Here is a 69321-nt window from a genome sequence, read left to right as displayed (position 1 = left end):
CAATGTAAGTTGTAATGGTACCTACTTCATATGGTATCATGAGGTTTAAATGAGGTAATACATGCATCATGCTTGGCACAGTGCCCAGCAGCATCATGAACCTAAAAGCTAATTTTTTTTTCTTAAAGATTGGCACCTGAACTAACATCTGTTGCCAATCTTCGTTTTTTTTCCCTTCTCCTTCTTCTTCCTCTCCCCAAAGCAACTCAGTATATAGTTGTATATTCTAGTTGTAGGTACTCCTGGTTGTGCTATGTGGGATGCTGCCTCAGCATGTCTTTATGAGTGGTGCCATGTCCACACCCAGGATCCCAATAGCGAAACCCTGGGCCACAGAAGTGGAGCACGCGAACTTAACCACTTGCCCACTGGGCTGGCACAAAGCTAATTGTTTAATTATTGTTATTATTATGTTCTGGGATCTTTTGCTCTGTTTAGATAAGAGAGGAAACTCAAAGAAATGACTTGGGTCAACTCAGGTTTGAGTTGGTTATATTGGGGATTTGTATCTTTGTAAAGCATTTTGGTGTAATCTTCATCATTGAATAGTGTATTAGTCAGGGATTGCAGAAGCAATAGTTTTAGATGTATTTTGATCATTTAATGTTTAGAAGTAAAGCATAAAATTGCAAAGATTGCCATATTGTTTAGAAAAGAGCACAGGCAGAAAAATCCACCTCAGATTGTTTGGAAGATAAAACAGGGTAGTAAATATAATATTACTTAGCCCAGCGACTGGTAAGTGACAAACTCACAGCATAATCACTAGAGAAGCAATAGTGATGCTTGAGGAGACTGATTCTGGTGTCAGAAAATGTGGTCCATGTTCTGGCTTCACTATTCACCAGCTGTGAAACCTTGGTTAAACTTCCTAAAATCTGTGAGAATCAACTCCTTCATCTGTGAAACAGTCAGTCATAGGGTTATTCTAGTGCCTGGATAAAGTAGGTGCTCAAAAAAGTTGGGTATTAATAACAACAGTGAAAGGGAAGAGGAGGAGGAAAAACATATTTCACACGGAACAACCACTGAAAAGAGAGGAGAAAAAGCTTGGAAGAAACCTTGCACTAGCGAAGTATTTATCCTTTAAGCTCTTTATTAAGAACACTCTTAAAAGTCAAATGCTTGGATGGTGAAGAAAGGAAAAAAAACAAACAATAAGTTCCCTGAGGTCCTGGAAATATGTGATGCCAAATAATCAGTTATTACAAATCATATGTTGCTTTTACAGGTTTTACAACTCTCAGCTGAAGCTCATATCAACACTCAATAAATGGGAAATCAAAACAATGTGACAGAATTCATACTTTTGGGTCTTACAGAGAACCTGGAGCTGCGGAAAATATTCTCTGTTGTGTTTCTAATCATGTATGTGTCTACTGTTTTGGGAAACCTACTCATTGTGGTAACCATGATCACAAGTCAGAGTCTGAGATCACCTATGTATTTTTTCCTTACCTCTTTGTCCCTGTTGGATGTCACCTTCTCTTCCGTCATTGCCCCCAAGATGATTGTAGACTCCCTCTCTGAGAGCACCACCATCTCCCTCGAAGGCTGCATGGCCCAGCTCTTTCAGAGCATTTCTTTGGTGGTGTGGGGATCATCCTTCTCATTGTCATGGCCTATGACCGCTACGTGGCCATTTGTAAGCCTCTACACTACATGACCATCATGAGACCTTGGATGTGCCACCTGTTGCTGGGAGGGGCCTGGGTGGGGGGATTTATCCATGCAGTAATACAGCTTCTTTTCATGTATCAAATACCCTTCTGTGGTCCCAATGTCATAGATCACTTTATATGTGATTTGTTTCCATTATTGGAACTGGTCTGCATGGACACCCACATCCTGGGACTCTTAGTCATCCTCAACAGTGGAGTGATGTGTGTGACCATCTTCCTTATCCTCATCACCTCCTATGTGGTCATCCTCTGCTCCCTGAAGTCTCACAGCTCTGAAGGACGACGGAAAGCTCTCTCTACCTGTGGCTCCCACCTCACAGTGATCATCATGTTCTTTGTGCCATGCATTTTCTTGTACATGAGGCCTGTGGGCACTTACCCCATAGACAAGGCAATGGCTGTGTCTGATTCCATCATCACACCCATGTTAAATCCCTTGATCTACACCCTGAGGAACACAGAGGTAAAAAATGCCATGAGGAAACTGTGGATGAAACAAGGGACTTTGGTTGGCAAGTGACTGTCTTTACTGAGAACATCTTGTGTTACCCATAAGAAGAAGTCATTCTCTTAGAAATGTGTGAGATATAATTGACATATAACATTATATTATCTTCAGGTGTAAAAGATAGTGACTAAACATTTGTATATATTGCAAAATGATCACCACAATAAGTCTTGTTAACATCTATCACCATACATAGATACAAAAAGCTATTTTGTAAAGCAATTATACCTCAATTAAAAAATAAAGTGATATAAAATTTTCAAAAAAAATAGAAGAGAAATAAATGTGTGAGAAATAAAACTCTCCATTCTCCACTAGCAACCAGAGGGATCTCATAAAAATCTAAATCTGATTTATGATTTAGGATATTTACAATTTAAGGATTTTGATACTCCACTGCTTTATATCCTTCCTTGGCTACCCATTGCCTTTGGGAACTCCTTGTCTTATCCTCAAATTTCCTTATTAATCTTTTTACTGCCTCCATCTCTCCAACCACATCTTGAGGGCCTCACCTCCTCCCTCACTGTGCATCAAGCATGTTGGGCTTTTTCATCTGTCCTCAGAGCTACACAAGGCCTTTCTTACCTCACTGCTTTGGCTTCTCTCTCTCTCTCTGAAAACAAGCCCTCATCCTCTTCAGTTGGCTGTTTCCTTCTAAGTGCTGGTCCTAGATTAAGAGACTAAGTGTCATTACATCAGAGAGCCTTCCCCCACGGCTCTACACAAAGATTCTTCCACTCCTGCCATTATTCTCTATAGACGTCAACATCTTTAGTTTCTTAACAGCAATGGTCAAATGTACAATTATGTTGTGTAGTTATTACTGGATTTTTGTTGCTTTCCATCTCTCTCTAGGCTAGACACCAGTGAGGGAAGGATTTTGTTTTATTTATACTCAGCACCTATTATGTTTTCAACAAATATCTGTAAAATGACTATAGAATATAACAGCCTTGCTTTCCAAATAGCCAAATTCAGATGGTTAGGGGAAAAAAGAGATAATCTATAAGTAGTTAAACATAAACAAAACAAAACAAAACAAAGCAAGGCAGAGTGATCATTACAACAGAGTTAATGGAAATGGAGGGCTATGATTATTCCATGGAGGTACCTTATATTGAGTAGTCAGAGAAGTATTCTAATAGCAGGTAACATTTCAGCTTATTTTGAATTCTGTTGAGACAGCCTTAGGAAACGTGATAAAACAAATTAATAAGTTTAATAATAATGAGCACCAATAATTGACAAGAATGATCAGAAAGAAACAGCCATAAGAGAATTAGTGGATGAAGATTCTGGAAAAAGAAAACTATAATGCCAGAACCACCATGGTATTTTCAAGGAACCATAAAAGATCAGAGTGACTGGACTATGAGAGTCCAGGTAGAGAGCTGCAAGAAACAGAATCAGAAATGTACACAGTGGTCAGATCATGCAGTGCTCATATATCTAGCCCTTCCTGAACACCCAAAGAGGACAAATGTTGTTATTATCTCCTCAGAATGAACCAAAGGCAAAATTCTTTCAGAATGCAGATGGAGTCTAGCTTGTGTGTTATAGAGCACTCAGGCAACAGGGTGTGAAAGGCTTTTGTAGCCTGCTTCTATGTGTCCTTTAACTTCCAATTGTAGAAGAAACTTCACAATAACCTTCTTAAATATTTCAGAGTGAAATACTCCTCTTAACTCTACATTTCTTTATTTTTTTCATGTATCAATACGGATTAAAAAATCCATAATAGTGTGATTTTTTGAGTCTTTGGAAAAACCTTAGTTTGACCTTTATTTAATTATAGTTGTATCATGTAAATACTGGGAAGGACCCTGGAGTGAGATTCTTGACTTTACATTTGTATAATATGTGAGATCCAATAACTTGTTACAGATCAATCAAAGAAACAGGATATTGCTAGCTTAAGTTTTATGTTTTGTATTGATGAGAATGTTTTGTGACTTTGTTATCTTATAGTCACCTATGCATTTGTTTACATCTTTTTTTATAGATGACTAGAATTAGTTCTCGTAAAATAGAGAGCCTCTATTTCTTATTAAATCCATTTTATCAAGTAAGGCCTGGAAATTTTTATATACTCTGCTTTCTGATACAAATTTTGGTTCACTGATTTCTGTTACTATGATTTTCTGTTAATAAAATTATATTGTTTTATAAAAAGATAATTTCCAAGATGCCAAAATAGGATTTGATAAATAGTCTGAATTATAATTAAAACACAGCAAACTAAAATTAAAATGAAATTCTTTAACTTGATGAAATGGTATGTTCCAGAAATCTAAAGAAAATATCATAGTTAATTGTAAATTAACAGAATTAAATTAACTGAATTGGAAATTCCTGAATTTAATGGAAATTAAACTCAGGAATAAGACAAGACCACCTTTTATAATGATGTTTTTATAAATGTTATTGAAGGTCCTGATGCAGAGTTCTCAATCTCACTTATGTACAGTGGCCAGAAAGATAAATCAAATTAGTAAAGGCAAATTCTGAAAAGACTTTTAAGACATTTGCTAGCTCTGGAGAGGGAGCAGATCCTGCCTCCATAAGGGTCTGCCATGACTCAGATCTGGTCTGCTGTTGCTTTATGGGAAATGTTTTCCCAAATTTGCCACACACTCAAGTTTCAAGAGAAATCAGGCATCCATATTTTATATTAACTTTAAGGATTTGAATATGTTGATAACTAATTAATTTTTAAAACTTTATGTTAAATAGTAATTTTGAATTGAACAAACCTGCACATTTTAAGTGAATTTGGTCCATGGGCTGTCAAATTGGAAACTTTGTGCCAATCAAGCAAATAACAGTAAAAAGAAATAAAGTAATCAAGGGGCCAAGCCAGTGGCATAGTGGTTAATTTCACATACTCTGCTTCGGCAGCCCAGGGTTCACAGGTTCGGATCCCAGGTGTGGACATATACACCACTCATCAAGCCATGCTGTGGTGGCATCCCACATATGAAATAGAGGAAGACTGGCAGAGATGTCAGCTCAGGGACAATCTTCCTCAAACAAAAAGAGGAAGACTGGCAACAGATGTCAACTTACCTCAGGGCCAGTCTTCCTCACTGAAAAGAAAAAAAGGAAAATTAACACAATTCATCATTGGCTGACATGTTTATCTACTCACAAAAGTCGAGACAATCTACTGAAGTTTTAATGTTTATTAAAAGAATTTAGTCAAAAATCAGCATAACAATACTTTCAAACATAATTACAATAAACAATTATAAAACAAAAAAGTCTGCTTCATAGTAACAAAAAGACTGTAGAGAACATAACAAAAATGAGTACAGTTTTTACGAAGAGCACTAAACAGCTTCACAAAAGACAAGTTAATAAAGAGTCATAAATTCATAAGAGGAAATGTCATATTTTAAAGTTCTTAATTTTCCCAATTAATTAACAAATTTAGTGAAATCTCAATCAAAATCTCAAGAAGATTCTTTTTCGTGGGAACTGAGAAAATGATTCTAAACTCCACATGGTTGAATATAAATATATATGAGAATAACCAAAGATATTTTTTGGAGGGGGAAGAAAAAGAACCAAGAGCAAATGTATCATAGAGCTACAGTAATTTTAAAAAATAGAGTAAACCCACAGAATAGGCAAATATATTAATGGAACAGAGTTTTGAGCTTAGAAATTCTATACGGTAATTTAATGTAAGAGGAAGCTGGAAGTTTTTATCAATATGCAAATAAATTATATTAAGATAAATGAATATCAATTTGAAAAAAAGTGTTAGAACCTATCTCACAAAGTCAATAGAAAAATATTTCTGATAGAATTTTTATATGTATGTGATACATTAAAAACAAAGAGAGAAAGGATGTAGAATAGGCTAAAATTATTTTTAAAATCTAGTTACAATGACATGGGAAATGGTGACACAAGTAGAAGTGATATTTAAAGTTGATTATGTACTCACTTGTAATGCTTGCTTTGTTTTTTAACTAAGAGAAGCGCATTAGTTTTCATTTCTGTAATTAATTAACATTTTAAATAATATAAAAACACACTTGATATATGTTTTTTAAGAAAACATAGTGCTTAAAATTTTGAACATTATCGAGTAACTGGACTTCCTGTTGCTGTAATTAAATAAAATCTGACAAAATATGTGAACCAATGGTTTTCAGTATTGAACAATAGGCAATATAGTACTGGGATCCTGTAGGAAAAGGAACCAAATCCAATGAGCTCTAAGATAATTGCAGGCTTCTGCTGGAGAACATTCTGGACAATGCTGTAGGAAAACAGAACCCCAGCAAGGCACCCCAGTTCTCTCTGAGATGAAGATACAGAGATCAGAGTTCAGGGTGACTAAAGAGGCCATAATCTGTGGAGCAGAGCACTGGAGCAGAAGGAGCTATGCAGAGAAAAAAACAGAAGTCTTCCATGAGTCCTGTCAATCCAAGCCAGTCGCTCAATACTGGGAATACTAAGCTGTGTATGTGTAGAGGTGAAACCACAAGATAGCGCAAAGAACAGAAAAAAAATTATTTCTCATTCACTTTACATATTCCTTGGAATTTGGGCCTCTGTTTCACACAGTAACTCAGAGGACAGTCTGGCAAAACTCTGTCATCCTGTAACTGAATACATGGTCACTTCAGTTGCCACTGCAAAACATGAGAGAGGCTGGAGATTTGAGCATTTTCTTTCTAATGCCTCAGCTGCGAAGCAGCACACATGTGTTTTGTTTCATTTGCTCCACCCACATTTCTTGGGCTTCAAATTTTAAGATACACCTCAAACATATACAGAGGCCAGGCAGATGAATTCTAAGACAGTTCCACTTAACTGAAAGGAAGCTGGGAAATGTAGTGGGGAAAATGAAACATTCCTGTGAATTACTGCCTCTATAACTAGTCAGTGAAGTGACAAATATGTATCCTTCTCATTCCAATGTTTCAAATCTTTCAAATTTTTCTAAGCAATATAACTTTAGAACATCACTTTGATTGTTTTGTAAAGATGATCCCTACATTTTAACATTTTTAAAGGTCCTCAAAGAGTTCATTTAAAACTAAAATTTAGAACTATTGTTTTAGTTTATTTAAACATTATTGATGATGTGTATTCTGCTGATGCAAATATAGATGAGTGATACAGAGAGATTAAGCAACTTGCTAAAGATAAATTGCTAAATCCAGTTCCATATGCCATCTTACTCTAGGCTTGTAAATTCATTTATATTAATTTCCTGGGGATAAGAAATGTAAAATCAGTGGACGAGGTAGACACATTAATTAAATTCAATATACTGTGAAACATATGGTGATAAAGAAATTTACTAGTGCTAAGGAAATATAAATAAAGAGCCTTTGGCTGAGCCATTTGCAGCAATGAAAAGCTTCCCAGAAGAGAGGACATTGAAGTTGAGTCTGAAAACATGACTAAAATGTTTCCAACTTAACCAAATTCTAGGACATTTTAAGTCCTGCTGTTCTAATGGCACTAGTATGAACGAAGACATAGAGCATGAAGCAGAATGTTATGTGCATTGCCAAAGATTAAATAAATCAAATCATACAAAACACTGAGAAGTACCTGGCACATAGTAAGCACTTGGAATAGATTTATTACATTGTGGACACAATTATTAGCTTCTCTATATTTACATCATTTTCCCTTCCCATTCTGACTCTAAGCAGTCCTTGTGACTCACTTTGGCTGATGGAATATGGTAGACATGAACAGAGTGCCAGTTCTAACCTTGTGCCTCAAGAAGCCACATTGACTTCCATTTGCTCTGCTAGAAACCTCTGCCATGAGAACAAGCCCAGATTAACAGGCTGGATGACAGACCACCAGGAAGAGAGCAACGTTGTCACAATCAAGGTCATATTAGATCAGATTACAGACAGCTGAGCACAAAATACACCAAAGATCACAGCCAAGAGCCACCTACCCAGTCTTTAGCTGACTACAGATGCATAAATGAGCTCAGCTGAAAGTAGAAGTACAGCCCAGCTGATCCATAGGCTAAAGAACAAAAATAAATATTGTTTCATGCCATTGAGGTTATGTAGTTGTTTGCTACACAGCAATAGCTAGCAGATACAAGATTTAATAATGATAGCTATCTTTATCATTGGTCTCAATAAATTTAGGATTTATAGAACATATATTGTAAGTCAGAAAGCTAAAGAAAATGATGATAGAGAGATGCATACTAACATTTATGATGTGTCAAGTTAAAAGGTTCAGATTTAATGCCTCAAGCAAGCAACTGAAGTCCCCATAAGATGTATAAGTAGAAATATCCAATAGGCTGAATAGACAAAATGAAAATCAGGAGACAAGTCAAGTTGGAGATCTAGATTTGCTGAACATAAGTGTATAAGTGTTAGCTGAAACCAAGAGGACAGATGAAATTACTCAAGTAAAGCATGTGACAAGATTAGAAGAGGGAAATAAGAATAGACTCCAGCTTTACATTCACTTTTAAAAGACAGAAAGTTATAACAGAAGAGATTATAAAGTGGACTAAGAAGATCAGATCAGGGAAGTACCAAGATAATCAATAAATCATGACATGATGGAAGTCAGAAGAGCAGAAATATCAGGAAAAAGAAAGTGAGATTTCTCTAGAAAAAGAGGATTTGAGAAAAGGCCTTTAAATCCTGTGTCCTTCCATTCCAACTTGAAATTATAAGAGAAATTTGAAATAGTAAAATATTTCATTCAGGCTAGAACTAAGGAAAGAACATCCACATATTTGACAAACTTTAAGGAATGTCTTTAGACTTAGGTTCCATGAGGATTGGGGTCACGACTTTTTCATTCAACTTCGTATTGACCAATCATGTAACATAGTTGGTAATTAATAAACAACTTATTGAAAGAAATAAAAAGAAGAAGGAAGGAATGGAACCACAAATTAAATCAGACTGGAAATGATTCTGAGTCACATTAACTAATGACCTTGCTGAGAAAGTATTTTAATATTGCAAGAAATCAACAGAAGCTACCTGTCTGAGTGGCACTAATGCCTCTAATTTGGAGGTATGACAAAAATGAAGGTGATCACGTCATGAAACACTCCAGAAGGAATCCCTTTCCCTGCTGTAGCCTTGTTAACAGTGGAAGTATTGGTAACAGTAGCTCTGAGAGGTGGCATCCAACTGAATGTTACTGGTAGCAAAATGCTCCTCATCGAGAGTGAATTTCCCATGACATGGTTTAGAATTGTATCAGTAAGAATTGATTCTGCCTAAAGGGGACACCCAAAGCTGCCACAGACTTGTGTGCACGTAGGCCTCATGTGTAAGGAAGCACCATTTACATCAAGGTATCCTAGATTTATATATTTATCACAATAGGGTTTTGACAGATGACAATGAAGGATCTTGTAAATGAGTAAATGTATTATGACAATTCTGTTATATGGAAGTAAAGTGTCTTGAGGATAAAGCACACTTTTCTAGTTTCTACAGTCACTGTATAGACAGGAGGCAGCCATGGGAACATCTACCTCCATGGGTACCTCAGAAGCCTGTTGTGAAAATGGGTAAAGAAGAGTAATCAAAATCTGGTGTAGACACTTTGTGTTTTGTCTGTTGTGCAGTCATTTGCTTTTTTGGTAAAAGACCCACTTTTCTCCCATTCTCAACCACAAAGCTTAATTTGTGTCTCCACCCAAGCTCCAAGGGTAAGCATATGGCCAAGGCTTGGGAAATCAGAGAATCTTACTTTTTTACAACAATGGTGGTTGCAGGGAGGGGTACTTGACCCATATAAAATGCAATCTCAATATGTACTTTTGCTGGAATTTCAGGGTAAAAACATCCTTTCTTTCCTGATGGAGTCACTAGCTAGGTATTTTTTTTACTGCGGGCCAGCCTAGAGGCCCATGGCACACTTAGGACACAAGATACTGTTATTATTCCTTAACCAGATTGTACTTATTCAAACACTTTCTAGCTTTTGATCTGATCCTCTCCTTCTGTCTCACGGGATGGAGAAAGGAGGGTGAGATATCTCTGCAGAATTCCACAGAGAACTCTATGACTAGTTTTATTTGCCAGAGTCCCATACAGCCCCTTAGTTTTCCAGCTATTTGAAGTGACTTGTGCCAAAATTACTTCAACACTAACTCTTCCTATTGTCTGTTGACACCTAGTGATGATTCTCTTTAGGATCCTATAGGTTCTTTTTCTGTACAAGAAGCCTCACACTTGAATACAGAGATGGGGGAACTGAATTGACTTTATAATTTCTTTTATTCCCCTGATCCAAATGTTGATTTCCAGACTTCCTTTCCTTCCTTCCATTTCCATGCTTGGAGGGACTCCTCTTCCCCTTTTGTCATTAATCATTCCTATAGTCAGTCTCTGCCCAATTCTCTTTGAAGTTTTCCCTGTTAGCAGATAATGTTTAATTGTCAGGCTTTTCTCCATAAAACACATCTTTTATGTGATTGCAAACAAATGTTTCTCAAATTAAAGTAATGTACCATCCCATTCTAAAGGAAAATAAGTTCTCTTTAAGTCCAGTGCTAATACAAATTAACACTTCTTATGTAAGAAGGTGTTATAACTGAAATTTTGACTAGAGACAATAGATGGGAAATTACAAAGTGTGTCTAAATCACCTATGCCTATTTCTAAACCAAAGGAAATGATAAAGATAAGTATCCTACAACTAGATACAGCTTGCAAACCTGGTCAGAGTTTAAAGTGGGAGAGTGGTTTGTGAGAACATCATTGGGGAAATTACTGTAGAGCTATGCCTCCCCCTCACCCCAAACTTGGCACATGTATGTCTGTGTGTGTGCATGATGGAGGGGGATTTCAGAGTGCTATTCTGAGAACCTAGCATGCAACTCTCCATATTGTTTGGCCCAAGAGACTGAGATCATAAAAGTCTAGGCAGGAAGAGAGACTGGTTGACTCACTGATGGATTTAGGTGAGGGTGGCTGGTTGACCTCAGCCCACTTTAACCATGTTTACACATTAATAGTACTCCGGAGGGGCAGAGATGCATAGATATTTCCCCATGGGCAGCCATAGAGGAGTCATAAGGTGATTTTCTTAGACACCAGTCTCATATGGTCATTTGGGAGAGTACAGAATTTTTTAAGGTAACCACTGGCTTTCTAGGGACTAAGCAAGGAGTCATCAGTGATCATAATGGATACACATATCCTACTATATCAAAGACACTATAATTAGAAGGCCTACAAAGGCACCCAAAGGAAGGGAAATCAAAAGCTTTCAACATCTGCCAGCTTGTTAAGATACCAGATCAAGTAAGACATTTCTGTCCCCTGGCAGCTTATCCCACCCTCTCAAATTTAGCCCATGTCTAAAATATAAGGGAATCTGGGCTCTGTATTATCTAATAATGAGAAGAAAATTCCTGAAACTTTCTGAGTTTCCATTTAGGCACAGATAAAATTTTTCTCCCACTATATTGAATTTGAAGGAGAAACAAGAGATAAGATTTAAAGTTTTATTTTGTTTATGTCACAGTGTCTTAAAACCCAATTACAATTAAATATAACCTTCATAGCACTGGCTTCAAATGCTTTGAAAATGGAAGTGTAAGATGTAGAATTAGGAAAATTGAGTGTTTATCTGGAGGAAGTGTGAAACAAAATTGCCACTTCGTGAATATGGTACTGAGAGCTCTGAGAAATATCCTCTTTGGGACTTAAGTATGTATGCTGCCACCATTGTCTATATTGGAACTATTGGAAATCTTTGGTGTGACATGGTAACCTTTGTCTTCAGTACATGGAAATGCTCCACAGACTTATGACGTTCATTGTGTTCTTTTCTCACTAGCCTATATCACTTAAAGTAATACTTCTTGGTGCCAATTTTATAGGAATTATAAACATGGGTACTGAAATAGCACAACAGTACTTGTTATGATATTATGAAGTGGTGCTGGTGGTGGTGGGTGTGTATTACACATACCGATTTGATTATCTTCAAAATGAAAATACACATATTAAAGCATTCTCGTAATAAAACTAAAAGATCAAAGTTGAAAAGCACTAGAGGGGCTGGCCCCGTGGCCGAGTGGTTAAGTTCGCGCGCTCCGCTGCAGGCGGCCCAGTGTTTCGCTGGTTCGAATCCTGGGCGCGGACATGGCACTGCTCATCAGACCACGCTGAGGCAGCGTCCCACATGCCACAACTAGAGGAACCCACAACGAAGAATACACAACTATGTACCGGAGGGCTTTGGGGAGAAAAAGAAAAAAATAAAAATCTTTAAAAAAATAAAAAAAAGAAAAGCACTAGAGCTGACTTTTCAATCTCAGGTTCTCCCAGGAAATCTGAATTTTGAATTTTGAGACACTATTAGGAGGAACAAAAATTATATCCTTCTTTTCTAATAACAAAATAAACATAATAGCCAAGGAAGCTAAGCTACATAGGTCAATGATACAGAAATATCCCGAAACATCATTTTTCCTGGAAATGTTCGTATACACAACAGTGATTCTCAAAATATAAGGAAGATAAATTTCCTTCTTTCCCACATGGATAAAATTTCCTCTTTCCTTTCATCTTTTCTCTGTCTTCATCATGCATTGTTATCTATTCTCCTTTCTTCTCTTTACCCTCCGTTCTGCATAGACCTGCTGCCAAACTCTCTTACAGCCTCTTCCCTCTCCTTTGTGAAGGGCAATGTGAAAGACCCCGAAAACACAACTGTATGGTAATATTGCCATCACATCCGACCATAAGATTCGTCCCTCCATCACCATTCACAGTATTTTGAGAGGTTTTCTAGTGATACTCTAGGTCTTCACAGATATTCCCAGCTTTTATCAGAGTTCGAGGGTCCACCAGTGTAGATACTCCCAATGAGTCAGGATCAGCACAGATTTCCAGAGTAGCATTTTCTCAGAGCATCTTCTCTAATCATCAGGCCATCAAGAAAGCAACCTTTATTCTGTAAGTTTCCAGTCCCATATGGATTAGCTCTTAACGGCCATATTCATAAGGACTAGAATAAAATCTTAAAAAAGTATTCATTCGTGGACACACACCCACACAGTCATTTTGTCATTAGTCAGTGTGTCAATATGGTCAGATGCCAATAGAGTGAAAGTAAGGGTCATCATAGTTTGTTCTAAATGGTTATGGTCTTCAAGTAATGTTATTCTAATGCAATCATCTTAGAATAAGCATACTGAATATATAATAAAAGAATATGTACTTACGTTATATACCTATCCACAGATTTTTTTAATCATTTGTGTCCCAACAGGAATATTTTATGTTTCCTGTCCATGAAACAATTAGGCAAATTCTTTGAATATGTCTTTCCTGAACAGTTTGCGAAGTTTCTACTATAGAGAATGGGGGGAGGGGGGTAAAACTAACTTGCACATGCAGGATAAATGCAACATTTTTCCCATAAATTGTATTTGGATTGGAGGTACATTGTTAAAGCAATATCACTTGAAATAAATATCAGAAACCAAAAGAAAAAAACGAAACTAAACTAAGCTGTTGGAGAAGTATCTATTAGAACCCCTGTATACCATTTATTACCTGAAGTCATACTTTGCTACACCATAACTTTTTCATGGCATTTTTCACTTCTGCATTCCTAAGTGTATAGATCAGTGGGTTTAGCAAGGGTGTCCCAATTGTATAAAACAAAGCCACCATCTTGTCTATTGAAAATGTGGTTGGTGGGCGTGTGTATATAAATATACACGGACCAAAAAATATGACAACCACAATAAGGTGAGAAGTGCATGTGGAAAGGGCTTTCTGCCTTCCTTCTGCACTATGGTTTCTCAGAGAGTACAAGATGACAACATAGGACATAAGAAGAATTACAAAACTCATCATGCATAAGGCCCCACTATTAGAAACAACTAACACATTTATCACGTAAGTGTCCATGCAGGCAAGTTTCAATAAGGGCTGCAAGTCACAGAAATAGTGGTCAATCACATTAGGACCACAGAAGGGCAATCTCAAAATCAGGAAAATCTGTGCTGAAGAGTGGATACAAGCTCCCACCCAGGCCAGAATCACCAACACGACACAGATTTGCCGGCTCATGATGGCTGTGTATCTCAAGGGCTTACAAATGGCTACATAACGATCAAAGGCCATGAGGATGAGCACAAAAACCTCTGTACAGCCAAAGAAGTGGACTGCAAAGACCTGAGTCATGCACTCTTTGAAGGAAATGGTCTTCTTCTGAGAAAGGGCATCCATAATCAATCTGGGAGCTGTGGTTGTAGAGAAGCAAGCATCAGCAAAGGACAGATAGAAAAGGAAGAGGTACATGGGGCTCCCAAGGGTTCTGCATGTTTTAATAGTCACTACTATGAGAAAGTTCCCCAACAGTGTCACGAGGTAAAGAATCAAGAAGACTCCAAATATTGCTTTCTGCTTTCCTGAATCCTGTGTCAACCCAGCTAAAATGAATTCAGTCACACTGTTATTCATCATCATGCTAGTGGTTGTAGGTAAGATGCAGTTGGCAAAAGTTTAATCTGCAGAGAGAAAAAATGAAATGACATCTTAGGGAGATCAGTGGGCTGAAGTCTGAATTTCTTTTTTCTACACCATCCTGTAACCTCCAACTTCCTTTAATCCCCTATGAATCTTTGTAAATGTACAGAAGTCAAGCCTCTCTCAAATCTCTCTGTTAATTCAGACACTCATTGCATTGGACCAAAGCTTTTGTACAAATGAAAAATAAATGTTCTTAAAATTTCTGATTCCTACCAAGATTAAGAACTGCACAACTTGTACTTTTTTGAGCAAGTGATTTAATTGCTTTGAAATTTAGCCTTCATATAAAAAGTAGAATACAGATACTTGCCCTACCTTATTCTGAGTTTTCCTAAGAACTGAAAAAAAGACTTTATACTCATACATGTACACACACATATATTTCACATATTATTCATCTTATCTGTGTGCTTTGAAATCTGAATAACACTGTTACAATATAAGTAAGCACTAATATTGTTAGAGAATCCCTCCTGAAGAAAATATCCTCACTTTGGTTCACTCATTTTTAGTCCCATTATCCCTGACCCCTTCAGGGTTGTGGATGAAATACGCTTTCCTTTGACAACCCTTTACCTATGCCTTTTGTGTTCAAGACATCAGCTTCACTGATGGTCATGGAATAACAGGCGTCTGGATAACACTTCAAGGTTCTCATAATTTGGGAAACTACTCTTTATCTCTTTACTATACTCTTGAACTTAGCCCATTAGAATACTGAGCCTCTCTGCCTATGAATTTGATCTGATATAAATTTTCTAATATGCCTATAATGTAAGTAGTGTTTTTTACTCTCATATATTTGTCTTTACCCTGACTTCCCCAGGATACTTCTTATAAAAACATTATTTTAAAAAATCCCATAATCCCAATATAAAATTTTATGATTTTTCTATTTCAAGTCCTTATTCTTGGCATATATAGCTTATGTGATAGAAATCATCATATAATATTTTGTGTTCTGATTTTAACTAGAATTTTTATGAAAGTTCTTCCCATGTTGTCATGCTTTCCAAAGTTTATCAATTTAATACTGTGATAATGCGTACATTTTTATAAGAAGCATTTATTTAATCATGTCCTTTGAGAGACTTATATTGCTTCCAATTCTCACTCTCATAAATAATAATTCTACAAACAATTTTATAATAATTTCCAAAGTACAATATTGCTCCCCCAAATACTAGAGATTATCATTGTTATTAAGTATTAAAGAGTTTCGTACCTTCTTATTAACTGTATTTTTATTATAGAGTAATTCATGGTCATCACAAAATACTCAAAGTAAACAGAAGAACGTGAGAAGAAAAGTTAAATCTATCTCTAAATATTTAAATCTATTCTTCTACTCCCTGGAAATAAGTACCTTCAGTTTCTTCTATGTCCTTCCAGAAACATTGTATAAATATACTTGCCTATGTGTCTATCACTGTATCCTTTTTTTATATACAAATATGGCCAATATTTCAAGGTTGATGATTTTGCAGAAAAGCTGATGAATATGCAGACAAAAAATAAAGGTTATCTTGTGATGTTACCTATCTTATTATCTCACTTGGTCAGTAGGAAAAAAAATCTATTTTTATAACAGGCATGCAAATTTTTTTTTTTTTTAGAGATTTTTATTTTTTCCTTTTTCTCCCCAAAGTCCCCCGGTACATAGTTGTGTATTCTTCGTTGTGGGTTCTTCTAGTTGTGGCATGTAGGACGCTGCCTCAGCGTGGTCTGATGAGCAGTGCCATGTCCGCGCCCAGGATTCAAACCAACGAAACACTGGGCTGCCTGCAGCGGAGCGCGCGAACTTAACCACTCAGCCACGGAGCCAGCCCCCAGGCATGCAAATTTTTATCACTAACCAAATTTTATATTTTACTGCATTTTTAATGTAAATATTATCCTTCCAAGAATCCTTTATCTTTTGTCAGCTCATATTTTGCAATCAATATTTTATCTAGAATGGCTATTAGTCTAGCAAAATAATTACATTTCTTGGTTAAGAATACGGTTGCTGGAGTCAGATGGCATGAGTTCAAATCCATGTTACTCTTTGCATGATCTTGATAAAGACACTTTAGACATAATCATGGTTACTATGCAGATAAAATGAGAAAAGATCTGGCTCAATAAGTTAAAAACTATGCGAATCAACCTATTCTATCTCCACTATTATGATTTTGCTTTTTCTCTTTTTTTGAGAATTTTTTTCCTTTTCATAAAGCCAAGCTGTCAATTTCCCCAGTGTAATTTAATCTATTGTTTCAAAATATTTTAAAATTATAATATTTATTCACTTGTCTTCCGTAATTCCACAATTATCTACCATTTCAAATATTGAATCAAAATTATCTGGAGATATCGTGAGGAATGGGGAAAATACGCCCCTGTTCTTAACAATTTAATATGAGTTTTAAGATAAATGGAGATAAGATCATTAATTATATATGTCATTATGTAATTGCTATTAGAAGAGTATAAGCCCTCTGCAGAGAGAAGAGTACAAATTCCTAAAGGTAGATAAATTAGTAGTGAAAAGTTCATAATTATTAAAGGATGAACTATAATGTTAACTGAAAATAGTTAGGTTCCAAACCAGGTTTTCTTCAATGCAAAATCTCAAAAGCAGAGATAGGAAGTGTGTTAGCACAGAAATCAGTGCTTAAAATCTGAAGCCACGCTGCCTTGATTCACATACCACGAAACTGCCTATCATGGTGTGATATTTAACAAGATCCTTGATGTCTCTGTACTTCATTTTCTTCACTTGTAAACATAAATAATAAAATAATATACTTTTAGAGTGCTATGGTTATATAATTCCACATGGACAAAGCATATAGACGATGCAAGTATAGAGCACCTGCATTTGGAGTGGCTACTTTCATTATGATTGTTAGTACTGGTTTTTCAAGAAGTACATTCCATTTTTCCAAAACTATTAATTCAAATTGTTCATTTATCTTTGGCACAGTTATTTTCAATCATTAAGTTCCTTTACTGAGTGGCTGAAATCTTATCAGCACTGTGGATCATACTAGTTTTCTTACGGTGATCAGAAGCTAGGAATGACAATTCCAAATATCTTTAATAAATATTGAAAAATAAATAAAAAGTCCATATCAGCTTCAATACATGGGGCCCAAGATGAGAGGAAAGTAAAACTAAAATAAGTCCTTGACTGTGAAAAGTTATGGGACACAGATATAATAAAATCAGAGTGAGGATATTTGGGATGAGGGAAATGAAATCAAAGTTTTAATGGTTGATAGGGCAGACTTTATCAGGCAAATAGAAAGAAGGTCAACATGAAAACTCCAGTTTAGCCAGACTCAAAACTTGTAGCAGAAAAGCTTGGGAAAGAATGTTGTCTTCCTGGCTGAAGGCCATGAAAGCTAGGTTATGAAGTTTGAATATATTTTTATTGGTGAAATACAAAATTTGGAAGCACAAAAAACAAGAAAATAGCTTTTATCAAGATTTATTCAGTGGGGCCAGCCTGGTGGTGTAGTGGTTAGGTTTACACATTTCACTCTGACAGCCCAGGGTTTGCCAGGTCTGATCCTGGGCACAGATCTACAGACTGCTCATCAAGCCATTTTGTGGTGGCTCACATGGAAGAACTAGAAAGACTTACAACTAGGACATACAAGCATTTCCTGGGGTTTGGGATAGGAAAAAACAAAGGGGAATATTGGCATCAGAGGTTAGCTCAGGGCCAATCTTCCACACCAAAAAGATTTATCCAGTACTTAAAAAAAATCATTCAAAGCTCTTTAATGAAATTTACTCTTTTTTTTAATTTTTATTTTTTTCGGATGTACATCATATTTCAAATTCTGTGTACATTACATCATGTACACCACCTGAACACTAATTATAGTGCATCCCCTCCCATGTGAGCCTAATCACCCCTTTTGCCCTCCCCCCTAGTCATTTTTTAAATTAAATTTAGAATAATTAGACTTTGAGATCATCTGTAATGAAGTGCCTACCTCCTTCAAGATATCAGAGTTCCAGTACAGACGTCTATCTTTCTATCCCCTACACTTAGAAACTCAGTGAAAACCATACACCTGGATTCACTATGGCCCCAACAAAATAAAGATGGGGCGTACAGGCATCCTAAATATGATTCATCACAGGCTTCAGACTTATCACTTCCTTTCTTAGAGAAGACCATAAGTGTTCACACTCAGCCTCTGTGGGGAGTAGTAAAATTAAATATCTCTCCTCAGCTTTAACAGGATCATTTTTTGCTGCTGTTTTTAAGACTTTGCTTTTTAGAGCAGTTTTAGTTTCACAGAAAAATTAAGAGAAAAGTACAGAGATTTCCCATATTGTCCCTTCCTCACCCATTCATAAGCCTCCCCATTATCAGCATCCCCCACCAGAGGGGTGCATTTGTTATAATGGATGAACCTACACTGACACATCATAATCACCCAAAGTCCATAGTTTACCTTAGGGTTCACTCTTGCTGGTATACATTCTACAGTTTGGATAAATGTGGAATGACATGTATCTATCATGTATCATGAAAAGTATTTTCACTGCTCTAAAAACAGGATCATTTTTATATACCCAAAACATAGAACATAATAATTCCTTTCACACAGTATTTAATACTCATTAAACTCTAAATAAAATGTCTCCCACAATATAGTGGAAGAAAAATAACACTTTGAATGAGATACCTATGTGAGTGTTCATTGTGAGAATTATTAGCTCATACATACCAGAAAATCAGGCTGATATTTCATAAACATCATTATTCCAGATGGCCAGTCCAGGAATTATTTAAGTGAATTCTCATGGGCCTATTCTATGTTTCTAAACAGAAAGAAAGGACACAATTTCAGACATTTCCTCCTCTCCTAACTCTTTCTGTCCTCTCCCTCTTTTTAACTCCTTTATCTACCTTGAAAAGGAAAAGTGGGCATTTTAAATATATGATGAGTCATAACTATAACAAAACGGTTATGATGGTTTTCGAATGCAATGGCTGGTATACTCACTGGGGCTTCTGAAGCACTCTGTGCCATCATCTGCTTTCCACATTTTCATCCCAGTGCTTCTGCTTACAGATACTCCAACCATGCCTGACACTGCTGCCCCTTAGAAATGCCCATAGACTATCTCATTCCCTGAATGTCCATATTTTTTAGTGGTAAATGACCTTTCTCTGATATCCATTTCTACCTGTGCACAGAGTATCCAGCAAAGCCTTCCATGTTTTCCCAAATAACTTTCTTGCTAAAAGCCTTCCAGTATCAAAGCGTGTATATGTGTTTACTGAATAATGCAATCCCAAATTATAGCCTTATCTCATTTTTGCTTAATATCTTTTGTTCACTTGATTATACAATATCTCATAAGGCAAGTTCATGCTGTTCTATTTTGCGCACTTCCGATTAAACTGGGAGGCAGAGTTTAGCAGAAAGTAGTCAGAGAAGAAACAGAACCAGAACCCAAGCCTTCATGGCCCATGGTGATCTCTCTCTCTCCACTCTATCCCACACTGCCATGCAAACTGTCAGTTTCCAACCATCTGAGCAGAGACAGCATAAAGCCAAGAAGCCATAAACAGGCAAAGAAGAAAACCACTGATATGTTCAGTACACGTCTTGACTATCAAATGGGTGCACACTTCAGGATGAGTCAAACAAAGAGATCAGCATTTTATACGTGCAATTGAAAAATAATAGTGAGGAGGAGGGGACAGAGATGTCAGAGAATGGTGGCATGTATCAGAGCCCAAGGGAAAAATGTTATTGTGGGAAAAGCCAGGGAAGGAAAAGAATCAAGGGATGAGACAAGAAAAATCAACAGTGTGAGGGTAAGCAAAGAGCGACGTTAGGGATAAAGAATAATTTGTCTGAAGATTTCACTGGGGAGTTTTGCTTCTCTCTCCTCCACTCCCCATATTATCCCTTATTCCAACCCCCAAAAGAGAATGTAACTTCTGGCTATTAGTAGGGGTGAGAGTGGGTCCTGGGCAGCCAACATTAGCATCATTAGTATCAGGACAATCAGTATCATAGATTCATGATATTATCAGTATGCATCCTTCTCCTTCTCCTGACCTTAAGCTTTGCAAATAAGAATCTGCAGGTATAGGATGTTATACCTCTGCTCGTTTCAATGGACCTCCCTTTTCAATAAGAATTGGGCCTGAGACAGTGCTGCATTAAGCAGAGGCCAGTAAAAGCTGGGGAACCCTGAAACATCAGAACCATCTCATCACTGTGGGAAGTATGTTCCTGGAACTTAAGGTTTCTCAGGAGACAGAAGCGGATGATAACAACTGCCTAGAACCCAGTCCTAAGTGCTTCCTATTGCAGGATCTATGGGGCGGGAAGATATTCCACGGATAGCCAACTCTTCTTAAAAAGCCTGAATTAGAATCTCAAAAGAGTCTGTAATACTGGCAGAAAGTTCTTTATTTCTACTCTTAGAACATTCTGGAATAAAAGAGAAATAGCCCAACTATTCTGTAATGGCAACATCTTTAAAGCCAGCTCTATTACCCCAAAACATTCCTTGGCAGAACACCGGAGTTAAACATTTCTCCTTTCTCTATCAGATATTTGTAGAGATTTCATAAAAGTTCATGAAGTCCAGCCTCTGGATGGATGAGGACTTCACTCTTCCCATCCAACTCTGAAGGATTTGCACAGTGAGCTACTTAGCTCAGTTAATTCAAGATCACATCAAACCATGGGGCCAATTAATCCCAGAAAAGGTTGTCAACAGGCAGATTCTCTCTTCAGAGCCCTCCTCCTCTCCTTGGCAGTCCTAAGGGACCCCTTCCATTTCAGTTACCAAGTTTTCCACCCATACACCATGCTTTAAGGAAAAAGCACATTTTCACTGTCACAAAGGGAGACAACGAAATGTCACCAAATCTCTTAATTTAAACAAAATCTTTTCTAATGGCAGAGAAAACTCAGAGACCAGGTAAAAGTTAAATAGATGTGATATAATTGAATTCTAGCCTCATTATTTATGTTTCTGTGACTTTAGGCAAGTTTCTTCTCCTAGTTTTCTCTTTTAGAAAATGTTACTGTTAAATAGAATTATTATAAATCCTAATAACTAATAAAATGCATTATGATATAAATGATTACAATGAAAACTAATTAAAATTTCTATCATTTCTAAAACATTTTGAAGCCAGTAGGTAAAGGAAGGAAGAAGAGAAAGAGGGAATGGAAAGAAAAATGTTTTTACATATTTTTATTTTTAAATCAACTTAGATATAATTTACATACAATAAGATGCACCCTTTTTAAACGTAAAATAGATGACTTTTGACGAATGTATACACCCATATAACTACCACCACGTGGTAGGAGTTTATCAGTTTTAGTCTTCTATTCAAAGACCAGAATTAGGTTCTAGCTGTATTCTCTTCATATTTATATTCTATTTCTTTGCCTTCTGTTCTTTATTATTTGGTTTTATTATATGGTTCCTTCTGAGGATATGAAGGAGAATCTGTTCCATGCCTCTGCCTTAGCTTCTGGTGGTTTCCTGGCAATCTTTGTGTTCCATGGCTTATAGATGCATCACCCCAATCCGTCTTCAGCTTCACATGGTATTCTCTCTGTGTGCATGTCTGTCTCTGCATCTGAATTTTCTGTTTTTGATAAGAAAACCTGTCATATTGGAATAGGGCTCATCCTAATGATCTCACCTTAACCTGATCATCTGCAAAGACCCTATTTCCAAATAAATTCACATTCACAGCTACTGGTGATTAGAAATTCAAGATCTTTGGAGGGGTACAATTCAACCCATAGCACACCCTATGCAGAATCAGAAGGTAACATCTCAATTACTTACAAATTGTCAACAACCACATAGGTAAGGAATAGAAACATCATGTCAAATATAGCCAGAGTTTTGAGGTTTTATTAATTACTTGCTAATCATTTATACAATGTGGTCCAACCTGATCAAGTACAATTCTACAAAGTATATATGTTGCAAGTTTATGACTTTATAGTAAAGTAGGTACGTTCATAGATAGCCTGCCTGCTCATCTCACACAATTAAGATGAGGCTCAAAGTGGAAAATGTGAAAATGTTTCTTATGATAAAATGCCCTTACCAATTGTAGTTACTATTCCCTCACTTAAAAAGCCAGCCACCTTACTCACAGAAAGCTTTCTGTAAGTCATCTAGATAATTATTCCAACTTTTGACTTCATTTTACATAGGTAGATAGCTTCAAAGAATGATTGTGTCCTCAACTGTATATACAACAGAAATTTATCAATCAAATAGCATACGTATGTGTACATAAACATATATCTATGTTTGTTAAATAGCTGAATAAAAGAATAATGGGCCTTACTCTGACTATTAAAACTAAGCTGATTTTTATGAATGCCACTTAATTAAGAAAAACAATATTAATAAACCAAAAAATTTATCACTCTGTATGTTAATATCTGCCTTTCTTTTTGTTTAAAGATTTTATTTTTTCTCCTTTTTCTCCCCAAAGCCTCCCAGTACATAGTTGTATATTCTTCGTTGTGGGTCCTTCTTGTTGTGGCATGTGGGATGCTGCCTCAGCGTGGTTTGATGAGCAGTGCCATGTCCGCACCCAGGATTCGAACCAACGGAACACTGGGCCGCCTGCAGCAGAGCGTGCAAACTTAACAACTCATCCACGGGGCCAGCCCCTATCTGCCTTTTTGTTTACTCTAAAATAACCATTTCCACTATTTTCCCAGGGTTCTATGCACTATGAACTCAATATCCAGCTACAAGCTGTCATCAAGAAAACTAGAGCATAAAACTAACTCTATAAGTCACTGACTTAGTCAACAAGTGTTTATTAAAAAGTAAAGATTATCAATATACGATCCAGCTGTGGTCAGCTTATCTTGTTGTCAAAGCAAGAGAGAGAGCAAAATGAAGTGGGTGAGAACATCAGCTCCAGATTCATACAGACCCAGGTTCATATCCAGACTCTTCTATTTAGTTGTATTATGTCATGAAACAAGTTACTTAAATTCTGAGACTCAAGTTCGACTTTTGTAATGAGTATAAGAAGAATGTCTATTGATAGGGTTCTTGTGAGAATAAGATAAGGCAATAACATAAAAACATTTATGTGTTTAGAAGCAAATGAGAAAATCACAATGGTGAGAAGAAGCCCTCAGAGCCATTGACACAGAGCAGAATGACAACATATTGACTCCTAACTCCTGCTTTAGTATGACCAAGGCCGACAAGTGTTGTTACTCATATTTTTATTTATTTACATAAAATAGTTTGTTGTCCTCAGTGCAGTTATGTGCAACACATTTAAATAATGTGTTAAATGTCCTTAATAATCCCTGAATAAATAATTGTGACCCTCAGATCCCCATGTGTCCATGTGTTTTTCAAGTACAGCTCAACAACAAGAAAACCAAAACCCTATTAAAAAATGGGCAAAAGATCTGAACAGAGATTTATCCAAAGAAGATATATGGATGGACAACAGGCATATGAAAAGATGCTCAACATCATTAGCTATCAGGGAAATTCAAATCAAAACTACAATGAGGTATCACCTCACCCCAGTCAGAATGGCTATAATTAATAAGACAGGAAACAACAAATGTTGGAGAGGATGTGGAGAGATGGACACCCTTGTACACTGCTGGTGGGAGTGCAACTGGTGCAGCCACTATGGAAAGCAGTATGGAGTATCCTCAGAAAATTAAGAATAGATCTACCATATGATCCAGCTATCCCACTGCTGGGTATTTATCCAAAGAACTTGAAAACGCAAAGGCATAAACATACCTGCACCCGTATATTCATTGCAACATTATACACAATAGCCAAGACTTGGAAGCAACCTAGGTGCCCATCAAAGGAGGAATGGATAAAGAAGATGTGGTATTTATACATGATGTACTACTACTCAGCCATAAGAAATGATGAAATCCAGCCATTTGTGACAACATGGATGGTCCTTGAGGGTATTATGCTGAGTGAAATAAGTCAGAGGGAGAAAGTCAAATACTGTATTATCTCACTCATAAGTAGAAGATAAAAACAATGACAAACAAACACATAGCAATGGAGATTGGATTGGTGGTTACCATAGGGGAAGTGGGGAGGTGGGAGGGCAACAGGTTTGATTAGGCTCACTTGTGAGGGGATGGACTATAATTAGTTTGTGGGTGGTAAACATGATGTAATCTACACAGAATTCGAACTATATTATGATCTTCATCTGAAAGCTGTATAATGTTATAATCCAATGCTACTGCAATTTTAAAAAAAATTCAAAGAGACTTATGCACCCCTATGTTCATTGCAGCCTTGTTCACCATAGCTATGATGTGAAAGCAACCCAAGTGCCCATCCACTTATGAATGGATGAAGAAGATGTGGTATTTATATACAATTCAATACTATTCAGCCATAAAACCAGACACAATCTTCCCATTTGCAACAACATGGAGGGACCTTGAAGGTATTATGTTAAGTGAAATAAGCCAGACCAAGGCAAATGTCGTATGATTTCATACATACATGGAAGATAAGCAAATACATGGACAAAGAGAACAGATTAGTGGTTACCAGAGGGGGAGGGTTTTCTGAGTTGGGCGTAAGTGGTAAAGGAGCACATATATATGGTGAGTGACAAATAATAATGTACAACTGAAATGTCACAATGTTATAAACTATTATGATCTCAATAAAATAAATAAAAATCAGGATATAAGTTTCCTCAGACTGTGTGACTTACCAATGAAAAGGACTTATTTCACCATAGCATTAGCTCTTTAGCAATCCAGGCTAAATAAGTGAGGCCTAATCATGAGTTTATTTGACCACATGCTTCTACCATCATAGAGGTGGTTAATATTTTGTTTCCAGCCTGATTCAGAGAGCGATGATTTTATGATTGAGTTCTTTGTCAAATGAAACCATATATTCTGGCCTCTTTGTTATCTAGTTAACTATATTCCATTAATAAGAGAGGGAAGAATAGCATATATTGTCAGCATCTTTCTTAGCAATATCACCAAAAATATCTGGTGTGGAGTTCTGAATTGCATATTTTGAAGCTCATGGATTATAGATTATGCTAATTTTACATGTGAAAAGTGGGGCTTGGGTCACCATAGAAGGCTATGAAACAATATGAGCACAAAAAGAAGATGGGGATATTGAAAAGTAGCAGAGTATTTGCAGATATTCTAAATGATCTGGGAAGATTAATGGATAATCTTTATGACTATGTAACACCAGATAAAGTTGTTCCACTTGAGGAGACGCTATGATTTCTACTACTATGATTTCAGAACAATACACAAGATTTAGTTATTTTTCTGCATGTCTGCCTTGCTCGTTTGAATCCTTTTTTATACTTAGCCTCCTTATGATTAATATTAGAATGCTGAAGCATCAATTCTCTTCAATCTTAATGTGTGAAGCAATATGAAAAAACCTAAACATTTAAAGTATCTTGCAGATACAGACAAGATATATACTTCAAATATTAACAAGTGTTGTCTGTGTGGAAAGAAGTGAAACAAGGTTTTTGTATTATTTTTTATTTTACTTTTTATAAAATTTGTAATGAGCACAATTAATTTTGAAAATGGTTGCATTATTTAAGAAAGAACCATGAGAAAACCATCCATTAACTAAAATAAATTTACAGTTAATTATAGTATAACTCATAACATAGACATAAATCTACAGTCTCAACAGAGACATTTTATATGCAAAAACTGAACATATATTTTCCTAAGAAATTATGAAAATCTTAAAAATATATTTTAAACAAAATATATATCTTGAAAATCTTAAAAATATATTTTGGTCATGGGATGTATTCACATAATAAATGTTTTTCATCACACACAAGTTATTAAACATGGGGAGAAATTTACTACAGTTAAAGAATCAGCCATGGCTTTCCTGGAAGGAACAATTCTTCACTGAAAACAGATGATACATTTCTCTGCTGCCTCATTGTTTTCTTCTGGTCCAGAGATTTCTCATGACATTTTTCATCTCTCCATTTCTCACAGTATAGATCAAGGGGTTCAACATAGGGGTGGTAATGGTATAAAAGACAATGATGTGGGAGTCACAAGTGGATAAGGCTTTGTGCCTCCCTCCCTAAGATTCTTCAGGGAGTGGAGAATGACCCCATAAGATATGAGGAAGAGCATAAGGATGAACACACAGATTGCCTCATCATTGGCAATCACAGTGACATCAATAATGTACGTGTCAGTGCAGGCAAGTTTTAATAAGGGGTACATGTCACAGAAGAAGTGATCAATGACATTGGGGCCACAGAAAGGCAGATTATAACCCAAGTGAAGTATAACTGTAGCATGCAAAAAACCTCCAACCCAAGCCAACAGAAGCAGCAGAACACTCATCTGTTGATTCATGACTGTCAAACAATGCAAGCGTTTACAGATGGCCATGTAGAGGTCAAAGGCCACTACCACCAGAAGAAACATGTCAGCACCACCAGATAAGTGCCATATAAAAAGCTGGTTCATGCAAGCTTAGAAGGAAATGGTTTTCTTCTCATGAAGTAAGTCTGTCATCATATTTGAGGTGACTGTAGTAGAGTAAATAGTATCCATAAGCACTAAGTAGCCATGAAAGAAGTATATAGGGGTATCCAGAGTTGGGCTGAGCACCACAGTCATGACAATGTGCTTGTTGCCCAACATTGTCCCAATGTAGACGAGGAAGAATACTACAAATAATGTTTACTGACCCTGGAGGCTCTGAGTGAGCTCCAAGAGGACAAATTCAGTCACATTGTTGGTTTGTTCCATAGGTTCTTCTGTATGTCTATTTCAGATTTAAGGCAAAACTACCTGTAAATATGATTATTAGTAGTGACTTCCTAAAATCTTGAGATAACTTGTTTATTCACTTAACAGATAAGCACTATGATTTATCATGTTCCAGTACATTTAGAGATTATAAGAGTACAAGGCTGCTTTAAAACTGGTCCCTAACCTCAGTAATCTTTTTTGTAATTCAGGAAATCTTCCATTTAAAACATTTAAAAATTAAGATAGAAAACCTTTTGTAAAACTGCTCCCCAATCACATGCTATACTATACTGGGAAGGTTAAAAAATATCAGTTATTTGTGTGTCTGCTTGAGCACCAAGCACAATGTTTACAGAGTAGGTGTTCAGTAAGAATTAAATGAAAATATCCATAGCTCTCTATAGTATCAATAATTTTTCTGTGCACTAACTTACTTGTAGTCCTTTTTGTCTCTCTTCTTGCTTATGTGTAAGGCAAAGAGAAACAGGGACAGCTATCTATCTGATAAAATAAAACACTTTACACAAGACTCCATCTCCGACTATACTGAAAACCAAAGGTGTATGGCTGCCCAAAATCTTTGGAACACAGCCATGTTGTTGATGACCCAGAGGATGTAGTCTCCACTTTCCTGACATAAAATCCAAATGACTACATTTTCCAGATCTCCACGACAATTGGGTGCAGACATGTGACTTGGATTCTGCCAACCAGGATCATATGTGCAAGTCTTTAAATTGGAAATTAGTTATCTGAGGCTGGGTTCTCATAGGGAGTCAACAGAGTCAGAGTCGTTCCTAGGTCAGGGCAGTGGTTGCACCTTTGCAGTTAGCCACTGCCAACATGGTCATAGTGTCAGCAAAGGCAGCATGTCCTTTAGCAAGCCAGTCCTGTAAGATGTGCTTCTGCAAATTGTGCCTTATCATTCAGAATGGAGTCTGTGACTCTAGTCCTTCCAAAGATTCTTTATGCCATAATTTCATATAATAAGTCCCTTCTAATTAATCTTTCCAGATATGATTCTGTCTCTTCAGATAAGAACCCTGACATATACCAAACTAATCTGAAATTCTCCATTTAAATTTATCACTCAGGTGGAATTTCATCAATTTCAGAAGCATTCCTGTTAACAAGCCATCTTATTACAAACACATTTATTCTAAAGAATGTTACATGGAGATGATGGTACTTTATTGAGTAAATAAACAGATTCAACAACTGATTATCAAATTATTAATTATTTTTAAAAAATAAGAGCATCTATTTGAAGCAAATGTCAACCTAAAAAGCAAATTCACCTATTATTTCACCCTCAAAATGAGTTTATTTGGAAATAGCCAAAGGAATTTCAATTCAGGATGTGCATGCTATGGTGAACCATAGGAAAGCCAGAAAACAAGGGAGGGGAGTTAGCTTTTATAGAAGAAAAGGGGGAGTTAGGAGAGGCTGTTCTAAAAGAAAGTCCCTGGGGGAAAGTAATGGGGAGGCAATGGCTTCTCATTGTCCGAGCTGCAGCATTTCTTATTGGCTGGGTTGTTGCCAAATGCGGAGAGAAATCTTCCCTCAGTAGTAAAGTAGTTTTACTTCCTGTTGAAGATGGAAGCACAGGTCTTTTCCTGTTTGGTGTATTTTAGGATGTATGATAGAGTGTGAGAGTTTCCTCTAGAGGCTTATGAACTTATTTTAATTATTCTTTTATTAATTTCCACAACACAGCAGTGCTATGAGTGAGGACACAGCAATTAATAAAACAGAAAAAAATTATGTAAAAGATCTTTCCTTATGGGCCTTACATTCTTATAAGAGAGTCAGACAATAAATAATGGGACAGTTTAATAAAGTAATTCTTATTTAGTTCTTCTAAGACAGCAAACAGGGTACTATGACAGAAAATAAGAGGAGGGATTCTAATATGGATAAAGTTATCTGAGAAGGCCTTTCTAAAAAGGTGATGTTTAAGCTGAGATCCAAGACATAGAAAGTTACAACCATTTGAAGCACTGCTACATGTAGTAAAATTAAGTAAAAATTAATTAAGTAAAACTTTCTTGCCTCACAGATGACATGATCTATATGTAGAAAACTAAAAATTTCACAGGAATTTTCATTGCAGTACCATGTTAAAAAGGATTGGTTAGAGTGGGCAGACTTGTCTTGTTCCTGATTTTAGTGGGAAAGTTTTCAACATTTCAGTGTTGAAAATGATGTTAGCTGTGGAATTGTCATATATGGTCTTCATTATGTTGAGGAACATTCCTTCTATACTCAATTTCTTGAGAGCTATTTATCGAAAAGTGTGTTGAATTTCTATACTAAATAGGAACGACTGAAAGAGAAAACTAAGAATACAATACCATTTACAACACCATCAAAAAGAATATCATACTTAACAATAAACTTAACCAAGGATGTGAAAGGCTTCTACACCAAAAACTGCAAAATGTTACTGAAATATATTATAGAAGACACAAATAAATGGAAAGAAACTCATATACTGGAAGATTTAATATTGTTAAGATGTCAAACTACCTAAAGTGACCTACAGATTCAATGCAATCCCTTTTAAATCCCAAGTGTCTTTTGCAAACATTAAAAAATCCATCCAAACTTTCACATGGAATCTCAAAGGATGTTAAATAATCAAAACAATCTTGAAAAAGAAAAACCTAGTTGGAGATTTCCCATTTCCTGATTCTAAAATTTACTACAAGCCTATGGATACCAAAACAGCGTGGTACTGGCATAAAGATATACACAGAGACTAATGGAATAAAATAGAGAGGCTAGAAAGAGAACTTGGCATATGTTTTCAAAATGATTTTCAACATGAGTGGGGAAAGGACAACCTGTAGAACAAACGATGTTGTGAAAACTAGATATCTAAAATTCAAGGAATGAAAGTGAATTCTGAACTTATACCGTACAGACATAAAATACTAGCTAAAACTATAAAACTCTTAGAAGGAAACAGAGAAGAAAAGCTTCAGAACGTTGGATTTGGCAATAATTTCTTGCATATGACACCAAAAGCACAGGCAAGCAGAGAAAATATAGATTAATTGTACTTTATCAAAATTAAGAACTTCTATGAATCAAATGACACTCTAACAGTGTAAAACGGTAACCCATGGAATAGGAGAAAATATTTTCAAATAGTATATCTGATATGATATTAATGTGCAGACTATATAAATAACCTCTACATCTCAACAACAAAAAGAAAACAAACAACTCCATTAAAAGTGAACAAAGGATTTGAACTGAGGTTTCTCCAAAGAAGATAGATAAGTGACCAGTAAGCACATGAAAGGATGCTCAACATCACTAATCATTAGGGAAATGCAAATAAAAAACAAAATAAAACACAGCTTCACACTCATTAGGATCGATATTATTTAAAGAAAAAAAAGCAAACAGAAAGCATATGTAAGAGAGAATATGGAGAAACTGGTACAATTGTGCATTGCTGGTGGGAATGTAAAATTGTTTAGCTACTATGGAAAATGTCATGATATTTCCTCAGAAAATTAAGCGAATTATCAAACGATTCAACATTTCTACCTTTGGATACATATCCAAAAACATGGAAAGCAAGGACTCAAAAATCCTGCTATTTCTACACCCATTTTCATGGCAGTATTATTCACAGTAACCAGAAAATAGAAGCAAACCAAGTGCCTACTGACAGATAAATGTATAGACAAAATGAGGTATATGCATATAATGCAATATTAACCTTGAAAAGGAAGGAAATTCTGACACATGCTAAAAAATAGAGCAATATATGACACATCCTCCTCAGTGAAATAAGGCAGTCACAAGAGGACAAAGATTGTATGATGTAACTTACATAAGGTACTTAAAGTTGTCATATTCATAAACACTTAGTCAAATGTTGGTTGCCTGGAGCTCAGAGAGGGGCAATAGGGAATTATTGTTTAATGGATGTGGAGTTTCAATTTGGAGAAGATGAAAAAGTTCTGGAGATGTATGGTCATGATGTTTGTATAGCAAAGTGAATTAACTTAATGCCACTGAACTGAACACTTAAAAATGGTTAAAATTGTAAATATTGTTATATATGTTTTACCACAATTTAAAAAATAAATTTAAGAACAAAGGTGACTGCATTAATAGCCTCATGATGAGAATATAAACTATAGCAAAATAGCTCAATGTGTATGCAAAGATCACTGGCTTCAGATATACTTGAGTAATTTATTTAAAAGGTAGATATGTCAATCCAACCACAGAATTACCAAATTTAAATCTCTATTTCTATGTCCTGATAATCTGCATTTTACAAGAACCCTAACTAATGTTGAAACTACATTAAAGTTCGCTAACAAATTGAGAAATACACTAATCCAAATTAGGATATTTTTATAATGATTTATAATTTCCTTCTTAGACCTTTCCTGGAAGTGCCTATAAGATGACACCAACATACTTTTGACAAATATTTTTCATTTGGCCCTGAACCATAGAAAGTATATTCTTTTCTCTTCTTCATTTAAAGGATAAAGTCATTTTATATTGTTATAATTATTTCTCAGTCACTTTTTTTTTTATTTTCCTTTTTCTCCCCAAAGCCCCCTGGTACATAGTTGTATATTCTTTGTTGTGGGTCCTTCTAGTTGTGGCATGTGGGACGCTGCCTCAGCGTGGTTTGATGAGCAGTGTCATGTCCATGCCCAGGATTCGAACCAACGAAACACTGGGCCGCCTGCAGCGGAGCGAACAAACTTAACCGCTCTGCCACAGGGCCAGGCCCCCTCAGTCACTTTTTTACTTCAGAACTGTGTCATAGTATTTTTCATCTCTAAATTTCTGAGTATGTTTAAGAAGTTTAACAAGGGAGTCATCATGCTATAAAACACAACCACTGCTTTTTCAATGGAGAAGGTGGTGATTAGGTGCAAACATATAAATTTGCAGGTCACAAAGACTAGGATGACCTCAGCGATGTGAGAAACAAAGGTGGAGAGGGCATTGCATCTCCCTTCCAAGCTATAGGTCCTTAGAAAGTACAAGTTGACCACATAGATGATCAAGAGGAAAAAAATTAACAAGCAGATGAATCCACTGTTGGCAGCAGCAAAGAGACCAAAGGTATGATGTCCATGCAGGCGAATTTTGACAGAAGGTTTAAATCACACATGAATGGTCTATGACACTGGAGCCACAGATAGGCAGCCAGACTGTGAAGATGATCTGAATGGTTAAAAGACGATAGCGTCTGGCTCATACCACTCGAAAGAGGAAGGCACTTCCTTGTCAATCATGATGATTTCATTGTACAGAGGTTTGCAGATGGCCACATAGTGGTCATCAGCGTCCACCATGGGCAGGATGATCCCAGCATCATAAAAAGATGCTCAGCAAAGTCTTGAGTCATGCACTTCCTGGAAGAGATGGTTTTCCTTAGAGCTAAAGTGTCACCTAGCATTTTAAGTGCCATGAGTAAAGAACAGCACCTGTCTATAGGGGATAAGTAACACAGGCAGGAAATGGAAGCACTACCCAAGAGTATAAAAGATGACCTGATGAATGAAAAAGATATATTTTTTCAATATTTTAAAGATATAAACTCCTCCTAAATTAATCTTCTTAAATTGAATCATTTAAAATAATAACTGAACTTTGTTTTGTCACTAACCTATTTTAACATCATTTAATGTAATTGTAAACTTACCTTAATTTTAAATTATTATTTTCTTATTAAATTTAAACTTATTAGTTTATTTTAAACTTAATTTTGAAACATTTATATGTGAGGCTAGACATAATTCTGAAAAAGAATAGTAATGAAAGATTGCTTGTCCTATCATATACCAAAATGTGTTATATATCAAAGCAATAATATTTTGTACCAATTGGTATTTGAATAAAGACATCAACAAAATAGTACAGAGTCCTGGACTGGATCCAATTACATATGGGACTTTATAAAATAGCAGTCAAAATTCCAATTCAATGGCAAAAAGATAATTACGAAACTGTGAAAAAAACCTAAACTTTAGAAAAACAACTAAAATGCAATCCCTATGCAACTCCTATATCAAAATAAATTTCTGATGTAGCAAACATTTTAAAACAAAATCAAAACCACAAAAATGCTTAAAAAATAAATGCTAAATATAGTTGAAGGATATTTTGGTAAGAATGAAGTAGGGAAAGTCTTTCCCAGCAAGATACAAAAAGCTAAAAAAAGTTAAATACAATATGTAAAGGAAAAGATTTTACATATCAAAAGCATTCTACATAGTATAAAAAATTCAAAACCATAACACAAGCCAGAAAAATAATAATGACATAAACAATAATAAAAAGACTCATTTTTAGTATATAAACAACTCATGAAAATCAGTGTGCAAAAGATCAACAATTAAATAAAATAGACAAAGGGTGTTAATAGACAATTAATAGAAAAAGAAATACAAACTATATTAAATGTGAAAAGATGCTCAAACTCAATTATATCAAAATTATTATGATTAAATCATAAAAAATGAAATAAGTTTAATCATATATCGTATGCCATAAATATTTATCAGGTACTAGTTGTGGGGAACGTGGATAAAAGTATTCTCATAGATAGTGGGCAGGAATGCAGCTGTTAGTACAACCTCTGGGATGGCAGTTTGGCAATAACTGTGAGTACCAGCATTTTCTATACATACATCTGACCATTGATTCAAATACATACACAGCAGTTTCATTCTAGGAACTCATACTTGCACATAACCAGAAACATACTTATTGCAAAATTATTTGTCATAACAAAACGTGAGGTACAATATGAAGAGGGAGGCATGCATTAATTTTAGTATTCATTTATACGGCAGTATTATACAGTATGAGAAAAACTAATAATTAGATCTATATGGATTGGTATGGAAATGTCTTCAAGATGTTGCACAGTAAAATCACACATTCACTACACAGAAAAAACCCACAAACATATTTGGATACATTTGCATTTGCAAAGATGATTACCTAACGAATCTTAAGAAACAGGTTAAGTGACTGCCTCAGGGAAGAGGACTGGAAATTATATTGGAGATAAATAGAAAATTTATTCTACACTTTATCTCATTTTGTATGGTTTTTGCTTTTACCACTTATTATTATTACACTTCAATTTTTCCTTAAAAAAACTAGAAGGATTATACTAAAAATTTTGTATATAATGGAACTGAAACTTCATAGGGAAGACAGAGTTTACAGCATTAACTATTTTAAATACTATAATAATAAGAATTAATTTAAAACGGAAGAATATAAATAGGAATAATACTAAGTCTCAGAAATTAGTAAAAAAGAGAAATGTATAAATTGATTAAAAGTTAAGGTAACTATATAAAAATATCCTCACTAATTCATTACATATTATTGACTCCTTGATATATAAGCATTACCACCTTCCAGGTGAAGTGATAAAGACCTTATAGACCTTATATTCTATCAGGGAGAGAAACAGTGATTAGTAGCACCATCACATTGTTCTTTCCTTAATTATAATTATCGTATATTCTTCGAAGAAAAGAATGTCAGCATCAGATTTAAGGAGACTTCTGCATTCCAAAGAAATGGACCCTAATTTCAAATATCTCTCTTCATGGTAGATGATGCACTTACTTACTAGAAGATATGACATTTATTCTCCAGAGCTTCTTCATAGCATTTGTCATTTCTGAATTTCTCAGAGTATAGATTAATGGGTTCAGCATGGGGGTTGTCAATGAGAAACGTCTTTGCAGGTCTTACATACATGAAAATACAAAGAATGAAGAAAAAGATAACCACAGTGATGTGGGAACCACAGGTCTGGAGGGCTTTCCATCTCTCTTCATGACTAAAGTTCTTTCGAGAGTGCAAGATGACACCATAGGAGATAAGTAAGAGTAGGAACACGATAGTGTAGATTAGTCCTCCATTGGCCACCAGTAAGAGGCCAATGATGTAGGTGTCAGCACAGATGAGTTTCAATAAAGGATACATGTCACACATAAAGTGATCAATGATATTGGGGCCACAGAATGGGAGCCCATAAATAGTGCTAAGTTGAATTACTGAGTGCAGAAAACCTCCAATCCAACACACTGCCAGCAACACAATACACACCCATCACCTCATGATAACCAAATAATGCAAGGGCTTACAGATGGCCACATACCGGTCATAGGCCATCACCAACAGAAGAAACACCCCTGATCCAGAAGAAAAATGCTCTATAAAGAGCTGAATCATACAATATTGGGATGATATGGTATTTTTCTGAAAGAACAAGTCTGACATCAATCTTGGGGTAATGAAAGATGAATAAATAACATCCATAATTGATAGGCTAGCAAGAAAAAAGTACATAGGAGAGTCCAGGGTCTTACTGAAAGTTACAGTCACAACTATAAGCATGTTGCCTACCGTGGTCAATATGCAGACAAACAAGAAAATAACAAAAAGGACTTTCTGCCCTTTTGGATCCTGTGTGAGGCCCAAGAGGACAAAGTATGTCACAATGCTCCTCGGTTCCATCCAGTCTTTTTAGGTGCTGACTTCAGGTCTTAGAAGCAGTTTACCTACAAAGCAAGTTGGAAAACTTTTAAATGCATACTATACATTTACTATTTTATTTGTTGATTCACATTATAGAATGTGCAAAGGGTATCTATTTGTGTCAAAAGTGTTGTAGACACTGTGATTACCAAATTGATCAAGACACAGTTGCCTATGCTCAGTGATTTGATACATAAGGAGGGATCAGTCAATTTTAGGCTAATGTAGTAAATACCATTATACAAATTCACACAATTCTATCCATTATTCACACAATACTAAAGGTCACAGTGTAGGAAGATAGTGATCAAACTGAAATCAGAGTAGGTTTCCCAGAGGAAGCAATGTTTTAGCTGAGTTTTACATGAAAAGTGAAAGAACAAGGGACGATGGGAAGAGAATTCCATGAAAAGGTGCACCATTCATAGTCACAAAAGTGTAACACTTGAGACCCATATAAGGTTATTTACATATTCAAAATGAGCAGGTCAAATTATTTATTTTAGGTCTCTACCATGGATCACCTCAGGTCTCATTGAGATCACATTTTTAGGATCTTTAGTTGGATATTTCACTTTTGTATGACCAATAAATTCTGAAAAACTTCAGTTTTGTGTCTCTAGCCCCTATTTGACAAATGTGTAAATGCAACATCTCCAATTTTAGATGTCACTAATTGGATGTCAATTTAGTAGTTACAGAACTTAATTTTCCACAATAGACATAGATGTTCCTGATCTCATTAAATGGTATCACCTTCCATTAAATTGTTCAGACAATTAATATCACAGTGTCCCTCACTCTTTTATTGTTTTTGTATTACTTATTGATACACTTAATAAGTCTTGTTGACTGTACTTTCTAATATGTCACAAATTTGATCATTTCCCAAACCCTGTTTCTTCCTGGCCCACTGCAATAGCCTCCTGTTAAGTCTCTCCACTTTCATTTTGCCCTCCAACAATTTCTTCTCCTGAAGGAGCTCAAAATACCCTTCTAAATCTTATTGTGATTATTTCAACTACTGCTCAAAACTTTTATATTGAATTCCAATCACATACTCAAAATATAATATATTTAATACTTATAGTAACAAGAACTGTAATCCCCATTTCATATTTGAGGAAACTGAGGCTCAGAGCATCTAATTAATTTTCCCAAGATCTCACATTTTTAAATAGCAAAAGTATAATTGGACTCTAAGTATGATTTATCCCAAAGTGATTTAGTTTCTTACATAATGAAGAAATTCACACAGTTGTGAAGCTAGTTCCCACTACTTACTGTTAACCTTACCTTGTAGTAGCTTGCCCATAATCTGAAGGAAGATTTTTTAACTCATTCATAGGGATCTGGAATTCTTTCATCCACTACTACAACAGAGGACAAAAGGCTGCATTATGACTGAGGATAGATTTTGTTTCATTTGGCTGTCCATTTTCTACATGGAGTTTCCTGATTATTTAGAAGATTGTTTTTATTTGCACAGAAGATTAGTTACTAGGATTTCCATGATGCATACAGAAAAACAAAAATATATCATGCTAGGATAATTTATCAAAAAGGCAATAAACCCTAATTTTACATAAGAATAGCTGCCAGCCAGGGAAATTTTTCTGGACTAACTTCTTTCCTGAAAACTTCAAAATAGAAAAGAATCATTCACTTGTTTAGTACTTCTCATTCTAGCATGTTGATATAGTCTGACTGTTGGACTTGAGATTTTGAGAGACATTCTTGTGCGTTTTTTTAATCGCATGCTTTAAGCAGAACTAAGAACCTCCTGAAAGTTCATAACAGTTCTTAAGAGGATAGTATCTTGTTCCCAACAGCAGAAAGGATCACTGGACATTTCATCTCTCTTGACCACACTTATAACTGAGTCCTGGAATTGGCATATATCCAAGACTAATTCTTGCTTAATTAAATTCACTGGCATTTGGCACAAAATTTAAAAGAACATTTGTATGTAAAGATAATATTAGCCCAAATCACAAAATTCACATCAGAAAGATGTAACATGGAGGGAAAAAAAAGCTTTAGAACCATTATAAGACTGTTGCCAGTCAAGAATAAAATATCAGCCCCGTCATTTTATTCCAGTTAAGATTAATTTATCGAGTAATCCCTCACTTGCCATAGCAAATTTTTCTTTCCTTTTATTTAGTATTCAATTTATTCTGTCTTGAAGTGTGGTAACATATGTTAAAATTTTTTGTCACAAATTTAGATTTAAAAACTAATTCTTTATCCAATTAACAATTGCTTTGTAAAAATTAAGACCACCAATTTTATGCTAGTGTCAACTTAAAAAGCAAATTTGCCTGTTATTTTTCCCTGAAGATGAGTTTATTTGGGAATCGCCAAAGGAATTCCAATTTGGGATGTACATGCTATGGTGAACCATAGGGAAATCTGGAAGAAAAGAGAGGGAAGTTTGCTTTTATAGAAGAAAAATGGGGGTAGGGACAAGCTCTTCTAAAAGAAAATACCTGGGTAAAGTAACAGTTTAGAGAGGCAATGGCTTCTCATGGACTGATCTATGGCATTTTTCATTGGCTGGGTTCTTTCCACATGCGGAGGGAAATCTTCCCCCAGTAGTAAAATAGGTTTACTTCCTGTTGAAGATGCAACAACAGGTCTCTTCCTCTTTGGTGTATTTTAGAATGTACGATATGGCAAGTGAATTTCCCCTACTGGCTTCCGGACTCAAATTTAGTTAAAGTTTCTTTTATTAATTTCCACAACAGGAACTGTGCTATGAGTGGGAACACAGCAATAAATAAAATCAAAATAAAGTCACGTAAATGGTCCTTCCGGCATGGGTCTTACATACTTATAAGAGAGTCCAACAATGAATAAGAGGAGAGTTTAATAAAGTAATTATTGTGTTATTCAGAGCTTCTGAGACAGCAAATAGGGTACTGTGACAGAAAATAAGAGGAAGAGTTCTACTGTAGATAAACTTATCCGAGAAGGCCTTTCTTAAAAGCTACTGTTTAAGCTGAGATCTAAAGGATGGGAAGTTGCTACCACTGGAAGCACTGCTACATGTAATAATTTTAAGAAAAATTAACTAATTAAGTAAAATTATCTCACCTCACTGATGACATGATCTATATGTAGAAAACTAAAAATTTCACAAGATTTTTTACTGCAGTACCATCTTGAAAAATAGTGGTGAGAACGGTCTATTTTAGAGGGAAAGATTTAAAACTTTCTCTATTAAACAAACTGTTAACTATGGATTTAACCTATATGGTATTTATTGTGTTGAGATATATTCCTTCTGTACCCAGTTTCTTGAGAGGTTTGCATTATAATAGGATGTTAAATTTCTATACTATAAAAATGGCTCAAAGAGGAAATTAAGAAAACTATTCCATTTACAACAGCATCGAAAAGAAGAAAATACTAAGAATAAACTTAACCAAGGAGGAAAAAGGCTTATACTCTTCACAATGTTGTTGAACGATATTATAGAAGACACAAATGAATGGAAAGACATTAATGAACTGGAAGATTTAATATTATTAAGATGTCAAAATACCTAAGATGATCTACAGATACAATGCAACCGCTATTAAATTACAAAAGTATGTTTTGCAGAAATAGAAATATCCATCCTAAAATTCACATGGAATCTCATGGGACTTCAAATAGACTCAGAGTGAATGGATGGAAGGCAAAGGAGACTTCGAGATAAAAACAACAATGAGAGACACAGAAGGGTAGTATACAATTGTAAAAGGGACTTTCCCTCAAGAAGATATAACACTTATGAATATATATGCACCTAAAATGGGAGCACCAAAGTATATATAGTAACTCTTAACAGACATAAAGGGAGAAATTAACAGCAGCGCATAATAATAGGGAACCTCAACACTCCACTTACATCAAAAGATACATCATCTAGACAGAAAGTCAACAAGGAAATAGTAGAATTAAATGAAACACTTGATCAGATGGACTTAATAGATATGTAGACAGCATTCCATCCCAAAACAGCAGAATACACATTCTTCTCAAGTGCACATGAAACATTCTGAAAGATAGGCCATACGTTGGGAAACAAAAGAAGCCTCAATAAATTTAAGAAGATGAAAATCATATCAAGCAACTTTTCTGACCACAATGTTATAAAACTGGAAATCAACTACAAGAAAAAAGCTGGGAAAGTCAGAAATATGTGGAGACCAAACAACATGTTACTAAAATAGACATTGGATCAGTGGCAAAATTTAAGGGAAATTCAAATATACCTGGACACTACTGAAAATGGAAGACAACATACCAAGTCTTATGGAATGCAGCAAAAGTGGTTGTAAGAGAGAAATTCATAACAATACAGGCCGACTTCAACAGACAGGAAAAATATCAAATAAGTAATCTTAAACTACACATAATAGAACTAGAAAAATAAGAACAAGCAAATCCCAATGTCAGCAGGAGGTGGGAATTAATAAAAGATCAGAGAAGAAATAAATGAAATGGAGACTAAAAAACAGTAGAGGGCATCAATGAAATTAGGAGCTGGTTCTTTGAGAACATAAACAAAATTGACAAACCCTTAGCCAGACTAAGAAAAAAGAGAAACTGCTCAAATAAATAAAATCAAAAATGAAGGAGAGGAAATTAAATGAATATTGCAGAAATACAGAGGATTATAAAGAATACTATGAAAAACTATATGCCCACAAATTGAACGACCTAGAAGAAATGGATAAATTCTTAGACTCATACACTCTCTCAAAACTGAGCCAAGAAGAAATAGAGAATCTTACTAGACCAATTGCAAGTAAAGAGATCAAAACAGTAATCAAAAACCTCCTAAAAACACAAAAGTCCAGGACCAGAAGGCTTTTCTGGACAATTCCATGAAACATTCAAAGAAGATTTAATATCTAACCTTCTGAAACTATTCCAAAAAATTGAAGAAGACAGAATGCTTCCTAACTCATTCTATAAGGCCAACATTACCCTGATACAAAAAGCAGGCAAGGGCAGCACAGAAAAGGAAAATTATAGGCCAATATCACTGATGAACATACATACAATAACACTCAACAAAATACTGGCAAACCCAATACAGCAGATATTAATAGGATCAGACACTACAATCAACTTGGATTTATACTAGGGATGCAGGCATGGTTCAACATACAAATCAAACAATGTGATACACCACATTAACAAAATGAGGAATAAAAACCACATCATCATCTCTATAGATGCAGAGGAAGCATTTGGCAAGATCCAACATCCTTTTATGATAAAAACTTTCCACCAAATGTGTATAAAAGGAAAATACTTCAACATAATAAATGCCATATATGACAAACCCACAGCCAACATCGTATGTAACATTGAAAAGTTATAAGCCATCCCACTGAGAACAAGAACAAGACCATTGTGACCACCCTCCACACTCCTGTTCACCATAATATTGGATGTTTTGACTGGAGCAATTATGTAAGAAAAGGAAACAAAAGGAATCAAAATTGGAAAGGAAGAAAAGAAACTCTCACTGTTTGCAATGATGTGATTGTACTTTTGAAACCCCTAAAGACTCTATCAAAAAACTATAAGAAATAATCAACAACTAAAGCAAATTTGCAGGGTAAAAATCAAGTTACAAAAATCAGTTCCATGTCTATACACTAATTACAAACTAGCAGAAAGAGAAGTCAAGAATGCAATCCCATTTGTAATTGCAAGAAAAAGAATAAAATATCAAGGAATAAATGTAACCAAAGAGGTGAAAGACCTGTACACTGAAAACTATAAGGCATTTTCAAAGGAAATTGAAGAAAACACAAAGCAATGGAAAGACATTCCATGTTCATGGGTTAGAAGAATAAACATCATTAAAATGTCCACACTATGTAAAACAATCTACACATTCAATGCAATCCCACTCAGAATCCCAATGCGGCTCTTCACAAAAGTAGAACAAAGAATCCTAAAATTTATACGGAACAACAAAAGACCCTGAATAACCAAAGCAATTCTGAGAAAAAAGAATAAAGCTGGAGGTATCACACACTCTGATTTCAAAATATACTACAAAGCTATAGTAATCAAAACAGCATGGTACTGGCACAAAAAGAGACACACAGATTAGTGGAACAGAATTGAAAGCCCAGAAATAATACCACACATCTATGGACAGTTAATTGTCAACAAAGGAGCCAGGACCATACAACAGAGAAAGTAATGTCTCTTCAATAAATGGTGTTGGGGAAACTGGACAGCTACAGGTAAAAGAATGAAAGTAGACCATTATCTTGCACGATACAGAAAAAATAACTCAAAATGTATTAAAGACTTGAATTAAGACCAGAAACCATAAAACTCCTAGAAGAAAACATAGGCAGTACACTCTTTGACATCGGTCTTAGCAGCATCTTTTCAAATGCCATGTCTACTCAGGCAAGGGAAACAAAAGAAAAAATTAACAAGTGAGATGACATCGGACTAAAAAACTTGTGCAAAGCAAAGGAAACCATGAACAAAATGAAAAGACAACCCACCAACTGGGAGAAAATATTTGAAAATCTTATATCTGACAAGGAGTTAATTGCCAAAATATATAAAGAACTCATACACGTCAACAAACACCTGATCAAAAAGTGGGCAGAGGATATGAACAAACATTTTTTTCAAATACGATAGATGGCCAACAGGCACGTGAATAGATGTTCGACATCAGTAATTACTATGGAAATGCAAATCAAAACTGCAATATCACCTCACAACTGTCAGAATGGCTATAATTAGCAAAAAAAGAAATAACAAATGTTGGATTGGATGTGGAGGAAGGGGACTGCAATACACTGCTGGGGGAAATGCAAACTGATGCAGCCACTATAGAAAACAGTATGGAGATTTCTCAAAAAAATAAAAATACAAATATCATATCATCCAGCTATTCCACTATTTTTTTATCCAAAGAACATGAAATCAATAATTCAAAAGATATATACACCCCTATGTTCACTGCAACATTATTCGAAATATTCAAGATATGGAAGCAACCCAAAAGCTCATTAATGGGTGAATGGGTAATGAAAACATATTTATATATATATATATAATAGACTACTGCTCAGCCATAAAGAAGACATAATTGTGCCATTTGCAATGATACAGATTAACCTTGAGGGTATCATGTTGTGTGAAATATGTCAGACAGAGAAAGACAAATACCACATGATTTCACCCATATGTGGAAGATGAACAAGCAAACATATGGATAAGGAAAACAGACTAGAAGCTACCAGAGGAGAAGGGAGTGGGAGGAGGGCAAAATGGCACATATCTATAGTAATAGATAAAAACTGGACTGTTGGTGGTGAACAACATGCAGTCTATACAGAAAATAAAATATAGTGATACACATCTGAAACTTACACAATTGTAAGTCAATATGACCTCAATAAAATAATTTTTTAAAAGGACACTGAAAGGTTAGTGAACGTGGAGCATAATAGGAAGGGGAGGGAGGAAAAGATACTGAAATTGAAGAGATGAATTGGAACCATACTCTTCAGAGGAGTACAGACCTTAGTAAGGAATTTAGATTTTATTTAAAACCTTTTAAAATGAGATTAAATTACTTAAGACTATATACATACACACACACACACACATATATATATATTTAGGAAATCTTCCACCTAAAATCTTTCAAAATTAAGATAGAAGATCTTGTTTTAAAATTACCGCCAAATCGCATGCTATACTGTACTGGGAAAGTTAAGAAGCGTCAGTTATTTGTGTTTCTGCTTGAACACTAAGCATGATGCTTACAGAGTAGGTGTTCGGTAAAAATTAAATGAATATATCAGTAGTTCTCTATAGTATCAATATTTTTTCTGCTCACTGACTTACTTGTGCTCGTTTATGTCTCCCTTCTTTCTTATGTGTAGAGCAAACAGAAACAGGGACAACTATCTATCTGATAAAATAAAACACTTTGCACAAGGTTCCATCCCAAACTGTAGTGAAAACTGAAGGTGCGTGGTTGCCCACAACCATTGAATGAGCCCAGACCTTTTGTTAGTTTCCCGGATATGTAGTATCCACTTTCTTGACATAAAATCCAAAAGACTACATTTTCCAGATCTCCTTGACACACAGCTTGAGTTCTGCCAATCAGGATCATCTGTGCAAGTCTTAAACTAGAATTAGTTATCTGAGGCTAGGTTTTAGTATGGAGTCAACAGAGTTAGATTGATTCCTAGGTCAGGGCAGCGGTGGCCTTTTGCAGTTTGCCAGTACCGGCATCATCATGGCATGTCAGTAGAGGCAGCATCTCCTTTAGCGTGCCAGTCCCGTCATGTACTTCTGCATATTGTTTCTTGTCACAGCCTAGAGTCTGTGACTCTAGCCCTTCCAAAGATCCTTTATGATGCCATTTAATATAGTAAATCTCTTCTAATTAAGCTTTCTAGATATAATTCTGTCTCTTCAGAGAAAAACCCTGACATATGCCAAACTAATCTAAAATTCACTTCAATTTATCACCAAGGTGGAATGTCATCAATTTCAGAAGTATTCCAGTTAACAAAGGTTCTTTTTAAAAATTTATTTATTCTAAAATGTGTTACATTGAAATGATAGCAATTTATTGAGTAAATACTTATGAAGCATTTACTCTGTGCTAATCTCTGTTTTAGATGCTTGAATATTTTCTAGTGAACAAAACAAGTAATGTCGTTAGTTTTATGGAGTCTACATTCTAGTTGGAAGGCAGACAATAAAAAGATAAATAAAATGGTGAAAATGCTGTAGAGAAAATTAACAGAGTTGTTTGATAGTAACTCAAGGAGAAAGAGGGCGGCTTTACATGGATGGTTAAGAAAGAGCTCTCTTAGAAGGTGGCAATTGGACTGAAGCCTGAGTGATGACAATGAGCCAGTCTCATGGACCTCCAGTGACAAGCATTTTGGGAATAAACAAGAGCTAGAACAATGGCCCCAGGGTAAGAATGAAACCATCAGGACTGAAATATGGGCAACATGGGAGACAGTGGTACTGAATAAATTTAAGGAGACGTTTTTCAATGGGGAGCAATTGTGCATAGTCTTATAGCCTATAAAAAGGCCAGTTATATTTTAGTGTAAATTGGGTTAAACAGATAGCTTTCTTCCTACCAATCAGCTTAGCTCAGCATCTTGAAATAATATTCACTTGAAAATATTTGATATATATGTATATATGTGTGTGTGTAATGTTTTATTTAGCTTCATCCGGACTTTAGTATTGAATTCATTATAAGTTTAAGGTTATTCAGTGATCTTTGAGTCAGAAGAGACAAAAGTAGATTAAGATAGTCACCCAAGTCAGATAAAATTTCCCTTCTTACATACAGAAATTCCTCTCTAGCAGTTTTACTCAAAAACTTCAGCTCATCCTACCTCATTCCTTGACATAGTTAGATATATGCTCTAAGTTCTTCCTCTTAGGTCTTCTTTGAACACCCAACCTAAAGTGGACCCTTGCTTTCTGAGTCACTCTCTATCACATTACTTCTTTCTTTTTTAAGATTTTTTTTACAATCTTTATCTTTTTATAGATGTTTTATTATTTGTTTGTCTCTCAGCACTAGGAACTATTTCTTTTTTCAGATATGTGTCATTTATTAGCAATTTACTATAGTGTTTAAGAATGCAAGTTCTGAAACAAAACTACTGGGTTCAGAACCTACCTTAGGTATTTGCCAGCTCTGACACCTTGGGTAAGTTATGAAAGTTTTCCAAACTTTAGTAAATTATTACTAGAAAACAGAAGTAATTGTAGCTACTCTCTGATGAGGATTTAAAAAAGCAATGCTTTCATAGCATGAGCCACCTTATAGTACATAAATAATAGTATTTAATACAATTGTAATCATGCCACATCTTTCTTATTTGCTGTTTAAAATGTTCATTCAATTATGAGACTTTCCTTAACCTAATTTTAATTGAAGTGACAATGACATTTTTAAAGTAAATTATTCAGAATTAATCCCATCTATCTTACATTAATTTTATTTGGTACACTTTCAGATATCTGAAAGTTCCTCATGGCCTCTAACATAATATATATAGAATTAAGTTGTAAAAGTAAATCATAGTGTTCTCAAAAAGGTGTTTTGCAAAATGCCTTGGAGGACTGGAATCTGATTTCCCAATGAGATTTTTAACACGTGATTGTGTTCCTTTGAATTCACCAGTTGCACAGAGAACACACATTCACACAGCACTTCCGTACATACATACACACACACGGTTGTGTTTGTATATTTCAACGTTACAACTGGTTAAGCTGACTCGTCAGTGTGGATTTTCCTATAAATTCTCCATTCTGCTGATTCTAACCAGGCTCAGAGTCAAAAATGAAAGTGACTTAACTCTCGAGATCCTTTCTCTTCTAGACAAGAAGGATGGCCCTGCGACTCCGGAGTCGCCAGGCAACCGCCATGCCTGCTGGTCCTCCTGCCTCCTGCTTTCCTCACGCGTCAGGGCGACGGTCCAGGGAGGCCTGTGACACCAAGACAGCTCACCTGAGGCTACAGATGTTCGCCAAGTGTACCCACGTCTGCTATTCTCACCCAGGTGCCATCACCCACACCCTGGGTGTGAACTGATTTTGCATTCGGAGTGTAGAAAAATATGTGGATGTGTGAAAGTAAAGCAAACACTTGTTATTCCAAAGTGTGAGCTTCAGCTAAGCTAAACATATGTATTGTTATAATGGGAAGACAAGTGAAATAAAATGAGTGGAGATAGAACTTTCTAGGAAAAAATCCCGGATGGACTCCCTACGAAACTTATATTTGTTTGATTGAAAAAAAAGACTGCAATTACACACAAAGCTTTCAGGCCCTTGTACCTCGCCTCCATTCCCCTAAATGAATTGGTCTGCAGTGGTCATTGGGAAGTCGTTCATTCAACCATCTATTCATCAGAGAATTTATTGAGTGAGTTTGCATTTACTGAGTGTGAGTCGAGCACTGTGACATCCTCCTTGATCAGTTTACAGTCTGTGGGGCACAAGCAAATGCAAACTTTTAATAGAAAGATTCAGATTATACTTGTGGTAAGGGCAGAGAGCTGAAAAAAACAAAGGAAGAGCCTTCAGCCCAGGTGGCACATCCAAGAAGGCTTCCCAGGGAAGTCTGATTATTAGAGCAGAATCCTGAAAGAATAAAACTAGTCAGAAGTCAAGGCACTTATTTGCATGCAACAGAAATCGGCAATGGCTGATTCTCCTGAAAAGGGACTCATTAAAGAATAACTGAGTAATTCATCAGAGGGCTGGGAGAAGAGGAACCACGCCCAGTACTGAGTGTCCAGAAGTGGCCTGATGAGGGATGTGCCATGGCATTGGGCCCACCATTATAAGTCCACTGGGAAAACTGCCACGGCCCTGTGTGCCCCACTGATGCCACAGCTTGCCCTGTGACCACTGCTGCCCTGAGTGCTGGCTGCTTCTGCCACCATTCTCACCTTTGTGGGGACTTGGAATTGGCCACCCCAAGATATGTGTCTTTGGCATCAGGATTATCTGAGGCTGATTGCTTTTGATAAACTGGGACAGGGAAGGAGGCTCTGAGAATGGAACTTGCCCTGTGTTAGGACATATTTACATTTGTAAGGTAAATCTCTATCTGTAAAATGTGCCTCCCTCTCTGTAGCAGAAAGAAGAAAGGAGATGACCTTCTCTCCACAAACTCTTAATCAATACCAAAGGCAAGGACTTAAATCTGCATTTTATTGTGCTTCTCTGGTAACCTCCTGTAAGTGACTTCCCTCCCCCTCCCAACGTTGGCGTCTCCTTAAAGATCAAGCATCTTTCTTTGGGCTGGGAACCAATTGTGACGCTCATCTGTGACCCCCCTCAGCCTAAGGCAACACACCTGCCACCCTGCGGCGTTCACTGGGACAGCAGACCTATCTGTCATTTCCATCAAGCGCTGTGCTGACAGAGCGGCCTCGTGACTACTGTAAAAGGGACATTTCAATCATATGTGAAACACCCCGTTTGGGGGCATATAACCACTGTGTGCACCCCACTTCTTCGGTGCCCTTTCTTCCTTCGGGAAGAAAGGCCCCGGGCCATGGCTCCTCATAAAGCTTTGTTTAATTTTCTCTTGCTATTCTGTCTCATGTGAATTTAATTCGTTCTCCGGCCAGACGAACCCCCATTTGGGAAGAGGAAATGTCTTCTTCCCCTACACCTTCTTCTGCAAGTTGCCGATGTCTGAATCAGAGATCCACACCGTAGCAGCTAGTCACACATCTGCATTTAACTGCAAGGGAAGTTTTGAGTTTGCTGGGCCTCCAGAAAATGTAATAAAGCCACTGTCACAGTGAGGAGGGTGGTCTGGATAGAAACAGCCCCCAGTGCAAAGAGCCAGGCAAATAATTTCATCTTCTATCTCCCTTATTCGTCCAACAACCCAAGTCTTGAAAAACTCACAGATGTTTGTCATTGGCCAACCTTTTACTTTGCCAACAAAGGCATGAAAATGACAACTACTGCTGCAATTTATTATCATTATCAGTTGCCAAAATAAAAGACACTTAATGCCAAAAAAAGAAAATCATAGTGTTCAAAAAAGTCCTACAAATTAGACACTGATGTAGAAGTGAAGGGGGCAACAAGTACAGTGACAGTAATTAAGCACCTAGTGAGCAGCAGACACTGTCCTGGATGCCTTGAATATATTATCTCAGCTAATGCTTAAATTAACCCTATGAATTATGTACTACCATTTTGTTATATTTAATGACTGAGATTAAAATGAGACTCTGAGAGTGGGACATCTATGCATTAACTAGTGAGATGGAATACAATCTTAATTCAGTTGACTTTAGAGTACAAAACGCTTCCACATTATCTGTAACTCTGTTGCTTATAGGACTTCCTGTGGCTTAATAAAGACTCTGAGTCCATACACAACTGCTTGAACTTCAAGGGAAAAAAAATATGTTGGTCACAATTTGGGGTGAGTGGTCATGCAAGAGGGTACCTTTTTTTCACCTAAGAAGACAATGACAGGGCAAGATCCAATGCCATCTGGAAATTGAGTCAACACAAGTCAACAATTTTTTTAGTTTTGATTTTGAAAAACATTTTTATAATGTTTTCTATGTGTCAGGCACTGTTATAAGCACTTACCAAATATTAACTCATTTACGTGGCTCAATGACTCTATGGGAGAGGTGCTATCATTACTGTTTTTCTATAGATGAAGAAAATGTGCAATAGAGAGTTTTAAAAAAATTCCCCAGGCCATGTTCAAACCCAGGAAATCTGACTGCAGAGCCTTCTCTTAACCACTGCACCATACTATCTTCTTTAAAAAAAAAAAAACTCCTTTAATTTCTCAGTTCATATTCTAGTTGCCTGCTCTGTTGACCTCACATTCATAGTAAAATGACCCTTTTACCACTCAAAAAGGATTTGTTAAGAGAAAATCATATCCACAATGGATCAGGGCCAAGAACATGGAGGCTCTGGACAAATGTAGATTAGAAAACCAAGAGACAGAGGTAGAGTAAAGGCTAAGGAGGTTGGAAATCATTCTGGTACTCAAGAGCTTATAACAGTATGCTTTCAGAATATTCTTCACAACAGAAAGATACAGAGTATCATTCCTTCAAAAGTTCATGAAAAGATTAGATTAAAGAAAATTTTTGTTAAACTTTCAGACTCTAGTAATAAAAAACAATCATAATAACTAACATCTATTAAGCATACAGTGGAAATAAGAGCTTTACAAGGATTATTTATTTGATCCTGATAATATCTCTATCATTACTCTTTCACTGAATCCTTAAGCTGTTGTGTTTTGCCAAAATTCACACTATAAGTATAAACACTAAGTTTTATCTCAGGATTGTCTTACTCAGACATCAGACAATATGCTTGAAACTATCCTAATATACTATATCCTATCATCAATTTCCCCAAAATATGCTTTCAAAAATGATACAGAAAATCTCTTTCACACAGAAAACCATAAAAAAAGTCTTTCAATGTGAATAAATAGTTAAGATAACAATAACATTGAGTTTTAGTCAAAATAACGAGGCAAGAATAAAGGATAAACCTTTCCAGAAGAAGAAGGAGACAGAAATAATCAGCTCAGATGTAGCAGAAGATTAGGAAGTATGAAAAAGAATAAGGAGAATGTAGACCTAAAACCTTCCTATGTACCCAGATATTTCAACTTGTACTTGCAAAGACAGTTAGCTTGCTTTGCATGATTTATCAAAATTTCAGCATTTCATAATTCTCGTAACTTTAGCTATGAAGGATACTTCCCAGAAATGCCTGAATAAATTACCTCCAGAGAAAGATGGCAGATGAGGATGGTCCAGGCCGTAGGTTCCCCACAAACATGAGGAAAACAAATAAACTAAAATAACTTTATGAGAGCTTGAGAAACTAGTCAAAGATATACAGCAACCAAATAAATGTCCAAACAATAAAAAGCTGCATTCAAAACAGTATGATTTTATGGCATGATTTATGGAAAAGATTATTACTTGAAGAATCCTGGAAACAGAGTATGGAGACTGCATCTAAAGAAGAACTGGGAGACTCAGCTGAGGGATGGGTGGGAGGTTTACTCTACACTTATACCATTTTGTGTGGATTCTATTTTTAATATTTAACATTCTCTATTACATTTCACTTTTTATATATAAAAGTACAAGTGTGAAATTTGCATTATATATTAAATTGAATTAAAAACATAGTCTATATGGCATTAAATATTTTAACTAATACAATAAAAAGAATGAAGATAAAGGACAAGAATCTGACTGAAAATAAAACCAAGAATGAGAAAGAAATAACAGAAGTAAATGCAGAAATTAATAAAAAATTAGCATAACTCCATAGATATTTCATGGACTGACTCATTACATATTATCCATTGAATCCCTACCATACATACATTTTACCGTTCTAGCTACAGTAACAAACAAGACATCATAGAGATTACGTTGTGTCAGGGAAAACTGCTACTAATAGCAAAAACACATAGTTCATTAGTTACTTATAATTATCATAAATCCTTTGGAGAAAAGAGAAGTTTTCATCAGATTTAAGAAGACTTCTACACCCAAGGAGATTGGCCATAATGCCAAATGATTCTTCATGGTGCATGCCAAACTTCTTTACTACTAGATATGACTTTTCTTCTCCAGAGCTTCTTCATAGTATTTGTCATTTCTGAATTTCTCAGAGTGTAGATGAATGGGTTCAGCATGGGAGTTATTACTGTATAAAACACACTCAATGATTTGTCAATAGGGAAGGTCTTAGCAGGTCTTGCATACATGAAAATACAGGGAACAAAGAAGACAACCACAGTGATGTGGGAACCACAAGTCTGGAGGGCTGTCCATCTCCCTTCCTCACTAGGGTTCTTTAGAGAATGCAAGATGACACCATAAGAGATGAGTAAGAGCGGAAACAAAATAGTGTAGATCAGTCCTCCACTGGCCACCACTAAGAGGCCAAGGACATAGGGGTCAGTACAGACAAGTTTCAATAAGGGGTGCATGTCACACAAAAAATGATCAATGACATTAGGGCCACAGAATGGGAGCACATAAATAGTGCTAAGTTGAATTAGTGCAAAAAACCTACAACCCAACAGACTGCTAGCAGCAAAATACACACCCATTGCCTCATGATAACCAAATAATGCAAGGGCTTATGGATGGCCACATACTGGTCATAGGCCATCACCAACAGAAGAAAGACATCTGATCCACCAAAAAAGTGCTCTGTAAAAAGCTGAGTCATACAAGATTGGAAGGATATGATATTTTCCCCAAAGAACAAGTCTGAAATCAATCTAGGGGAAATGGAAGAGGAATAAAGGACATCTATAAATGATAGACTAGCAAGAAAGAAGTACATAGGGGAGTCTTGGGTCTTACTGACAGTCATAGTAAGGATTACGAAAATGTTGCCCACCATGGTCAAAATGTAAAAGAGCAAAAATGTAACAAACAGGACTTTCTGCTTCTTTGGATTCTGTATCAGGCTCAAGAGGATAAAGTAAGTCACATTGTTCCTTGGGTCCATCTAGTTTTTATTGGTTCTCACTTCAGGTATTAGAAGCAGTTTACCTGTAAAACAAGGAGGAAATGTTTTAAATATATTAGAAGTTTTTTCCTATTTTTTAAATTAATACAGTCATTTAAAAACCTGTGTATGGAGTATCTATTTATGTCAAATGTATCACAGAGATTGTCATCACCAAGTTGTATAAGACATATTTCCCCAGTCTCAGAGATATGATACATAATGGGAATGAGTCAATTCCAAGCCAATGTAATAAGTGTCATTATAAGAATATACACACATTGCTAAAGATCACAGTGTAGGAATACATGAATCAATCTGGAATCAGAGAAAGCTTTCCAGTGGAAAGAATGAATTGGCTGAGTTTTAAAGGAAAATTGAAAGAACAAGAGAAGTTAGGAAGGGAATTCATGAAAAGGTACATCATTCATAAAGCCAGAAAAGCATAAGATTTGAGAACCATTGAAGGTAATTTTAATATTCAAAGGGAGTAGATCAGATTGTGAATGGAAGATCAGTATCCTGGATTGTCTCAGACCTCATTGAGATCTCTTTGTTAGGGACTTTAGATGGATATTCCTCCTTTTCATGACCTTAAATGCAGAAATACTCCAATTTTGAGTCTCCAACTCTTATCTCTGCCTTAATTTGCAAACTTGTATATGCAACCTCTCCAATTTTGGGCACCTCCAATTGGCTTTCAGTTTAGGATTTATAAAACTAATTTTTTTAATTTAATACAGTAAACATAGGTGTTCTTTATCTCATTAAATAGTACCACCTTCTAAGCAATTTTTCAGACAATAAAAATCATAGTATCCTTCACTCCTTTATTAATCTCACATTACTTAGTGATACTTTTAACAAATCTTATTGACTGTAGTTGCTAACATATCACAAATTTGATCATTTCCCAATACCCATTTCCTTTCTGGCCACTGTAATAGCATTCTGTCAAGTCTCTCCACTTTTATTCTGCCCTCCAACAATTTCATCCCCTAAGGGAGCCCAAATGGTCCTTCTTCAAAATCTTATTCTCCAGGGCCGGCCGGGTGGCACAGTGGTTAAGTTCTCACGTTCCACTTCTCAGCGGCCCAGGGTTCATCAGTTTGGATCCCGGGTGTGGACATGGCACTGCTTGGCACACCATGCTGTGGTAGGCATTCCACATATAAAGCAGAGGAAGATGGGCACAGATCTTAGCTCAGGGCCAGGCTTCCTCAGCAAAAAGAGGAGGACAGGCAGTAGTTAGCTCAGGGCTAATCTTCCTCAAAAAAAAAAATCTTATTCTGATTATATCACTCCACTGCTCAAAATTTCTAGAGTGGATTCTCATCACAAATTCACAATTTAATGTATCACATAAAATACTTGTAGCAATAAGAACTGTAATACCCATTTCATAGTTGAAGAAATTGAGGCTCAGAGCATCTAATTAATTTCCCCACATATTTAAATGATAAAACTAGATTTGGAATATGTTTGATTTATTTCAAAGTGATTTAATTTATCACATAATGAGGAAATTCACACATTTGTGAAGACTAGTTGCCACTATTTACTGTTACTCTTACCATGTGAAGACTTGTTCACAATCTCAAGGAAAACTTTTTAACTCACTCATAGGGACCTAGGATTCTTTCATCCAGTATGAAAACAGAGGACAAAAAGTTGCATTATTACCTTAGGATATATTTTGTTTCATTTGGCTATCTGTCCATTTTATCCATGGAGTCACCTGATTATTCTGAAGTTCATTTTCATTTGCACTGTAGATTATTTAACAGGATTTCCATGGTGCACACACAAAAAAACAAAAACTTATCATGTCAACGAAAATAATCCATAACCAATCTATAAATGAAAATTTGGGTGAGTTTATTCTGATCTTAAATCTGAGGATTATAACCCGGGGCCTTTCTTCCCAAAGGAAGAAAGGGCACCAAAGAAGTGGGGTGCACAGAGTGTTTATATAACCCCAGAGAGGATGTTTCACGTAGGATTGAAATGTCCCTTTTACAACAGTCGCGAGACTGCTCTGTCGGCACAGCCGATTGATGGACCCAGCAGGTAGGTCTGCTGTCTCAGTGAACACAGCTGGGTGGCAGTCTGTTGTCTCCAGCTGAGTGGTCACAGGTGAGCTGGGTGCTCAAAGGTGAGTGCAGCAATCAGTTCCTAGCCTAAGGAAAAATGCTTATCCCTAAGGAAATGCTAATGTGGGGGGAAGTTGCACCTTTATCTCAAGGGCCTTTGTGCTGGCCATGGGAAATGTCTAAGCAGATATACAGTGCATGCTCAATAGCCACAGTCAGGCCCTTTTGGAAAAAACAAAGTGAGGCTGAATTAGGTTTATACCAAATGGCTTCCTCATATACTCCAATATATGCTATTGCTTGCCATGTTTTTTTAATTGAGTTAATGATAGGTTACAATCTTGTGAAATTTCAGTTGTACATTAACGTTTGTCAGTCATGTTATATTGCTTGCCATTTTTATTTGTCAATATTAGGACAATTTATCAAAAAGGAAAGCAAATACTATGTTTACATAGAAGGGTAACAAATAGCCATTTCTCAGGAAATTGTTCTGGAGTTGCTTCGAAATAGAAAAATTCCATTCAATTGTTTAGCCCTTCTCTGTCTGTCATTTTGGTATAGCCAGACTCTTTGACTTGCGATCTGGAGACACGCGCTTGAGCTTTTATTTATGTCGTCAAATAAAAATGGCAAGTAATAGGATATATTGGAATATATGAGGAAGCCATTTGATATAAATCTAATTTGGCCTGACCTCGTCTTTCCAAAAGGGTCTGACTGGAGCCATTGAGCATGCATTGTATATCTGCTTTAGATTTTCCCTATGGCAAGAACACAGGCCCTTCAGGTAAAGGTGCAACTTCCCTCCCCCTCCCAACATTGGCGTCTCCTTAAGGATTAAGCATCTTTTCTTAGGCTAGAAACTGATTGCTGTGCTCACCTGTGACCACCCAGCTCGAGACAATAGACTTGCCTCCTGCTACACCCATGAAGATAGCAGACCCACTACCTGCTGTGTCCATCAAGTGCTGTGCAGACAGGGCAATCTTGTGATTATTGTGGGAGGGACATTTCAATCATATGTGAAACACCCTCTTTGAGGGTATATAACTGCCCTATGTACCCCGACTTCTTTGGAGTGCTCTGTTCCTTTGTGGAAAGACTCTCCCGGGTTATAATCCTAAAATTTAAGCTCAGAATAAACTCACCCAAATTTTCATTTAAAGAAATGATGCGGGATCGGTGAGCCGAGGAGTCGAAAGAAGATTTCTTAGACTCTCAAGATCTGGCAGTAGTGCTCTTTTATTTAGAGAATAGTGTGGAATAGCATGGGGACAGGACCCATGGGCAGTCAGAGCTTCTGCTGCCGCTGCTTCTGCTGCCCCCACTGGCATGGGGACAGGGCCCATGGGCAGACAGAGCAGCTGCTGCTGCTCCCACTGGCATGGGGACAGGACCCATGGGCAGGCAGAGCTGGTGCGTGGGGAGAGGACCCACGGGCAGTCAGAGCTCCTGCTGCTGCCCTGAGTTGAGGGTTAGGGCTAATTTTATAAGGCATGGGTACGTGACTTATTTTTACTGGAGAAAAGAAAAGATGATGTAAAAAGTCATTAAATGATTTCAGTGCAGATGGGGTCTGGTTATTGTGTGGTCATATAACTTTAGATACGAATCTGGCCATATAGATTGGCATGTAGGTGAGGATGCCCTGGGCTTCTCTCCCTGGGGCAGTCCTAATTCATACCATAAAAAAAGTCCACTGGGTCATATAGTTTGGCCTGTAGGCCAGGTCACCTTGGGCTTCTCTAGCTGGGTCAGCCTTAATCCACATCATAAACCCCCCCTGAACCCATTTGGCCCCGAAATCTTTTGGGGATATGGACGACGGTCAGTCTTCTGTAACTACTTCCGGCTGTACAAGGTCGTAGAGCTGTCCCTAAATGGGGCCATAGGTATAGGTAGGAAGTTCAGTGGACCGGAAGGCTGCACCCGTGGAGTCCAAGCCTGACAAGGTGTACAGATCCTCTGGAGACGAGAGAATCATTTGATGAGAGGTGGCCCAGGAGGTGAAACTTTGTTGACATGCGGAAGACAAACAATGAAACAGACAACAAATTATAATAGGAAATACTGGCAATATGATTAACCCAATGAATAAGATTTTGGTAGTAGTCTAGAAACCTGGTCCTGACCAGGAGTTCAACCAGTCATTTAGAGATAGGGGAGGGTCAGACATGGACTTAATTTGGTGGCTCATATCAGATAGGAAGCCGGAGATATTTTGATGGTAGTCAGGAATATAGACACAACATTCAGTTTTTATAATGGCACAGGTGCCCCCCTGTGCTGCTGTCAAGACATCCAGTGCCATTCAGTTTTGGAGGACTGCCTTACGCATTTGGGATACTTCTAAATCAAGCAGCAAAAGGCTATGCTGTGTATCATTTTAATGCTTTCATAGTAAAGTTGTTTAGAGTTTCCATGGGCCAGATGACACTTTCAATTCCTAACTGGGGAAGGAAAATTGAGGCAACGTGGTCATACCAGTGGAAGACAGAGCAGGTCCAGCGCTGTTGCAGGTTGGGTAGGTTAGCAGGAGGAGATATAGTAAATGTAGTTCTACCTTGCATCCAGACAAAGCCTAGAGTGCATCGTCCAATCCATCCAGGTGGCAGCCAAGGCCATAAGTTGGAGCCACATAGCCACTGAGTGCCATTAGGGGCTAACCAACACGTGCTGGGCCATCTATCCCAGTCAGTCTCAAACCAATCAGTATTTTTTAAGGTTATGATATGAGAACACATATGACAGGGAATTTTCCCATAGGTCGGGTGCTATTAGGCCATGTATCACAGATGTTATTGGTTTGTTCCCAACATAGAGTGGAGTTCTACTGAGTTGATCACTAGCAGGAGTGAGCAAAATATATTCGTCCCAAATTTGATATAGTCCATCCTGTGTGTATCAATAAGTTGGGCACTTTACCTTTGGAACTTGTCGTTTATGATCCACCTGTGACAAGGCAAATCTAGTTAGTATTTGGGCAGTAGTGTTGAAGGAAAAGGTTTGCTTGTGGCCAGGGAACTCCCAGGTATCAGAGATGGATGGCTACAAGGAAACGTTATGATTAGTAACAGAAGAATCTTGCAGACGAGAAGAGCTAGAATCTAATATCCATGAATGTGTACTATACCTTCTACTGAAACATAATTTTTTCTCTCTAAAGTCACCCTCATTTTTATAAAAGATAGCCAAATTAAGATTAACTGGTCTGCCAATTATTTACATAAGTGCAGCAAGAATACCAATTGATTATACAGGCTTTTTAAAATCTGCTTTGCTGGAATTTTTTTTTTTTTATGAGGAATCTCAGATTGAACTGTAAGGCCTCTTGAGGCCACAAAAGCCAAGCCAAGGACTTGCCATCAGATTTTGCCTGCAGTACCTCCAGATTTGGGTGGACTTCTCTCTTCTCAAGGTCCTCCAAAATATTCTGAGGTTCCTTGCACCTGCCAGATAAGCAAGCTTCCTACTTACCGGGTAAGATTGCCAGAATCTCTGTAAACAAGGTACCAGGCCCATATTTCCAAGTGGCTTCAGTTCCAGAAAGTCCAATCTTTGTTCTTGAAAAGCTGTGTTGTCATATCTGAGCCTGTATATTTCTCTCAAATATGACATTCCAGTCAAAGCCTTGGTAAGATAACCAATGTGTCCTGTTATAAGGAGACCAAATTCTTATTGAACTTATGCAAATAACTATATTGCCACAAAATAACCGTACTCACAAAGAGTTTCCAAATTCTGGAGGGATCAGGTCGGGAGAAAAAGACAAATGTTTCAGTTTTGCTCATAAAGATGTATTTCACTAAATTGCTGTAAGCCATAGTTAGCATAAGAGAAAAGAAAGAAAGATTTCCTTAAACATGAGAAAACAAAACAAAACATCAAAACTCAGCAATATTTCAAACAGAAGTCATAAAAAATTATAATCATCCTCATCAGTTCACACAGTCCTGTATAATCAGTTCTTGAGCTTAATCTTCTGTTAGCAGATCTATGAGCTTAACTTCTGTTAGAATTCTGTAATTTCTTACCCAGTTCAGTTTTACAATCTGAAAGTTTATCAGAAACCTGTAGTTTAGAACCCTTGTGTCAGAATCCTTTCCAGGAATTTCTCTGGAGATGAAACATATTTGCAAAAGCAAAAAGCATCACAGTAAAACAGCAACTATCTGCAAATGGACAAAAGACTCAAAAGGGCAATTGACAGGGGCTGGCCCCGTGGCCGAGTGATTAAGTTCGCGCGCTCCGCTGCAGGCGGCCCAGTGTTTCGTCGGTTCGAATCCTGGGCACGGACATGGCACTGCTCGTCAGACCACGCTGAGGCAGCGTCCCACATGCCACAACTAGAGGAAGCCACAACGAAGAATACACAACTATGTACCGGGGGGCTTTGGGGAGAAAAAGGAAAAAATAAAATCTTTAAAAAAAAATAAAAGGGCAATTGACAAAGAAACTTGGCTATTTCTGTGACATATAACACTTTAAGATAATAACTGGAATTATGACTGATAACCAGAACAGATTAGAATTTTAGGAATGCTATATAATGTTAAGACACGTATATTAATAACATTCACCCACGTAATACCACATAAGAAAGTTTATCATCGCTTATTTGACAATGCTTCCCATGTAATTTAATAAACCAAATAAACCTAATTAATTTAGTATTTTCCTCCTTATAGGAAGAGAGCAAATTTCTTTGAGAAGTCTCAGGGGCCCTCTGAAAATCCTCAGAGAAATTCTTCTTCCATCTACCAGGTCAAAAGAAAGTCTTCATTCAGGATTTGAATATTTTTGAGGGAGAAGCTTGTCAAAAATATCAAAAGTTTTTAAAATGCTTGTTCAAATAGGAAACAACGCTCACTGTTAAACAATGCTCAGGCATCCATTCAAAGTGACAACAGAGACAGTCAAGAGCAAACAACACCGTCAAAAAATTTTAGAAGAGACCTCTTTCTTTCTGAATATAGGAAATTATTTTAACAAAACATAGATTTTCTGTCTTTTAGGTAGAGTTAGAGCAGGCCAAAAGTTCAAGAAAACTATGCTTTGAGAGAAAACCAAATTTTAATTTCTGTACCAGCTTATTTTTAACATTAAAACTCATTCACTTAATTGGATTTACTCTAATCTTAGTCTACTTGACCAGGCATAAAACTCCTTTCAGAATTTCTCCTTCACAAACCTTCTACAACTTTCTTTTTGCCTTCAGAATTTGTCCCAAAGTATGTCTTTTTTCCTTTCTAGTACTTTAGGACAAACTTATCTTTCTTAACCCATCAAACAAAAATACTTCCATTCTTTATACCCTCTTTACTGAAAACACACATTTTAACTTTCCTTCAATACAGAGCTGTTTTCCTTATTAATTTCCAGTAGCTTTAATTATATAGGTTAATAAGAACTTTTAACCCTTAACAGACCATAGTAAACACTAAAAAGGTAAGCAATTACGAATTGTCTTTTATACCAGCATTCTAAACACTTCATAATTTCTAGAAACACGCTGCTTTACAATAACAGACCCAAAGACTTTTAGCCTCTCTGCAATAAGAAGCCAAAAGTAGATAACTTAGATAAGTTTAGCTGTAATGCTTGTGTGCTATCCAATCCAAAAATGACCCAGATGCTCAGATTTTTATCATTTAACTTAACTTGGCAAAACTCAAGATTGTTATCAAAACAATTTGGAAGCTGTTTATTTTTTTCAAGTATACAGACCATAAAACAGTTATTGTACCCACAAAAACTTCATGAGACATTAGACAAAACTGGTCATCGTTTAAAGCTATTATTTTGCTGACGAATTTAACAGACAATGTGAACTTATTTGACTAGTAAACCCAGGCTGCATGCCTGCATCATAGGCAAACACTGACAACTCTGACAAGAAGACTATTTTCAATCAAACCAACAAACTTAAACAAGCTTTCATTTACCAAAGGTTAATTCACATCAAGTTAACTTGAAAGACATTGGGTTAATTTCTACTGCATTTAGAATTTATGTAAGCGCTTACTTTAAGCCAATTAAACCGAGCTCTTAATTTTGGCCATACCATCCGGAGGTAAAAATGTCACACATATAACATACATAAGACATACATACACAGAGACTGCACAGCTATTGTTTTTTTTTACCAATATTTGTGGAGGAGCCACTCAAGATGCTAGATTTTTGGCAAGGGCACGCTTATGGCTGTTTTCCCTCTCCCCTACTCTTTCTTTCTTTCTTTCTTTCTTTCTTTTTTTTCCATCAGTCTTAGGAATTAGTGATGGGCTAGATAGTAGTTCCTGGAGAGGGGAGATGAAAATCCTTTCCGTGATAAAGGAACTAGGTGGAATCTGAACTGCCTCTAGAGCTGTATTTCCAGTCTTGCAAGGATTTTCTAAGGACAGTTGCTCTTGATTTCCCAGAAACTGGATTGTAACTCAAATTACATTCCAGGTTGATCTACCTGTCCAACTGCATCACAAAGGCACAGAGAAACCCCTCAAATTTTCTCCCAGATGGAGTTAGAACGCATCCACAGGGTGGGTCTCTGGGGATGCTTAGGAGCCTTCCCCGTGGTGGTAAAGCCAGTGGCTGACTGACAGCAGCTGGAGAAAGGGTGCAGAGGCCAATTGCGGGTGTGCAGAGGCCGATTGCGGGTGTTGACATAGTTATAAGATTTAGTCAAGTCCCGCTCAGCCTGGGCACTTTGTCTCTGAGCCAGCAAAGTTGAGGTAGGGAAGCAGGAGGCAAAGGCCTGGAACTGGCTGGAGGCTGGGGCTCCCAGAGCCAGGTTGGAGAGTTAAATCCCTGGCAAAAGGCTTATTTTTCCAATTTTACAGAAGGTCAAGGTTCTGCTCAGGTCTAGCCTGAACTTAACCTCGACTTGGTGACAACAGAAGAGATGATGAGCAAAACAGACAAAGAAAGGAAAAGAAGAGATCAGACCTCACCCTCATGACCTCTTCCAGAGGGTTATCAAGATAAGAGTCACACAACAGTTCCCATACTGGGGCACACTACGCTAGCACGACAGTTCACAGAATAAATCACAGGTCTCCTACCCTCATAACCGACTCAGTAGGTGACTAAAATACTCAATGAGTCAACTGTCAAGAGAGGGCACCCCCACTTAGGGTTGCTGGGGTGATCAGACCCAGAAACCCAAAGTTGGGGCTCCCAGGGGTGGAGCCTTTTACTCTTTAAAGATTTCTTTGTTTCCCAGTCGCAAAGCTCAAAAGGAGATGAAAATGGCCATTGTAACTCCAAGAGAGACAAAAGAAACGGGTCCATTACCTTGAAAAATCCCCCCTGAACCTAGGGCAGCGTCCTACCCATTGTTCGTACTGTGGGGTTCCTATAGCAAGGGGTGATGGGGGCGTCCCCCAGCATTGCATCCCTTGTATACCTTCCCTGTTATACCTGGCAGTAACAGGTGCCTGGTGAATGGTCCCCGAGAGAAAAGGAGAAAGAAAAGGAGCCATTACCTCGACAATCCCCCCATTGGGGTTCCTGTAGCAAGGGATGATGGGGGCATCCCTTGAACATCTTCCCTATTCTGCCTGGCAGTAATAGGTGCCAGGCGAATGGTCCCCAGGATAAAAGGACAAAGACAGTGAGAAAGAGAAAGACAGTGAGGAATTTTCCGCCAGTCTGGGGGACATTCTACCCAACTGCATCCTGGAGCCATTCTCCCAAGAAGGGGTTCCCATACTCCACCAAAGGTTAGAGTTTGGTACTTTCCTTGAACTGGAGTCCCAAGTGGGACTTTCCTCACAGTTCAGAGCATGCTCAGGTGCCAGAGGGAGGGATCCCAATCCAGCCTTAGGAAAAGAAACCTTCCACGGGAGTCTTGGAGATTGGCGGCCGTCCTAATGACTTAAGTGGCCAACCCGTGCCCACATAAAATTTGTCTATTAGAGATAGAGTCAGAAAGGAATGGATTAATTCATTCTCCATCACCCTGAGGCTTAAGGTACTGATTCTCTTCAAGCTGAATGCCACAATTTGCCCCATAGAGTAGCCATGGGCAGCAAACGTGGATTCATACAGCTGTCCGAGAAAGTTCCCGATGGAGCAGTGAATCTAGATCCATCCTTGAAAAAGAGAAAGGCACAAGGAAGAAAAGGGCACTTACCAGAACTCGAGCTCACAAGCCAATGAAGCAATTCCCCATATGGGCCACCAGAAATGATGCGGGATTGGTTAGCCGAGGAGTCGAAAGAAGATTTCTTAGACTCTCAAGATCTGGCAGTAGTGCTCTTTTATTTAGAGAATAGTGTGGAATAGCATGGGGACAGGACCCATGGGCAGTCAGAGCTTCTGCTGCCACCGCTTCTGCTGCCCCCACTGGCATGGGGACAGGGCCCATGGGCAGACAGAGCAGCTGCTGCTGCTCCCGCTGGCATGGGGACAGGACCCACGGGCAGTCAGAGCTCCTGCTGCTGCCCTGAGTTGAGGGTTAGGGCTAATTTTATAAGGCATGGGTACGTGACTTATTTTTACTGGAGAAAAGAAAAGATGATGTAAAAAGTCATTAAATGATTTCAGTGCAGATGGGGTCTGGTTATTGTGTGGTCATATAACTTTAGATACGAATCTGGCCATATAGATCGGCATGTAGGTGAGGATGCCCTGGGCTTCTCTCCCTGGGGCAGTCCTAATTCATACCATAAAAAAAGTCCACTGGGTCATATAGTTTGGCATGTAGGCCAGGTCACCTTGGGCTTCTCTAGTTGGGGCAGCCTTAATCCACATCAGATTGATTGTGGATTATTTTTGTCAACAATGTCATGCTCTAAACTGAACAGAAGACCTCCCGAAAAATTCATATCAGTTCTTAGCAGGGCAGCATCTTCTTCCCAACAGGGGCAAATATCACTGGATATCTTATCCCTTCTAACCACATTTATCACTGAGTCTTAGAATTGGAGTATATACAAGATTAATTCTAGCTTAATTATATTCACTGGGAATTTTCACATATAGATGTAAAAGTACATCTATATGTAAACATACTACTAAGCCAAATCACATAAGTAGGATTAGAAAGATATAATATGGAGAAAAAAATAACTTTAGAACCATTGTGAGACTATTTCCAGTCAAGAATAAAATATCAGGCCCGTCATTTTGTTTCAGTGAAGATTAATTTAACAAGTATTTTCCAACTTGCCATAGCAAGTGCTTCTTTTCCTTTTACTTAATAATCAACTTATTCTACCTTGAAGTGTGGTTAGATATGCTAAAAATTTTATCACCAAGTTAGATGAAGTAACTAATTATTTATCCAATTTTTAATCATTAAAAAATTAGAGCACCTATTTTATGTCAGTGTCAACTTAAAGGGAAATTCACCTACTATTTTACCCTCAAAATGAGTTTTACATTGAATAGCCAAAAGAATTTCATTTGAGATGTGCATGATTTGGGAAACAATAAGAAAATTCCGAAAACAGAGGAGGGGAACTGTTTTTGAAGAGAAAGGGGGGAGTAGGTAGGGGCTGTTCTAAACTAATATCCATTGAGAGAAAATAACATTTCAGTGCGTCAATGGCTTCTCATTGGCTGAGTTTTGGCTTTTCTCAAGAGCTGGGCTGTTGCCAGGTGGGGAGAGAAATCTTAGTAGTAAAATAGTTTTACTTCTATTGAAGATGCAAGTGTAGGTCTCTTCCTGTTTGATGAAATTGAGGATGTATGATAGGGAGTGAGAGTTTCCTACGAAGCTTCTGGACTGAAATTTAGTCAAATTTTCTTTAATGAATTCCTATGCCAGAAACTCTGCTATGACTGAGGACACAGCAATTAATAAAACAGGAAAAAAATTATGTAAAATGTGGTTTCATTGATTTTATATTCTCAAAATAGGGTCAGGTGAAAAATGGGGACACAATTTAATTAAGTAATTATAGTCTTATTCAGTGCATATAAGACAGCAAACAGGGTATGTGACAGAAAATAATAGGAGGAATTCTACTATGGATAAGGTTATCAGAGAAGACCTTTCTTAAAAGATGATATTTAAGTTGATATCCAAAAGAGAGGGAGTTGCTACTATTATAAACACTGTTACATGTAGGGATATTAAGTAAACATTAATTAGATAGGCAAGTAAAATTATGTCACCCCACAGATGACATGATCTACATGTAGAAACTAAAACTTTCACAGAAATTTTTATTGCAGTACTCTGTTGAAAAGGAGTGAAGTGAGTGGACACTTATCTTGTTCTTGACTTTAGTGGGAAAGCCGTCAGCCTTTCACTGCTGGATAAACGTTATTTGTGATTTTGTCATGTATGACCTTTGTTATATTGAGATGCATCCCTTCTATACTCAACTGTCTGAGAGCTTTTTATAATGAAAAGATGTTGAGTTTCCATATGACCTATGAAGAGCCCAAAGAAGAAATTAAGCAAACAATTCAATTTACAACAGGATCAAAAATAATGAAATATTTACAAATAAACTTAATCAAGGAAGCAAAGTGCTTGTACACTGAAAAATACAAAATGTTGCTGAAAGATATTAAAGAAGACACAAATAAATGGAAAGACTTTCATGGACTGGAAGATTTAATATTATTAAGATGTCAAACTACCTAAAGTTATTTGATGCAATCACTATTAAATCCTAAAAGTGTGTTTTGTAGAAATAAAAAAATCCAACCTAAAAATTCATATGTTATTTCAAGGGAGTCCAAATGGTCAAAACAATCTTGAAAGAAACAGTTTGAGATCTCACACTTCCTGATTCTAAAACTTACTGCAAATCTTTGGTAATCAAAATAGTGTGGTATTGGCATAATGAAAGACATATAGACTACAGGGATAAAATAGAAAGCCTAGAAATAAACCTTTGCATATGTTTTCAGATGACACTTGACATGGGTGCCAAGAACATTCAATGGGGTAAGGACAACCTATTCAACAAATGGTGTTGTGAAAACAGTATATCCACAAGCAACTGAATGAAATTGGACCTTTAACTTACAGCATATAGAGTAGTTAACTGAAAATAAATCAAAGATCTAAACTACTAGCTAAAACTAGAAAACTCTTCGAAGAAAACATAGAAGAAAAAATTCATAAGGTTGGATTTGGTAATTATTTCTTGGGTATGACACCAAGCACACAGATAAGAAAAGAAAAAATAGATAAATTGTACTTTAGATAATTAATTAGATAATTAAGAACTTCTTTTCATCAAATGACACTATAACAGAGTGAAAAAGTAAGCCACAGAAGAGGAGAAAATATTTGCAAACAATATATCTGATAAGGTATAAATTTCAGAATATATAAAGAACTTCTACATCTCAGCAACAAGAACAAAAAGCAAAATAACTGATTAAAAATGAGCAAAGTATTTGAATTGACTTTTCTCCAAAGAAGATATATAAATGGCAAGTAAGAACATGAAAGGATGTGCAACATCACTAATTGTTGGGGAAATGCAAATAAAAATCACAGTAAAATACAGCTTCACACCCATTAGGATAGTTATTATTTAAAAAGAAAAAGAACACTTGTAGGAGAGAATGCAGAAAAATTGGAACAATTTTGCATTTCTCATAGGAATGTAAAATGACATAGCTGCTAGGGTAAGTGTTATGGTGGCTTCTCAAAAAATCAGTCAAAGGAGGCTGACCCAGTGGTGCAGTGGTTAGGTGCACACATTCCACTTTGGTGGCCTGGGGTTTGCCAGTTCAGATCGTGGGTGGCAAACCATGCTGTGGTAGGCATCCCACATATAAAGTAGAGGAAGATAGGCACAGATGTTAGCTCAGGGTCAGTCTTCCTCAGCAAAACGAGGAGGATTGGCAGTAGATTTTAGCTCAGGGCTAATCTTCCACAAAAAAAGAAAAAAGACAGTCAAAGAATTTTTGTATCATTCAGTAATTCCATTTTTGGGTAATATATCCAAAATAATGGAAAGCAGGGACTCAAACACGCTGCTAAGTCTATACCCATTTTCATGGTAGTATTATTCACAATAGTCAGAAAGTAGAAGCAACCAAAGTGTCTATTGACAGATAAAAGTATAAACAAAATAAAATATACATGCATACAATGGAATATTATTCAGCCTTGAAAAGGAAAGAAATTCTGACACATGCTAAAATAGATATTAACATGCAATACATCATCCTAAGTTTCATAAGGCAGTCACAAAAGGACAAATGTATGATTTCACTTACATGAGGTACTTAAAGAGGTCAAATTCACAGACAGAAAGTAGATTGTTGGTTGCCTGGGGCTCAGAGAGGGTAATGGGAAGTTATTGTTTAGTTGGAGATTCACTTTGGGAAGAGCAAAAGTTCTGCAGAGGGATAGTGGTGATGATGGCATAACAATGTGATTTAACTTAATGTCATTGCACTGAATATTTAAAAATGCTTAAAATTGTAAATTTTGTTATGTAATTTTCACAACAATTTAAAAAATGAATTTAAAAACTAAGGTGACTTCATTAATAGGCTCATCATGTGAACATAAACACAATAGCTCAAAGTGTATGTAAAGATCCTCGGCTTCTTATATACCTGGGTAATTTGTTTAAAAGGTAGATATGTCAATCCAACGAGAATTGTACTAAATTTAAACTTCTATTGCTGTGTTCTAAGAATTTGCATCCTAGAACAATCCTAGCTAATTTTGATAGTACATTCAAGCTTGAAAACCAATTGGACAACACACAAATCTAAATAGGATATTTTTGTAATCATAAATATTTTTCTACCTGGACCTTCCTCATAATGCCTATATGACCTCAACATACTTTTGACAACGTTAATTTGGCCCTGAAATAAAGTTATCTTCTTTTCTCCATTTAAAGGGTAAAGTCATTTTAAATGTTCTGATTATTTTTCAAAGTCACTTTTTTACTCCAGAACTACCTCAGTATTTTTCACCTATAATTTCCTGAGTGCACAGGTTTAAGAATTTTAACAAGGGACTTATCATGGTATGAAATATAGCCACAGCTTTATTAATGGAGAAGATTATGATTGGATACAAACATATAAGTTTGCAGGGAACAAAAATTAAGATGATGATAGTAATGTAAGAGACACAGGTCAAGAAGGCATTGCATCTCCCCTCCAAGCTACAGGTCCTTAGGGTAGCACAAGATGATTGCATAGGAGAGTATCAAGAGAAAAAAAAAATAACAGGCAGATGAAACCACTGTTGGCAGCAACAAAGAAACAAAGGGTATAAGTGTCCAAGTAGACATGTTTCAACAAAGTGTTTGTCATCTATGAATGGTCTATGACATTGGAGCCAAAGACAGGCAGACAGACTGTGAAGAGGATATGAATTCTTGCAAGAACAAAGCCTCTGGCTCATGCCACTCAAAAGAAGCAGCCTGGGGCCAGCCCCATGGTACCTGAATAAAGAGATCAATGAAGGAGAATAGACCCCCGAATTGGATCCAAATACAGATGGGACTTTAGAATACAGTAGTCTGGATTCCAAGTCAATGGTGAAAAGATAATGATGCAACTATAAAAAACAACCAATATTTTGAAAAACAACTAACATTCAATCCCTATTTAACTCTTATATTAAAATAAACTCCAGATGGATCAAAAGATTTAAAATAATTCATAAGAACACAAAAATGCTTTAAAAATTAAATGCTAAAAAATAGCTGAAGAATATTTTGGTAAGAGTGAAGTAGGGAAAGTCTTCTTAAGCAAGATACCAAAGCCAAAAGAAACCACTAAATATAAAATGTAAAGAGAAAATGATGCATACCAAAAGCATTCTACACAGTAAAAAATTTAAAACCATAATACAAGCCATGAAAATAATAATTACATATACAATAGTAAAAGGGATAGCTTTTTTAGGATGTAATTAACTCATAAAAACAGTATGCAAAAGACCAAGAATTACATAAATAGATAAAATATATTAACAGACAATTCACAGGAAAAGAAATACAAATTATATTAAACATGTGAAAATGCTACAACAATTATATTACAAGCGTTTTGATTAAATTATAAAAATGAAATAAAATAACTTTAATCAGATTGTCATATGCCATAAATATTTGTGAGGTACTGGTTGTGGAGAATGTGGACAAAGTATCCTCATAGATGTTGGGCAGGAATGAAGCAGTTAGTACAACCTCAAGGATGGCAGTTTGGCAATAACTGTGAGTACCAGCATTTTCTATACATACATCTGACCATTGATTCAAATACATTATGACAGTTTCACTTCTAGGAACTCATTCTTGCACATATTGAAAAATATATACTTATTGCACAATTATTTGGCCCAGAAAAAGATGAAAAACAACAGGAAGAGGAATGGATACATTCAGTTTAGTATATACTTATAGGGCAGTATTATATAGTATGAGAAAAATTAACAGACCTGTATGAACTAGTATGAAAATATTTTCAGCATGTTACATAGCAAAAACAAATGTTTACATACACACATGAAAACATAAATATATTTAAATGCACTTGCATTTACAAAGACTATTACATGATGAATCTTAAGAAACAGTGTAAATGACTGCCTCTGGGGAAGACGACTGGAGACTATACTGAGAGATAAACTGGAAAATTATTCAACACTATATCCCATTTGATATGGTTTTCAGTTTTACTATTTAATATTATCTATTGCATTTCCATTTTTCCTTTAAAAAGTAGAAACACCACTCTAAAAATTTGGTATATAATGCCACTAAAACTTAATAGAGAAGACAGGCTATACAGCATTAAATATTTTAAATACTAAAGTAAGAACAATTAACTTAAATGACAAAAAATCCAAATAGAAAAAATATTGAGAAAAGTAAAAAAGAGAAATACATATATTGATCAAAAATTAATGCAAGTATATAAAAGTTTTCTCACTAATCCATTACATATTATAGGTTCCTTGCTCCATAATCATCACAAGTTTCTAGGAAAAGTGATAAACAAAACTTTATAGACCTGACATTCTATCATGGAGGGAAACTGTTCTTAATAGTACAATCCTAAATTTATTCT

General features: G+C 36.4%; 2 protein-coding genes and 2 pseudogenes across 2 annotated transcripts; 1 reads left to right on the top strand and 3 right to left on the bottom strand.

Moving 5' to 3' along the window:
• Nucleotides 1-1273: 1273 nt before the first annotated feature.
• Nucleotides 1274-2202, top strand: LOC103563599 (olfactory receptor 4C6-like). The gene is given in 2 exon segments (XM_008539039.1): nucleotides 1274-1571; nucleotides 1574-2202. Coding segments are annotated over 2 exon segments (927 nt in total).
• An 11543-nt stretch (nucleotides 2203-13745) lies between these two features.
• LOC103563591 (olfactory receptor 4C11-like) lies at nucleotides 13746-14660 on the bottom strand. Its single transcript, XM_008539033.1, has one exon. The coding sequence runs from the start codon at nucleotides 14658-14660 to the stop codon at nucleotides 13746-13748; it is 915 nt and encodes a 304-aa protein (XP_008537255.1).
• A 20524-nt stretch (nucleotides 14661-35184) lies between these two features.
• On the bottom strand, nucleotides 35185-36085 carry LOC103563601 (olfactory receptor 4A47-like; annotated as a pseudogene).
• Nucleotides 36086-51266: 15181 nt separating this feature from the next.
• Nucleotides 51267-52207, bottom strand: LOC139074637 (olfactory receptor 4A47-like; annotated as a pseudogene).
• Between the last annotated feature and the right edge of the window lie 17114 nt (nucleotides 52208-69321).

Source organism: Equus przewalskii, chromosome 11 (assembly GCF_037783145.1).
Source record: "Equus przewalskii isolate Varuska chromosome 11, EquPr2, whole genome shotgun sequence".
Lineage (NCBI taxonomy): Eukaryota > Metazoa > Chordata > Mammalia > Perissodactyla > Equidae > Equus > Equus przewalskii.
Note: the sequence above shows the minus strand (reverse complement) of the source record. Positions and strands in the feature narration are given on the sequence as shown.

What these genes read in the sequence shown, in the direction of transcription:
- LOC103563591 (XM_008539033.1), bottom strand. Translation starts at nt 14,660, where the DNA reads ATGATGATGAATAACAGTGTGACTGAATTCATTTTAGCTGGGTTGACA.